This window comes from Acipenser ruthenus, chromosome 19, assembly GCF_902713425.1.
Source record: "Acipenser ruthenus chromosome 19, fAciRut3.2 maternal haplotype, whole genome shotgun sequence".
Classification (NCBI taxonomy): Eukaryota; Metazoa; Chordata; class Actinopteri; order Acipenseriformes; family Acipenseridae; genus Acipenser; species Acipenser ruthenus.
The window spans coordinates 3,298,064-3,370,152 of NC_081207.1; the positions used below are offsets into that span (position 1 = coordinate 3,298,064).

General features: G+C 38.3%; 2 protein-coding genes across 3 annotated transcripts; both read left to right on the top strand.

Annotated features, from left to right (window-relative positions):
* Positions 1 to 11,937: 11,937 nt before the first annotated feature.
* Positions 11,938 to 38,054, top strand: kcnj16a (potassium inwardly rectifying channel subfamily J member 16a). 2 transcript variants are annotated; one of them, XM_058992357.1, is made up of 2 exons: positions 11,938 to 12,044; positions 35,169 to 38,054. In XM_058992357.1, the coding sequence occupies exon 2, from the start codon at positions 35,254 to 35,256 to the stop codon at positions 36,499 to 36,501; it is 1,248 nt and encodes a 415-aa protein (XP_058848340.1). In that variant the 5' UTR covers positions 11,938 to 12,044; positions 35,169 to 35,253; the 3' UTR covers positions 36,502 to 38,054. The 2 variants fall into 2 exon arrangements, with proteins under 2 accessions (XP_058848340.1, XP_033896628.3); XM_034040737.3 differs by lacking the exon at positions 11,938 to 12,044 and adding an exon at positions 22,414 to 22,539.
* A 4,123-nt stretch (positions 38,055 to 42,177) lies between these two features.
* Positions 42,178 to 50,693, top strand: LOC117424093 (inward rectifier potassium channel 2-like). Its single transcript, XM_034040175.3, has 2 exons — positions 42,178 to 42,333; positions 46,016 to 50,693. Exon 2 carries the CDS (start codon positions 46,252 to 46,254, stop codon positions 47,533 to 47,535), a length of 1,284 nt encoding a protein of 427 aa, XP_033896066.2. The 5' UTR covers positions 42,178 to 42,333; positions 46,016 to 46,251; the 3' UTR covers positions 47,536 to 50,693.
* Positions 50,694 to 72,089: the final 21,396 nt, after the last annotated feature.

Below are 72,089 nucleotides of genomic sequence, written 5' to 3' on the forward strand. Positions count from 1 at the left end.
AACCACTTTCATAAAGACGGGGCAGTCCCTCGTCACAGAACCCTTTCCTGTTCAAACACCACACACATTGAACAACAAAAACAAGCACTACTTTTATAAAGTAATAAAGTTAACATATTTAAATATGAAAATCAGGATAATGCTGTTAATGGTGTAGTTAATGGAATAATTACACACATTTATGCTGGTGAATGAAAACAAGTATTGGTACAAAATAAGCTATTTACACAAATAAACCACAAAAATAAACACTATTTACATGTGAGGCTTTGAGTAGACTTCCATTGTGTTTATGTATATGTTTATCACAGGAACAAAGATGAGCGATGCAATATCATGACATAACTGACCAAAGGCAGGATAAAGAACTAAGTGGCAATGAGGTACCGTACTGTATGTTACCTTATGTTACTAGAGACTCATACGGACTTTTCAAGTCGTTGCTGTTGACTGATTACTGTCGGTGTAAATGTAGTTCACTGGTCAACCACACTTTTCTATAATGGTCCATAAGGTAAAAGAATATGAACCCACAAGAGCAGCAGGGTGTAAATGAGATTACTGTGGTCTCTTTATTTCCGAAACGTATCCGTCAGCAGCATCAGCAGGTATGGAGATCCCCTCCCAGCTCCATGTTAAAGAACAGGATTTGACAACATATGAAGAGAATTATATATACCTGGAAAATATTATATATCCTTAATATATGATCTATTTTTATCTAAGCGCTCTGTATGAAACACGTTTTTATAGCAGTTCCCAGGGATTTTTTTTTATATGCAGCCTGAAATATAATTAGTGTCTCAGGCTAACTAATTCCCAATAGAGCGCTTAAACACTTTCTACCCTGCTGGCAGTCAGTCCAACAATACTGTCAGCCAGAGCATGGAAAATGTTGAGCCCACGTCTAACATTCAGTTAAAGCAACAGAAATAAAACCCTATTAGATGTTTATGTTTTGCATACCTTTTGAAATGTGAGTTTGCGGCTAGCCGCTGAGGTCATTCATGTATTGGCGTTCAGAGTTTTTTAGAAGTTCAGAAGTAATGTGATGGAAAAATAAATAGCGTGTCCGAGTCTGATAAGCATCTGGAAGTGATCATAGTGGTGCAGCTCCCTGATTCTATTGTCATGTGATCTCTCAAGTTACTCAGCTGCTCAACACTGAAAATAACTTTCACTTCACCCTATATGAACAGCTTGAAATCTGACATGAAGATTATATAGGTTATACAGACTAACGAGGAGTAGAGAGTAATTGTACATTTATTTATTTTTGATGAATTCAATTATTATTGGACAATTGTTACAACCATATGGTGGCTCATTGAGAACATGACAAAACATAAAAATAATGGTCTAGATCTTGAGATAATTTATCTCATCATCTCGACATAACAGTTTGAAATGTCGAAATCTGTTTTTATTTTCCACTGTCCTTAATGAACCATTGTACATTCATGAAACTTCCAGAAATATGCATATGCTAGGAACTGTATTGTATGGCATCTTTCCGACCTGCCCCGTCTATATTTAAAAGCGGAGACATTATACACCCTATTATTACTGCTTTTTTTTCCATTTCCACAGCCTGTACAGAAACAACTCCATGGGAGAAGAGCAAATGGAAAAACAAAGTAATGGGTGTTCAATATGTTTTAAATAAACACCGGTATTTGTAAACCTTTAGAATGCTGTATGTGTTTCAAGATTTAGGGCAATGCATAATAAAAAGAAATATATAGGTCTCCAATGCATTGACTGAGATGGAGCGTATCAAATAGATATGGCACACGATCATGGTTATGCAACAGCAGTCAGACAATTAGATGGATATTTATTTATGATATGTATTTGTTTAGTTTAATTTAGTTTAGTAATAAGAAGTAGTATATTTCAAGATGAATGATGGGTTCCACAGTAATACAAATGATTAAATCAGTCTCTAGTTCTGAGTGGCGTTGCTTTATTTTTACTTTGTATAGGACATCACATCAAAGATTGAGTCGGACTGTCTTCCAGTTTATCACAATGTTAGTTAACCCCTACATTTTGACAAAAGATGTTGAAGTGCACTACCAAAGGGAAATGCAAATCAGGCCAAGTGCTTTAATGCATTCTGTTATTATAACATATTTTATCGGTGGCTTAGAAGTCTTTTATCAGATAAAGTGATTTGGGGTAAATGAAATGTGAGGCTCTGTTAAAAACTCCACCACACCACTGTACTTTTCACAAATATATTAAAATCAGGCTTAGTTAATACCAGTGCTAAAATTAAGCCAGGATCTCTACTTGTGGAATTATTATGGTGTTGCGTTATGCAAATTGAAAGGTAATAATTCAGTGTTTGTATCCAGACACTTGTCTGTTATGATTAAAGATAATTCACAATGTTATATGAACGTATTTTTCACTTTATTTGCAAGGCTTCACAATTAGTAAGATTTGAACAAGGGGTGAAAGACAAGGATTTAATATGCCAATGTCCCCATATATAGTTTTCATAGTATTAAAAAAAAGAAAAAAAAAATGAAAGAAATGCTATTTTTGCATTCCGAACTAACCGCTTGGAAAACAGTTAAGTCACGCTCCTCCAAATTCTTGGGGTGATATTACAAAAGTGGGATACATTTACACATCTGAGGAGCTCATTTCTGCACATATTTCTTACAGGGACTTGGGCAACCGGTCCATGTAAACAGCTCACCTCAGAGGCTGTTGGAGGCGTGCTCTCTGGACTCATTAGGTTCACCCACCAGGATGTGGAACCATTCCACTTCATGCAAGAGAAACCACAAGTGTTGTTCTAACTGAAGCTGAGGGACTGATTATTGTACATGCGTTTCTAATGCACAGCTTTACCACCTGCACAGGGCAGAGCAGAGTCCAGAGACAAATTCCTGCTGGGGTAAGTTTAAGGTTGGTTGACTTTTTTTTTTTTAGTCTACTGCAGCATTCAACACTGCCAACCATTTGATACCAAATAATACTTCCATGAAATGTTACATACATATTGTGCTACCAAGCGTTCCTTTAGCTTGGTCAGATGTGAGCTGTCCAACAGGGGTGAATTGCGTCAAAGGAATTGTTTCAGCCTCTGCTGTTCAGCTCATTGACCCCACAGCCAAATCACGTTCAGCTCATTTTCACGGTCTGACCAATGGGGTTTCACAACATGGTTGTACGTTGTGACCAGCTATAGTCACGGTAATGCTTGTTCTTATAAGAGAAAAGGAGAGCCCGCCCCAAGCTTTCTGTCCTTTTCAATCCGAGCCCTCGAGCGACGTAGATTTTTTAAGATTGATCGTTTTTAAGGTTTCTCTGAAAAAGGGCTGAAGAAAAAAGTGTTTGTATTTGAATTGCCCTTAAATTTAGAAAAAGGGAAAGCGTCTCATATAGCATTACCAGGCAATCTGATATTTATACCATGGTTTACTAAATCGCTTCTAAAACATACCGTGGATACTAAAAAGGAGCTCTTGTTTATTTTTTTGTGCAAAAATCCATGTAATTTTGGCCCCACATAGGAATCGATTAAACAGAAGAGTTTATTCAGCACTGTCTATGGGTTACATTGTTATTATTATTAGGGCAGCAGTGTGGAGTAGTGGTTAGGGCTCTGGACTCTTGACCGGAGGGTTGTGGGTTCAATCCCCAGTGGGGGACACTGCTGTTGTACCCTTGAGCAAGGTACTTTACCTAGATTGCTCCAGTAAAAACCCAACTGTATAAATGGATAATTGTATGTAAAAATAATGTGATATCTGTATAATGTGAAATAACGTATAATGTGATATGTTGTAACAATTGTAAGTCACCCTGGATAAGGGTGTCTGCTAAGAAATAAATAATAATAATAATAATATTATGGCAGCCTCAATATTAGTATTATTAGTCGTACTGTTAATTTTGGTTCAGTGACTGTACAGTTGAAGTATTTTGATCAGGTCTCTAAACTAGTTGAGTAAGATATAACACAGGACCATAATGTTGGGAGGAATTTAATAAAGTGGAGCCCTGCTCCCAAAGAAATAGTAAGGCTTCTTAGGAAACAATTAAGAAATGAGTTTGGCTTAAAAATGAAACAAAACTGATATCAGTCACTCATTAACCAGGGGTTGAAAGGAGAACTGACCTGATTTATAGAACAAAATATTTCTAATTATTGAAAGCCAATTGTTTCGCCAGAACGGAAGGCCAGGAACCAATTATATTGCTCTGTGTTGATATTCTTAGACAAAGTTATAGGTCTGCAGCTTGACAAGAAACACAACTAAATAAGTGTATTATAATAAGGGGAATTCATTAACCTGCCCCCACAGCTCCCCGTCTTTGTACTAGCGAGCAAGATTTACAGTTTGGTTGTGAGTTCAAAGCTACAGCAGTAAATTCTTTATTTATAAAGAGGACAAAAAAATTGAACTGTACCCTTATTATGAGCTGAACCTATTTTTTATTTGTGGGATTAACAAGACCAGGATTGGAACACCCTCAAAGGTATACCTAGACTGTTCTAGACTTTGCTAAACGTTCCATCAAAACTATATAATAAATTATCTCCATCTAAACGGTAGGGGAAAACTGGACGAAAAATGGCTGAACACAGTGTTCAGCATCAATGTTCTGTGAAAAAACAAGCGCAGCGCAAGCAGGCGAGCACGCGAGAGAGAAAAGCACTCATTAGAGCTGGAGCCAGGAAAGCTGTACCAACAAGAGTCAACAAGTTTGTAGCACCTCAGTCTAAGCCAGCAAAATCTGTGTTTTACAACAGCAAATATATATATATTGCAGTGCTGTCTTTCTTTAACACATCTATACTAAAGAAAGGTTAAAAAAGATTTAAAACTTTATTAATCCATGTTTTTAAAAAGATGGAAGAAAAAGAAGAAGAAAAATGTTTCAAGATCACCATGGTCTCTTTACAAGCAAAGATTTATTTTAAATTCTCTAGCCAAGACTGACTAAGCTGCAACAACTTGTTTGCCCGGCTTCCCTTAAAGAATTTGAGGGAGTAATCAGCAAGGAATGGTCACCTATCCCCCAACATTTGAACCACAATACAGTCATATCAAACCAGTGCTGTCTTGACGGCCCATCGACAGTGCTATGGCGGGTGTATGTCAAGGTGATTCATCAGGGACTGCTATGGTCCACACAGTATACAGAATTCTTGAGGTTTCAAATTGAGCTTGGTCCTATTCATGAACACCTACATGCACGCAGTCACAATCCAAGACCATGGCATACTATGAACCGCATCCCTACCCAGCACTGCTGTATCACTGTCTGCGCCTGGGTAATTGCTTCTTTATGTACAGGAACCAAGGCACAAAAGGGCAGGCTGGCCAGTAATTACCTTCAGCTGCTCTGGTTAGTTGGGGGTATGAATCTGTAACCACATCAGAAATTATCCATACAATTTACAGCTTTGGAAAACCATGTGTGTGGCTGTTGCAAACTCCCCCAACCGAAAAGACGTTCTCTCGCACCATCATCTTTCAATCGGATCATTCAAAGGGGGATCAGGTGAAGGGGAGGGGGGTATTTTTGTATGCAGGGATTATTTTAAGGATGAGGGGATTTAGGGAAGTCAACAGCGACGGACATCTGATTTCTAGTAAGGCCTGTAACACATGGGTCGAATTATGCTTTTAAAAAAAAAAAAAAAACCTTTTAAAGTACATACAAATAAAAAGCAAATCCCTGTACAGCCTATCGGTCAATATAATGAGCAGTAAGATTTCAAGCAGGAATTACGAGGACCTGCTTAACACGACTCCCAAAATATTTATAAATATATTTTTATTAACTGCCAAAAAACATTAAGAATGCTGCCAGGGTTTGGAAGCAGCCGCACATCTGCGATCTATTAATATCTCCATCTGTCCATCTCCCTGTCCGTCTACACAGTGTTATCTTAATTGCTTGTTATGTACTGCTTTTCAGCCATGACTTCAAACACTCATCTGAATTAAATCAAAGAGACTCGAAGTCCCGTAGATAAATGTTTCAGCAAGGCACCTCTTTTTCAATGGATTCTCTTACTGGTTCTATGGCATGTGTTTAGTATGCAGTGGGTGTAGAAGCTGGCTCAGGGTGGGACTGTGTCTAACCCTTGCCCTCTGCTGTAAACCTAGGATGTGAAGACGAATGGTGGTCTACAGTGGAAATCTCAAAGCCACAGCACAATTCAGCCCAAGTGGCCCAAGACTAAAATGGCAGGTGTTTTATTTTTTATTTTTTATTTTACATGTACACACCAGGAAAACCACATTAAGCTGGCACATCCAGCTTGTTTTTCAAAATGGACCCAAGGAAACAAATATAGGCATATGTAGGCAAATATACATTGAACATGATTGATTCTCATGCACATTTTTTTTCAATCAGTGATTGCTTATACTTTGAGCAAAAAAGTCATTGGGAATAGCATGTTTAGATTCACCTGGTGAAGCTGCATTTCGAATGTCAAGCGGTAACTGATTCCAGAATTCAGGAGCTCTGCACATAAAAGATTTCCTATCTTTGTTCTCGTAAAAGGAATATTCAGTTTACAGTCAGTGTTCCTTAAAATATAACATTCATGAACTTCGATTGCTAACAATGGATTGTAAGGTCACCTTGCAGAGCTGTGCTTGGCTGTGGTCGGTGCCATTATATCTCATCTTTCATCACCACTACTGCAAAAAACAAAACACTGCACTTCTTATTTTAAAAGATACACATTGTATGTACTGTGGAGTGTTTGACACCTCCTCCACAGCTACCACCACCACCCAGAAAAAGCCGAGGACAGTCCCACTCTGCACACTGGAAATGGATGCTCCATTGCGGAGGGTGCAGTCTGGGGTTTGTGGATCTAATGACTCAGCCCGTGATATCCGCTCTGTTGGTCAGAAGTACCCAGGCAGTTCAATGATGCAGCTCACACCCTCATTGATCTCTGTCTTCAGAGCTCTCATACTCATGCATGGGAGACTCATTCAATGCCATCAGCTGATTAACGTCAGCTTGCTAGTCACAATTATCATGACAGCTTTATCATAGAAACCCTGCAGACTACCTCCCTCTAGTGGAGAACAGTCCAGGTACAGTGGCATGGGTGCATGGGTGGCTTAGAACTAGTGTTGACTCTGATTATAGAAAATGACAGAGTAGGACTGTGGCAAGTTAAATCCATTTAAAGAAGTTGCAATTCAAACATTTAGCCACCAGTGACACGTTATGCTGAGCAAAATGTCTATATAATAAATAAATTCATTATTTAAAAAAGCAGGGTGGTAGTATTCCTTGAAAAAAACACATTTTTTTAGTGAAAACAAAAGCTCTGCCCCAAGCTGTAATGGAGTAAAAGGAATACATGTTTAAACAGGGAAGTCTTTTTGAGCGAGCGTCCTTACTTGCCAAGAAATGGATTTGGAATACCAGATAAAAATTTCAAGATTTAAAAAACATTTCTAATGTATATTTTCTTTCTAAGAGGCCTGTAATAGCAGTGATTTTTTTTTTAAATTTGTTAGCCCAAATGTGCTTTGATATTTATTTAGTTAATTTAAATTTGAAGAATATGATGAGGCAAAAAAAAAAAAAAAGTTCTGACCTGTGTGGTAGTGCAGTCATGTGATCACTAACAACCAATCACAGGACTTAGTTTGCCCATGACATTTTAGAATATAGTTTAATTGCCATGCTCTTTCGCTGTGTGACTGAGCTGGTTCCGAGATCGAGATTATTTGTGAATTTGACACAATCAATAAGCCTTTTTCAACGTTTTTTTTTTTTCTGTTTACTCTTTGCTTGAGATGCATCAGAAGGGTTTTAGAAAGACAATCTGTACATGTAAAACTGTCCTTCAGTCATTCTGTATATTGATCTATCACGTAATCTATCCATCACCCTTATTTACCTATATTGTTTCAGGTGCAAACAGCCCTCTAGCTTGAGACTGGATAATGTCCTTGTCAATATGCCTCTTGTTTCTGTTCTTTGTTCTTAGCTTATTCTTATGACACTGAAACAAGACTTTTCAAAGTTACTATAAAGTGTTAAAGGCATTGTTTTGCTCTTTGCTCTGCAGGGATAAACAGGTCTGTGGTTTATTAGTTAGCGTCTTGTTTTTGCAGGTAATTAGTAGTTAACAGCCACAACATCCTCTTTTTCTGTTAAACCATGCTATAGAAGAGACATTTTCAATAAGGACATTTGTTGATGATTATGTGAATGTACATTAACATTTGCCACTAACCTGTTTGGTTTGAGGGTCTACCGCCTGGCCTGCTGGACGAGGCATTAGACCTCCCCATATCAGACAGTACCAAGGGGTGGCTACAAGCAGGGCCAGCCTAGGCAAACAAAGTTTTGCTGCCCTTCCTTTTCACTCTTTTTTAAAATTGTATATATATATATATATATATATATATATATACAGTGCCTATAGAAAGTCTACATCCCCTTTGAACTTTTTTCACATTTTGTTGTGTCAGTGCCTCAGAGTTTCATTCATTTAAATGAGGATTTTTTCCACTTATCTACACACCATACTCCACACTGTTAAGGGGAAAAAAGTTTTTATTGAGAAAAAAATTATGTATTAAAAATACAAAACTGAAAGATCATAATTGGATAAGTCTCCACCCCCCTGAGTTAATACTTGGTGGAAGCACCTTTGGCAGCAATTAATAATAATAATATAATAATAATAATAATAATAATAATAATAATAATAATAATAATAATAATAATTACAGCTGTGAGTCTGTTGGGATAGGATTCTACCAATCTTCTTTACAAAACTGTTCAAGCTCTGTCAAGTTCCTTGGGGAGCGTTGATGGACAGCAATCTTCAAGTCATGCCACATATTTTCGATTGGATTTAGGTCGGGGCTCTGACTGGGCCACTCAAGGACATTTACCTTTTTGTTCCTTAGCCACTCCAGTGTAGCTTTGGCTGTGTGCTTTGGGTCGTTGTCATGCTGAAAGGTGAACGCTTTGCATTTAGGCCAAAAAGTTCCATTTTAGTTTCGTCAGACCACAGAACTTTTTGCCACATGGCTACAGAATCTCCTGAGTGTTTTTTTGCATTCAAACGGGATTCAAGGTGGGCTTTCTTGCCACCCTACCATGCAGTCCAGATTTGTGGAGTGCTTGGGATATTTTTGTCACATGCACACTTTGACCAGCCATAAAAGTCTGTAGCTCTTGCAAAGTTGCCATTGGCCTCTTGGTAGCCTCTGTGATCAGTCTCCTTCTTGCTCGGTCATCAAGTTAGGAGGGACAGCCTGATCTAGACAAGGTCTTGGTGGTGCCATACACCTTCCACTTCTTAATAATCGTCTTGACCGTGCTCCAAGGGATATTCAAGGCCTTTGATATTTTTTTATACCCATCCCCTGATCTGTGCCTTTCAACAACTTTGTCCCGGATATCTTTTGAAAGCTCCTTGGTGCTCATGGTTGAGTCTTTGCTTTGAGATGCACTACCCAGCAGAGGGAACCTACAGGAACTGCTGAATCTATCCTGAAATCATGTGAATCACTACAATTTAACACAGGTGGAGGCCACTTAACTTGCTGTGTGATTTTGAAGGCAATTGGTTACACCTGAGCTAATTTAGGATTGCTATTACAAGGGGGGTGGACACTTATCCAACCAAGCTATTTCAGTTTTTATTTTTAATTAAATTTCTACAAATTTCTAGAATATTTTTTTCACTTGGAAGTTGTGGGGTAGGATGTGTAGATAAATGAAAAAAAAACTATGTTAATGCATTTTAATTCCAGGCTATAAGGCAACAAAAGGTGAAAATTTTGAAAGGGGGTGTAGACTTTCTATAGACACTGTAACTCATTCAGGTAAACAGACTGTCAGCAACACTTCCTCCCTCAGTCCACTGTTCATAAATAATGCTCAAGGTTAGCCACTGCTTTTGTTTTTACTGTGTCAGGGCAACTGTGTACTGCATAAATGACATTATATGCTCCACGTAACATTTTTGACTTTTATCTGTGCATAACGCGTCCAATGTCAAGTCTGTTATTCCAGAACAACGGCACTCTGCGTTTCTTTTAAAAACATAAACAGACCCAATTAACCTGTCTGACAAGTACTTATTGACAGCAGATAACAAGAGCAACAAAACCCTTAACCCAAATGAGCCATAACAACACAGTACAAATAAACCATGTTTAACTACATAAATGCTATGGTCTGTATTTGTTCAAGAAGGTTTATGTTACACAAACTGCAAAATGCAATCTTTTTTTCATTTGAAGGCATCCTACAATAGTGCGATTGCACACTGTATGGCTCTACTAAACCAGTGGCTCATGTAGCAGTCCATCTTTATTACATCTCAGGGGTGTTATTACAGATGCCAAGCATCCTGGTAACGTACATGAATACAACTGTCTCATAAATCTATAACCCACTACAACTGTGTCATAGTGTCTATGTTAATGCTTGCAAGTACTGTAGGTATGTTCCTATAGTGTAAGTTCATGTGTGCATAAAGGGGTGTGCAATGTCTTGACCAAGTAGTCTTCAAAGACAATGCAGTGGTACCAAAATGGTAGCGCTAGGCAGCTACGATAGTATGGTCCATTGGCAGAACTGTACCACTGTGGTTACATTTATACATGTTGACTAAAGGTATCATAATGGCAATACTCACTGCTAATCCATTGCAGTACCTGGTACCTACTGTACCTATCTGTATGCATGTGTGTGCATGTCTAAGAGTCCTGAAGAGTGTGTTTTTCACAGGATGTCAATTCTCCACATTGAGGGCTTGCCACAGCTCTGACAATGTGGTACTGAGCCCAGGATGCTGTATCCTTTCTGGCTGAAACTGCTTTGCTCTGGTTTCCCCTTTTTTCCAATCCCTCCATTTTTGCCTTTGCTTATCCAGCAACTTTTCCCCTTTAAAAAAGCTGATCTAAGCTACGGGCGCATGACGCAAACTCATTTTCTAAAGCTGCAAATCTTTGGAAGTAATCCATGAGATTAGATGGCTCCCGTCCATAGATCCAGTGCTATCCCAAACAGAATGAACCCCTCGAGCTTCCAATTATCCATCTGTAACATCTTAGCTAGACTGTCGGGGATCAGAAAACACAGCTGACTACAATGCACTGGCCTGAGAACAGTGATGTGAGCATAAAGAGCGACAAGGCAGCCGGGCCAAGAATTTGTAATTAAGACCTAATCTTCCACACTAATAAAACCACCACTCTTTAAATAATAAAGACAATTGAGGCTCTGCGATCTGGCAGATACACTCCATGGCCCAAACTGCAAAATGCAGTGAACGTGGTATTATAATAATCATGCAATAATTATTTCTTTATAGTCTTTTTTTCTTTCTTTTTTAATGCACTCACTCGGTGACACTTCTAACTATGAAATAAAGAAGGTAGTAAGCAAATCCATACAAAAATAAATCAATTCCAAAATAATAAATGCATTTTCTTTTTAACACTTGCTCATTCGTTTCATGAAAATGAATGAGGCTTTTCACAGAATACAAAATAAAGTCTTGATGTTGGGGTGTTGGTGGGGGGGGGTTATAGCTGAAGGGAATACAGCCTTTAATACTGCAAACAAAATAGCTTCATCAGAAAAATGGTTCACAAAGGGGTGAAAAAAACAATATAACATCAGGTTAAGAAATCTGTAGGCATGTATGCACAGTTATGTGTGTACAAACAGCAATGTCATTTAGAACTAGGTGCTGGAGGTGCTTATGTAACCTTCTTATCAAAGTCCAGGCAGAGTCTAGTTTTTTACAGAGAGGATTAAGAAGCAGGTTTGTGTGTTTAGGATTTTCTCTCAAGCTGTGATCTGCTTGTATTCTGACTCATGTTTGCCTTACTTTTAAGTAATGTTTCTGTTTTACCTCCTACTTCCCGATAGGTTCATGTCATACAGATATCATTGAAAAGGCTGACTTACTGGTTAGTTGTTGTTGTTGTTGTTGTTTTGTTTGTTTGTTTTTTTTAATACAATTTGAAATGTCTCCCTGTGATTTATTTCTTCCATCTGTGGTAAGTGAGTTTTTTTGTTTACTGGGTTTCACTGCTCTGAGAAGTAAAAGGAAATATGTAATGTACAGACCACATTTTTTATCTACAGTAATAATATTACTTTATGCAAATGTGTCTTTTGCCACTTTGTTTATTGTGCAGAAAACACCATGCCAAGGATAAAAAATAAATAAATAAAAAAAATATATATATATATATATATACTGTTTCTGCCTGAAAAATATTTTTCTGGAATAGATCATGGGCATTATTCTACACAGAAACACAACAGAGAAGCACACAGGATATATTATTGGAGGATAAGTAATAAAAAGAAAAAGAAAGAAAGAGGGATGTATGTTCTAATCCAAGGCTATCATTGTAGCATGGCCAGGTCCTGTTGTAGGTGAGTATCCAGGGTCTGGAAAGTATGGGGATGATTTCAGAGAATACTATGGTGATTAAAGAGTTGTGCCTGTTACATTAAAAATTAGAGGGGCATTTTAGCCCTTATTGTGGATTGTTTGACTTTTTGTATCATTTTTTCATAGCACAGTTGTCTTTTTTATACTGTTTTTTTTTCTATAACATCATCCATTTTTTAGAATATCTTGAAACAAAACTCCCTCTCTACAGCAGTTACTGCATAATGTAATATTTCTTAATGCTTGTCATTTAAGGTTTAACTTAAGTGTTATATTACAGTACATGCTGAGTGATACAAGCAGATGGTACAAGCTTTCAGTATTTTCAGCTTCCTTGTTTATGGTGAATTGGTTATATTTTATCAGTTATTTTTTAAGGTTTATTTTGTATTCAAAAATTTATCTTGTATTGATATGCATACATTCTAAAAGTATGTCTCCATTTTTAAAATGTTTACACCCAGCTGCGCATATGACTACCTGCACTTTTTTGTTGAGAATTTCACCCCTGAGTGTGAGAACAGTTCTATACAGTACAATGCTTTACTTTATAGTGCAATTATTATACACAATCCTTACAATACCCATACTGATTCATATTTTGCCTGAGAATTCCATATTCAAAGAAAAATATCCGTGTGTTCTTTTTTTTGGAATATGACACAAGCAAATTGCCAAAATAGACACGGTTCTTCAATCCACAGCAACGGTGAAAGACAAAAATATATGCAGTGTGGTCCAACAGTATGTTCATCCAAAGAACACAGATTCAAAATGAATACTGACTCTGGCTTAATGGCTATAGTAGGAGTTGAAGTTCCACGTTTGATGCATTTCACAGTCAAGCTAAATTATGTTGACCTCTTTCTTTTCAAACCAGAATTTGACTAGACGGGTACTTCAGGTTCCCAAAAATACCCATGCATTGCCAAAAAAGCAGAAATGGAACATCTTGAGAAATAATAAACTGAAAACGTTCAAAATCATGATACCGCGATAAGTCAAGATAAAAAGAAATTTCAGAGCCGGAGGTTTATGACTTTACATTTCCATGCATCACAGAAATCTATCTTAAAAACAAAACACCTCAGACAGGCTCATTTAACAGAGTTCAAGATGAGGAACACATTCTCACTCAATGCTCTGTCAGAAAATGAGCATTAATAACACTTCTGTTTCAATCAGGGTAAACGTAAATCATTGTGTGATGTTCAGGCCTCTCAAATGATGAGGTTGTTCAAGGCTGTCTAACTGTGACATGAGTGCGACTCACTGCAGAGAGAGATTACAGAGCCCGAACAAGAAGATGTGATGTTCTAGAGGGTGTAGAAATAAACAGACAAAGAGATAAATGCATTTCTAATGGTGGTGTAACAAACCCTTTGAGGAAGGCTGGCTGAGAAAGCAAAGAGTTTTATAGGGGCACATTAGAAGCTGTTTATAGACTGGCTACCCCAAAGTGGGTACAAGTGCTAATAGACTTGGTAATCTACATTGTGTTGAGGGAATGTTAATTGGGGGTACTTACATTTTATTGTTTCAAACCCCAGGGGGGCGACCACAAAAGAAAGTGTTTACAAAGCTCCAAATGCCTAAAAACACATGATTAGTGCCCAATTATTTTAAGTGTCTAATTAAATTTATACAGTTCTGCTTTTGCGGAGTATGTGTGTGTGTGTGTGTGTGTGTGTGTGTGTGCGTGCGTGCGTGCGTATGTTTGTGTGTGTGCTCAGAAATCTGAAACAAACCTTTAGGCAAATGAAAGCAATTGCTTGTGTTAAGCACTGACTAGGGCAAACTCTATTTAGCTTCTGAGATCTGATCACCTCCAATTTCTGGACCTGCACTTCCATGGTGACAACAATAGTGTGACTGCTGTCTACACACTAACAACCCCGTTTTCAAACTTGTTTTGCTTCGTCGCAATATCCGAGATGCAAAAGACACTGTTCATGTTACAAACCAAGACAACTCACAAGGCTAATCAACGGTGATTTGAATGCACTTAAGTTGTTATGTACAGGTTTTATACGTTTTTAAAGGGTTTGTTTTTCTTGAAAGGGACAGGGTAAATAAGTGGACACCCCTATGATTTTTCCAAACTGTACTGCAGGGAAAATGACACCTTATTTACTTTATATTCTTTATTTATTGAAATGTTTTTACAGATGTAAAGTCAGGGTGAGAGAGAGAGAGAGAGTGAGAGAGAGAGAGAGAGAGAGAGAGAGAGAGAGAGAGAGAGAGAGAGAGAGAGAGAGAGAGAGGTTAACAATTCACCATTCAGTGTGAAGGCTTGTTTCCGAGGAGTCTGGAAATGTCCTCGGCAATAATTTACTTTCTGTACAGCTGTTATGCACGGCCAGTAACCGTTTTAAGGAGCACACATTTAAAGTCTATTACCTGAAAAAAAAAGAAAAAGAAAAAAATCTTTGATGGAAAAGCAGATTAGGAGCCAAGTCGGGATAAAGTAGCTGTTTCCTTTTTAAAATGTTCTGTTTAATTAATGTTACTTTGATTTCATATGAGTTTTGACGTGCAGTAGAGTACAGAAACCCACTGACAGCGGCTGAACGGTGGTCTGGGAGACTTAACAGGATGGGACGAAGTTGCTTAAGATGTGGTTACATAGGAGTGTCTTTTTTCCTTCTTTCTTCCTTTCTTTGACCATAGGCTCTTTATCCTTTTACACAGTCAAGGACTCCCCGAATCCACCCAGGCACATACTTATGTAAAGCAGATGTCTTAAACAGTGAATTTCTCTCTTTTGCAAAATGAATGAACCCTTTCCCTCCAGTTCACGCACACTCTATAACTCCTGTCTATTTGCGGAATGGGGTTTGTAATGATCTTTTTAAGAGCAGCTAAGTCAGCTTTTAATCGATGTTACCAATACCTTATTCACGCACATTGAAATCTGAATTTAGATTTAGGTGTTATTAAGTTCCTCTCTTTGGGTACAGTTGGTGAGAACTGGGATAAACATATGCTATTTTTTACTCCAGAGCAAAACTACTAAAATGTGTTTTGTAAAAATATTCAAAATAGATAGAGATAATAACATGTTGTACTGTATTATAAGTATTATAACCACTGATAAAAATAGATTTCAACAGCAACCTGGATGACTATTTCTCATTTGTCTGACTGGCAAACATTCTATATCGGTCTTTTCTGTACATGGCTTCCCTCTCAGCTACCCAATGTGCTCGCCAGTCTAAGGGGTTGTCAACAACAACAGCAATAGATTCACTTACAAACAAGTTGCAGAATGTCTTTCTGAATCATGGAAAATTGCTTGGGCAAGAATGCTGTATGTCTACAATGCTGGTGTGTGTCGCACAGGAGGAAATAAGTCAAATTTACAGGGTGCAATAAAACACATTTTGACTTTAACATTCAGGCTATAGGGTTACAGAAACTACAGTGCCTCATGTACCAAAAATCCTTAAGAATACCTATAAAAACACACTTGGAGTACAGGAGTATTCCTGTTTTTTTTTTTTTTTTTTTTTTTATTATTCCTACTGTAAGAAATGTCTGGTAACACAGAAAACAATACATGGTTTTGATAGACAGTCAGTGCCAGTATGCCCTTGGATTCTGCTACATCACGTGTGACTTTCTAAAGCACTTCTGGTGTCTTCATCACTCATGAAGTACTGGAGCAAAACCACTGTAGGTGCCAGGGGACAGGCTCTGTAGGAAGTCTGTAAATTCAGATTTCTGTCGCTTTGGTCACTTTGGGTTTAATTATGTGAGATTCTCTGCTGAACCATCTGGTTTTCCCATAGGACTATTGTAAAATATGTAGCTTCCTTTCAATGAGGAGTGTGGAAAATGAACAGCATGAGTTTGAATGTCACTAATCCTTCTGGCTGCAGCCCGTAATGAACTCCAGAAATGGGGTCTGGCTCAGAGAATCCTCGCTAACCAGTTGGAGAGAGGAGGTGCAAGTTACCTGGGTGCTGGGCCACAAGGGCAGAGGAAGAGAACCAGTGTCTCTCTCTCTCCCAGTCTCAGGGTGTGCAGACCTACTGTACACTGGACTGAGTTATGTTTGTGTCCAATTTAAAACCTGTTACCTACCTTTCAATACCTTCTTAACTAGCGGTTTTTGACATAGAGCAGTTGTAATCGAACCAAGCAAAACCAATAATATACCGAGCATCAAAAGAAACGTATCACTATTATCTTCGAAAAAAATAAGGTATATAAATGATAGACATTGACGAAATGTTTTTGGTTTCTTTTTAATCACTCGATCATTCATCCTTGACCATGACACGCTTGAGTGACTATGACTGAAGCATATGCACTTAATCACCTAATTAGTGAGACAGTTGATTGGACACTGGATATGGAGTGATTTCAACTGTTAAATTGCAAGTTTGAATAAAAGCCAATAAAGAAAATCACAGAGAAAAAAAACAATATGCCACGTCTGTCAAGAGAGCTGCGCTTTCTTGCAATCGGCATGTTGGAGGCTGGACTAGGGCAGCATACTGTGGCTCGCCGTTTTGGGTGCTCACAGCCAGCAATTTCAAACCTGGCAAGACGGTATAACCAGACACACTCTGTCAATGACAGGCCACGAACTGGGAGACCAGGAGTCACAACACCTGCCCAAGATCGACAGATCATTTTGCAGCATCTTTGTGATGTCAATTGTTAATCAATACAATAAAAAGTCACTGCTCCTGCTCTAAAACAGAGTTTGTCATTTTGTGATTACATCTAGTGAATTTTATCCAAATATAAGTGATGCTCAAATATAAGTGATACGTTTCTTTTGATGCATAGTATATATCATCAGTCTATAAATGTACCTTCCTCTACCACACAGATCAAAAAAGGCATGGATTAGTTACAGTGGCTTTTAAGGGAAGAGTGTGCTTTGTTAGAAACCGATGATTTCCAATGGTGGTACTGAGAATAGGCAAAGGGGGTCACTTGTACTTTCGATATTTTTCCAGAGAGACGAGATAAGGTATGGTTTTAGTATATTAGAAACTGAGAAATGGAGGCTTTGTCATTTGTTTGTTATTGTGTTTGGAATGAGGGAGAAATTCCCTTTGTAGACAGTTGGAGATTCCAAGAATGCATGCGAGCTGGAAGAGGAACAAACGAGAGAGGTTTCTTATGGGTTATTGGGAGCTAAGTGAGTATATAATGAGCTGGATCTTGTTTTAAAGAGAGATAATGCAGGGTTTGTGGTGGAGACAGACACAACAACAGTGTGCTACTGCAGTGTCTCATAACCAGGATTAACAGTTCTTCTGAGGTAGCAGATTCCATTTTCTGTGTGTACAGTATATATATACTGCTGTAGCAGCAGCATTCTGGACCAGTTGTACTGTTCAGATTATTTTATTAATGTTATTATTTGTTAGAATTAAACAAATGTAGAATATTTAGGTTGCTCTTTGATGTGTTATTTTATTCTGAATACAGCGAAAGTGACTCTGTTGTGTGCTGCGCAGCTAATGTGGTACTGTAGCTTTCATTGGAAGACCAACTGGCACTGTGGTGTTGCTGCTCGCTGCTTGAGTTAGGTTGTGTCTTCGGATGATCTTCTTCAGATCGGGTTAAGTTAATTTTCTGCATTATATACAGTATATATATATATGTGTGTATATATATATATACACAATACAATACAAATTAATTTTTATATAGCGCCCTTCACGTCAGAGCGCTGTACAAAGTTAAAAACAAAACAAGAGAGCTCATATGTTCAATACACATTATTTGGTTTAAACAGATTTGACTTAATCTCTGAACTCAGGACCACAGCTGCGATCACTGGGGGGGCAGTCTATAAAGCTAACCCTGGGATGGTATGCGTTTCCAGCCACAATCTTTATGTGCTCGCCAGAGCTCTGCCTTTCATCCCAAGGCTTGTGAATTTTAGTTTTTTAATTTTATTGGGAACACTGTCTCCAGACTTTTTTATAAATGTGAGCTCTACTTGAAGCACTGTTATAACTTCAGGTTTTTTTTATATATACTGTATATATTTTATTTTTAAGGATCGCATATTTTTCAGTAGCATTCTCATCAAGTGACATAAGGACCTGTTGTAGAAATTAAATACAGCAGGAAAAAAAAAACAGCAGCAACTTGCCATCGACATTTTTTTCGTCTTTTGAGTAATGTATAATCCTTAAGGAAGGCGGTCCTGATATTGACACTTTCAGGATCTTTTGGCACTTTTAGTTTAGTCAGGAAGCCGTTAAAAAGGGTAAAAATGTAAATCATCTGCGCCAACTCTTAAAAGAAACCATCAGAACATAAGATCAAAATAAGGGTTAATGGAAACATGTATTCTGTGTCAAAGAAATATTGATATACATTTCAGGGTAACACTTTACATTAAGTGTCTCTAATTACTGTGTATTTACATAGCAGTTACTTCGTAAATACATGTGGACTTAGATATAATTACAATGTTAGTATGCATAGTTACAATGCACTTAATGTGTAAGTCTTTTTGCACGATATATGTAAATACACAATTGTATCAGAAAAGGGTTAGTGGGGTTAGGGTTAGGGTTAGGGGTTATATATTAGGGTTATATGGTGCAAAAAGACTTACACATCAAGTAAATTTTAACTATGCATACTAACATTGTAATTATGTGTAAGTACACATGTATTTACTAAGTAACCACTAAGAGACACTTAATGTGAAGTGTTGCCTATTATAGTTACAGTGGATTTCATTCTAACCTCATCAATTCAAGCACAACACTACGAGGAACTCTATACACTGTTCCTTTATTAAAGTTTACTGAGGTATGTTATAGTAAAGGCATATCAAAGTGCAGTAAAGAATAGTGAAAGCATGGTAAAAATGACGATAACTTTTTAAAATTTCCCTTACCTGGTGGTGAGAAAAAAAGTCTACCCTGCCCTACATATTCCCAGAGCATAACTCTCACTTTTTTATAATCAGAATTGTAAAATGGAAATAGTTGCACACTGTGTGGAGCCAGCTGCTTCTTTAAAGATAAGCTAAGTGTGCCCCAACTCACCCGTTTATATATATATATTAAACAAAGTGATTATCCTATAAGCTTATCCAACAGGTCCCTGTCCCCACTCTGCTTTCTGTAATTCATATGCACAGAGCTGATTCCCCACGCTCAAGTGGGTAGGGGGATGCAGAGTGAAGGAATTGCGTAAGAGAAGTTGGGCAACACCAAGTGGGGATGGTCAGGATTAGGACACAAATAGACATTTACATTTATTTTTACATCTACTTGCACTTGCATCTCTCCCACAAGCGTATCAGCATAACACACCAACATCAACACAGCGATTACTGTTCCAGAAAGCATTGCATTCAGCTTGCAGGTCATTAAAAACAAAAGCCATTTGTTTTTAACTGTTTCATGCAACCGTCCAAAAATACAGGGTAAAAGCTCTTTGATCTCCCACACCACAAATAATAGCTATAATAGTGATAGTTCCCACACTGTTGAGGAGTAAGCCCTCACTAATTTAATTGTTCATATCCAAAGCTAGCTCATTAGAAGGAACATGTTATGCTGTATCCCACATACAGTGACATTGGCCTTTGATTCTAAGAACTATAACAAAGGTAGCTAAGATAGGACAAAGAGGACTATTCAGCCTAGCTAATGTCACAGTAGCGACTCAGAGCTGGGAACCACCACAGCTCCCAGGACCCACAGAGGTTTCCTGAGAACATGGGTCTTTAGCAACAACAGCAGCCCACTGGAGCAGAAGTGCTTGAATTAGCTTTTATGTCTTTTTGTGGTATTTAAACACATCCTCGGAACTTCTCAAGTTGTATTGAGTCAAGGTCAAACTTTCACATTTAGCATATTTAGTACAGGGATACCCATATGTCAAAGTGAACGAACCCTCACTGTCATTATAATTATGTGATTTCATTTTTAAGATAAAATGCCCAGCAGATGGCGCTGATGTATATACCTCTGGTTATTTCTGGATGTCTTATATTGCTTGTTTGGTTCTTGCTAAAGAGAGAGAAAAAGAGCTAATTTGTAACTTATCTGGTTCAGCACTAGGTAATTGCAGTCATGCCCTCCAACTCCTTGGCTGATATTAATTTGAAACAACATGACATTAACTTAAAACCCCATGCATTTTCGCTTATTACGGGACTGAACGAGAATACATTCCATGCATCATTTTTCAGCGCTGATTTCTGCTTGTTTTAAATCTCTTAGCAACACTTGCTACAGGTAACTCTGAAATTACCTTACAACTAGTTTTTCTTTATGCACAAACATTAGTAAATGAGCACTGATGTGTATATATAAAGTATCTGCTAAATAATAATAATAATAATAATAATAATAATAATAATAATAATAATAATAATAATAATAATAATAATATGGTGAGATGAACAGTTTGATTAGGCTAGGGCCAGGGGAAGAGGGACAGGACTGATTTAGGATAAGGGGAGGAGGAGAGGAACCATCTGAGAGTGGGTTTGAGGGAGGGGGAGAGGAACAGTCTAAAATTGGGGTAGAGACTGGGATAGAGAGGCTACTTCTATGACGGTGAGAAAGGGTACAGTGTGTTCTTCGATTGCAACACTGGCAAAGGAAGAGTTACTGTACTGTCAGTGTTAGCTGGTTGTATATAAACAGAAAGGTCTGCAGAATGAGTGATAAACTCATTTACAACACGCTCCAGGCCAGTTTCGTCAATATGGATATTTGCATTTAGAGAGTTTCGTTCCAACATTATACCCAGTTACAGTAGGAGGCTGGCAGGTTCAGAGATATGCTATGTTGTGTTTCCACCCATGTAAAGAGTGCATTAGTTATAAAGCTGACAGTTTTAAGGCAGACAAAGTGGTGGGACAACCAAGAAAGATCGCCTCGAACCATGTAATTACAGACTTTTCTCAAGACCTCTTACCTCTTCAAACAAAGAAGGGCTGTAAGAAGGAGTCTTACAGCTCTAGCTGCAAGCTTCAGACGATCAGTGTCCTTGCCAATTTTAAAATCACATTTTTTAGCTGAAATAAGTTTTGTCATATCCAGGTAAGACAAAATGAATTAAATAAATAAATTGCAAATTATTTCAGAAAATGAAATTCACTGAAATTTGTTTTACAATTACAATGTACACCATAAACTATATAGGGATCTGTCTTTGCTATTGGGGTACCAAAAGTGTTTATTGAGAAAACACATTTTAATTAACAGTCACATTTTCTAATTAAATATATCGTTAACAATTAAAGAAAACAAATGCATGTGTTAGTAATACAGTATGAATAGTCAGAATTATTTTAGTTTTAGTAACAAACATAAGTTATGCATTTGTCACCATGGAATTTGACAAAAGTAAAACTGCATCTTTTACAATTTAAAATCTTTCACTTTCTAAATCTATTTGTTGTAATTTGTGTTACCTTTCTTTACTTGGTTTTAATAGTGGAGAACAAGCCAAATACTGTGCAGTCCAAAATTAGATCTCTACACCATTACATACAAATTTGAGTCAATGAGCCCTTAGCAGCATGTGACCCTTGTGTCTAAATAATCTTGAGAATGTCAAATTAATCACAGTACAGCCTGTAATTCTACACAGCAAGATGAACGGGTTTCATTAAGTTCTTGGGACATTAATTAGACATATATGAGCCAGTTTGCCTGCAAGGGACTAATGACCTGAGCTGGAAACACATCTTGGTTGGAGGCCCAGGAGGTCACTGGTTTAAATTTGTCCTTATCCACCATCAGGTTTACAATCTCTGCTAATACCTTCAGCCCTCAGACCAACAGCCACATGCATGGACTCAAGCCCTAAGGGGTTAACTAGCAGGTCTAACAATGCAGAGCATGCTGGAATGCTGGCAGGCACAGGTTTTAGTACAAGGTTGCAAAGCTCATTCAAGCAAAACTGCTAGGGTTACCATATACAAGCAACGCCCCCACCTTCTACCCAGAGGAGGTGTCAATGTTTAACTTACCAGAGCCAAATAAAGCCCAGTCTCTTCAATCTACACCCACTTGCACTGCTCTTGTGATAGACGCACACTCTCTTCCATCCTGCTGCGCTGGCTTGGCATCAGTGCCCAGGTAAGGAACTCTGCCTCTCTACCTTGTCATGTGGGGATGGAGATATACTGTAGTTATAGAATATGCTTCGTATGGCCCAAAGTTGCCAATCCTGCATCAAATAGAAAAGAATACAGGGTCTGTGTTTATGTAATATTTCAAGATTTAAACGTTTGCCGGGATAAACTTTTGTCCCTACAGCAACACACTTGGGAATTCTTTGACACTCAAATCCATTACAGTGCACTCCGTTTATAAGAATCACTGATATAAGAATCAACTGCATATGATCAAAACCACTGGGACAAAATCATTCCTATACTAACCAATGTAAAATACTGCGCTTGTAAGAATCAAGCAATCCGCTTAGAAGAATAATTTCGGGGCAAACTGACTACATGTTATACGGTACTTGATCAGGTGCAATGAAAATGAAAAATGAAAAACTGAGATTTGCATCGCAACAAAAAATAAGTAACAGGTGCTTAAATGCAATGGTAGTCCTCACAGTAACATACTGTACTGTAATGTCATTTTAATTCAAATGCCATTACATGTAACACAGCACAGCAGTTAAACTAGGCACCCTCACAAGGCGATCGCTTCTCAAGTATACTGTAGTAAAATAGGATTCTGCAGCCTTGAGTAAACATAATCGTGATCATATAACAAGTTGTTTACCCACGAGGACTTATTTTGATGTATTGTCCTCAGTGATTGAGCTCCATTGACATCTGTATACTGTATTTAAACTGCTGATGGCACGCTTTTGGTAATTGTAATGCGATAGAGTGGCCAAGGGCAGTGTAAATGATCAGGCTGGAGTCTTGATTTACAGTTTTAAACCGGTGTTGGTTTTATTTTTCTTACACTGCGGTGGCGAAACAACCGCTAATAAAACAAAATATACCTAGCTCTCAGCTGGAACACTAACTTTGTGTGGAACAAACACTAGATCTCTTACTCGAGATTTGGTTTGTTTTTGTTACTTCTGCTTCCTTTCTCTTGCATACCCCCCATCACAAAGCTATCGGCTAAGCCATTTCTATCGAGGTGTCATTAACTTTAACAAGCAGTTAACCAATTGAATATTGTTATCCATAATCCGTTAAGGAAAAGCAGCTGTGGGTTTTTCGTGGGCGTGCATACATGCGGGAACTCATGACATCTAGTGGTCAACCCTTTACACTGCAGCCTGGGAACAGGCTCTTATCCTTTTCATACTAAGTTTGATTCTGCACCACAGTAATCATATTGGTCTGCTTTTAAGAATCAACTGCTTATAAGAATCAAAACACCACATTAATAGTAATTTTAGGGATGCAACGGTTATGATTTTCCTTAATCGAAAATGGACCATAACCGACATTTTCATAAAACTCCAAACCGAATGGTATCGACAAAACATAAAAACAAATGGAAACCAAAATCTACATGTGGCGGCTCATATTAACATCCCTTAATCACTTTAATATTGTGACATAAATCAGAAGTTCCTGATTGATTCTGACAGCCTTCAGTAGGGATAACTGAGGCTTCATACTTAGTCTAAGTGTTCAGATGTCTAGGGTTGTTTTCCTTTTAGGTTTTTAAAATGGTTTGTTGATGAAAGGTGATGTTGCTGGTGCTACTATTGGCAGGCATGCCCTAACTTAAACTAAGAAGTGAAAATCTGAAGCTGGAAGTTTTTGAGTTAAAAAGTTGTTGAGCCAAACCATTGTGAAACTGGAATAACCCCGTAAACTAGCAAAACAAACTAAAGGGATGCTGTGTGGACCAACTTGATAGTAATTTGTGGAAGACTGGAAGGCTTGCTAAGCACCTGTATTCAAAGGGGCATTGTAGTCTACCACTTGGATTCTTAGTGCAAATATCTGGAAGATGCTTTAAATGAGATGCTTCTGTGATTAGGTCAGGTTATTCTTTATTAAGGTACCTCAATTTGCTGTGCAGGAATTGAAATGTGTTTAATTTGTCTGATTACTTTATTGCTGTTCAAGTTTGATTGAATTCCAGAGGAACAGCCTCATAGTCATATGTATTATAGTAAAAGGTTCTAATAACCCAGCATACTAAACAGTCATTTTGTCTATGTTTTGGGGGGGCTGACAGCAGACCTGAATTTTGGCTTTTTAGCATTCTAGTTTTTTTGCTGACATAAGAGGACATTTTAATTTAGAAATGTTTCCTCATCAGAATAAAATGTAAAATGCAGCCAAACATCTCAGTCACTTTGAAGCCAATATGTTGATTAAATCATTTCAATTTCGGAAAACCTTAAGCAGCAATACTACTCAGATGTGATTTGCCACTTCCAATATAGAGACCTATTCACCAAGCTTGCATCACAGAAACTTCAGTCTGTTATAGACATGCTGTCGGCTTGTAGAATGTTATTAATATCACACTGTATTAAAAAAAAAAAAAATCATTCAGCTAAAAGTGGAGCAAATGCAGCAAACCAGTCCATATACAGTATTATATAAACAGTGCATAAGCTTAATCTATTCAGCCATTCAGCAATTAAAACATGAAAGCTGCTGTTACGATTATTTATCTCACGGCAACATGAATAATAGATCGTAGTTGAAGGTGACTCCTGTTTTTTCCTGTGTAGGTGGCTGTTTCCAAGATCGTTTACTGTGTTTTCCATAAACCATTGGGTCACGTCGCACACAATGCATCTCCCCATTCGATGGGACAAATAACAATATTACAGCATGGCATTGTCTTAGGCTCAGACTTAAAAATACAGGTAGTGACTTTTCGAGTAGATCTTTCCCCTATGTATGTGTGACCCCTCGTCCAGTTCATCACACTGGTATGTATACCGAGTAGCGTGGTATGCTTGCTTGTGGATAAGGAATGGGGGCTGTGGAAAACAAATAAATAATCAATCAATAAAAACATAAACATAAGGGATTTGTTCCAAGTGGTGTTCCAACATGCTTCTGCTTCCCCTAATCAGAAATCGATAGCTGTATTTAAAAGCTGATCCTTTTCTGTTGACACTCAGTAGGTTACTCCAATGACAATGACACTTTTTTTGGTCAATTTAATAACACTTGACACAAGTACCAATGACAGTCCTTTTCTTTTGACAGTCCGATCTGGTCGTTCCTAAAAAATATATGATTTTTTGGTTTCTGTGTTGTGGCCAGCTCACACGAAAAACAAACAATTCTTGTCATAAATAGTTAACCAAGTAGTTTTGTTTTATTTTGTAAAACTATAAGCCTGGGAAAGTGCAAAATGTCAGTATTATTTACTTTGCTCTTATTTCAATCTTATTTTCGACTTAAATTATTGTACTTTATAAATGCTCTTAACTGTAATGTGATTTTCTGCACTGTGATATTTTGTAAGGTGATACTTTGTAGTGTGATATTTTGTAATATCTGTAAGTCGCCCTGGATAAGGACGTTTGCTATTAAATAAATAATAATAATAATAATGGCTGTTTGCTCTAGAAGAACATCTAAAACCAAAATAGTAAAATTCATTACGCATGAAGGATGACTGGCAAGTGTAATGTGTTGCAGTAGCCATGGCCAGTGGCTGTAGGGGAGCTTGTAGCTGCTGCAGCCCCTTCTCTCCCAGCAGGTGTCACTAGTAGACTGTGAAGGGCGTGGAGGATCCTTTAAATATCGGTGTTGGGTAACCATTCTACCTGCTTACTGTGCTTCAACACCTAAAACTGCAGAATTAAAAACTACACACCAAAACCAAGGGTCGCTGGGTGGAGTACTCTGCAATATTGGCTGAGCTATTAAACACACACACAATTACATGTGACAAAGGAAGGAAATAAAACTCTCATTGCACAACCCTGTAACTCTACCTATGTGATTAAAAAAAAACACACACACACAGTGGTGCAAATGGAAGAGAGTTACATGTCATTTAATACAGGGGGTCAGTTTTTTCGGTTTACAGATGGATTATTTTTATTTGATGTTTTTGGAATGCAGAACATTTATGATGTAGGTGGGGCGCTCTGTAGCCTCGTTTGTTTATAACTTCAGATATGACAGAAACTGAATATCATTCTCAAGTGGAAACAAGTTTCTATTAAGATACACAGTACTTTCCAATCAGTGTAGAATTTCTGATATGATTGAAAACAAGCGTGCTAACATTTGAAGAGTGGGAGTAAGGCGGTAATTCGACTGTAAGCAAGTCTTTGACCTTAAGATAACTTGGTTGGTGTATTTCATGGAAAACTCTTAACTAAATCTACGTCAAGCAACCTGTGATTGTGATGGAAATTAAACAGTATCCTGTTGTGTGGCAATGGCAACTGTGAACTTTAAATGGCACCTATTACTGTATTTTTATTTTTACATTTTATACAGCCTCGTATCCCAAACATACAATTAATAATTATTAAAATCAAAACACAATTAATTAACACAAATAATATATTTATTTGTATTTTTTTTTTCATAGGGTTTGTATTTGTTTGAATCATGAAAACCTCAAGATTCATGATAGAGAGTTTAAAGTTCTAGAAGGTTACCAATGCTACTTCCATCTTTGGGTGGTTAAGTTCTTGGACAGGGAGAACTTATCAGAGAATTTAGGATCCAGGCTCTTGACATACAGTGCAATTATTTACATTGCAGTGCTAATGTGCTCCTTTGCAACATACTGGTTACAGCTGTTCTACATCAAAAAGACATATAAAGCTTTCTCCATTACCATAATGGCTCTTGTAAAATATTAACCATGATAAAAATGCAAAATGCACCTAAAGGACTGCTTTGAAGTGTCGACAACATGAAGGTCATTGCGAACCTTGTTGCAGGCTATGAACAGATTAGCTGCTAAACTGCTGATCGTACATGACTAACCGTGCAAGTTTTGCAGGATGTTATTTGAATCTCACGGAACGAGACGGGTCTCCCTTGGCTTCCACCCAAAAGCTTGTAAGCTTCTGAGCAATCTGCCTTTGTCTTATTGTTTGAGTTTACCAGCACCTGGCTATCCAAGACGTTTGGTGCTCAGATTTTGCAATCTGCAGAAATATCTTTGGCTCCTATCAATAATGAGCACCAGTACCACTGCAGGGAAAAAGCTGCAATGTAAGATAACACTTTTACCTCTTAACCTCCTTTGCTATACAAAGTAATAACTAAAATGCATTTTATTACCCTTTTAGCGCTAGTAATGCCACTTCCCCTTTTCTTATGCTGAAGGTGGTGATTGTTTTTTAAAATTTAATTTGCAAAACCGATACTATAGATGAAATGTTTCCACTCCTCCCTGGTGCCTAATCACTTCATGTGGTGTACTTTAAACTCACTCCAATGGCCTGGTCTAGCTGCATCCCAACTAGGTGATCTACAGCAAATGTACCAGGATGCAGAAGTTTATCCATGGCTCTTTATCTGAAGTATGGTGAATTGGCAAGGGGAAAAAAACAAAGAACCAAAAGATTCTCGGTTAGGATTAAAGCGTCCAATAGGTAGTGTTATGGCTATTGGTATGTGTTGTAATGTTGCAAGCTGCTCAGTAGGAGGTTGCTGTCTCCTGTGCAAGGTGTCAAATGAAAGTTAGATACAGCCAAAGCCAAGAGAATGAGAATTGTTTCTGTGGAATGTGACTTTACTAATGTTACTGGGAAAAACACTGAGCAGACATTGTACTGCAGCAAAGGTGTGTGTTACTTAATGTTGGCATTGCATAACTGAGAAACCAGGAAACAGTGTTGCAGGTGTTTATTTTGATAGATGGTATATATACATAAGAGATGATATTTATACTGGGTAATTCGTAGCGTGAACAGTGAGTTTAGTGATTGCTGCTTTTTAAGCTTAGCTGAGAGATTCAAATAAAAAAAATAAAAAGGGAGATGGTAACAATATTTGAAGATATTTGCACAAACCGGTTGTTCTGTATGATTCTGTATTTCTGTGTATGCTTAGGCCATGCCATGCTTACTATCCCAGCAAAACTTACTTCTGAAAAGACTCCTCAAGACCGATTGTGGGGAAGATTAATAGTGTTGCTCTGTGCTCTGAAGTGAGCCTGTGTAACACTAATATGTCCCACTCCCCACTTCACCTTACCTCCTCACAAGTAGCCCTGAGGAACAATTTAAATGACACTTGGTTACTTTATAATATGTCACAAAAAAACCCATTATGTTATGTTTATTTCACCCAGTTAATGTCAGCCAGTGTTTGACCCTTGCATATATTTCCTGTACTACTCAAGCATAATGATCCCTTTGTTTCGGCTTTCTGCTGGGGTGGGGGTTGAGCTGGAGAGCCGGGTGTTATAATGGGTGGGGGCTGTAGAGGGCGTACCCAATGTGTAGCAGTCACATCACTGAACACAGTGCCTAAAGACCTTTCGTGAGGTCCCCTGTTGACAATCTGGAGCGTACGAACAGGGAAGAAAAGAATACTGAAACAGGAAAACTAGCCAGATCCATTAATAGGTTTCCAGTTCAGGGGAAGGTGGACAAAATTCCCTCTACGCGGGTATTGACGTCACTGCGTAGACCCAGGCTGAAGCAGACATTCTTTAAAAATGACACCCAATAAAGCACTGGATTTCTGAAGGAACCAGCAGCAGCCAATGCAGACCAGATCCCCACAGACCCAAGATAGCCAGCTACAACCAATGTAGTTGTAACAAGAACCTATCCGCTACTTAATGAGCTTCAATGGCAGTGGTGTTATGTGGTGATGCTGGGTTCTGATAATGGTTCTGCTATGAGTTTTATAAATGGTATCTCAATGTAAATTCCATTCCCCAATGTTTTCTACAAAGGGCCTTGCTTCACTGCAAAATTACAAATATCAAAATAAAACATAAGAGATTGACATCCATCTTTTATAACGATGGGCAGACTTTTGTGGGGTCACCTCGAGAGCAATCGTTTCCGAACATCCGCTTATCGACACTCCTTTTTTTCACTTGATGCATCATTTCTATTGTTTTTGTATGGCCTGGCATAATAAGATTAAGTCACCCTTATCGTTCTGGATTTAAGTTCAGGCTGAGTCACAAAAAGGGTTGCTGGTATTGTGCTATCTCTGTAATTGGAAGGAAACACACATACACACACCTCTGCGGAAAAGCCACCTACACAAAACAATAGATTACATGAGTATGTTTGAATAAGAAAAGCTGTGTGCTGTACTCGTAGTTACAAGATTTTTGAGATAAAAAGCCATAGGCACAGACAGACATTGCAAAAAGTAAAATACAGTGTAAAAAGAACATGCAGAAAAATGAATGTGTCGCGCTCCTCAATTGTAAATGATCTATAGTATCTCTAATTATTTTTCACCCACCTGTCTGGAATAATCTTAAAAGCTTTACCCGAGTTTAAATGTTACGTTATGTAAAAGTTGTGTTCATTTCAAATTACATTTTCAGGGAAAAAAAACAAACGTCATGTGACTGCATTAATGCTAATGGCTTTCGACTTCTTGAAACTTACATAGAACAAAAGCCCCAAGTTATACAGTTTGGAAAGTTACTGTACCAGGAACAAGAAACTGACAGCAATCAAAATAACTGCTCTGCAATTATATGGAAAATGATTCTGTAGCATTAGCGAGAGGCATATTACCATATTGAACTTCTTAGTCTTCAAGTCTTAAACAATAAAGTGAAAGTGAAGGTGACACAGTGTCATATCCAACTTGTGAAGCAAGGAAACACCCATAAGTCAGATTGCGAAATATGGAGTTATATGGGATAAATGCTAATCCCCATCAATTCAGGTATAGATATGTGGTTATTTACTTGCGGTGCATCCCAAATTGTAAAACCTTACAAGCAGGTTAGCCAAACCACTGTGGGTTTCTCTAATGTCAGAAGCAACAAGGATATCTTGAGGCGTGCAACTGCACACTCCCTGAACAATTTGCCTCCTGAGACTTGTAACCAGGTAACGATTTACCAAGTGCTGCCGTTGCATAGGAGTCTTTGTGACACCGAGACATGTCAGTTTATTTGTTGGGTATGTCATCTGTAAGATAACAATTAGTCATATCCCTCCCAACGTTGCTTAATGTTTGGTTGGGAATCTGCAACATGAAAGCCAAAAGATCGGTCAAATAAATCCTGCAGCATCCTAAGTTTCTCCTCACACCCTTCCGAGAAAGGTCAAAAGGTTTGAAAGGTTGAACAAACAGTGTTCTTTTCACAAGCTCAGAACGAGCGATCACCAAGACAGCAGCCTTGACCATGGTTCCAGGAAGAGTGTGACAAGGCTGGGTTCTTTCTGCTCTCGGTCAAAACAACACCCACTGCATCTGTATCTGAGGGGTTATGAATGATGACGCATTTGTTGTTCTGGTGGTGTTTTCATTGTGTTACCTGTTGGAAGTAAATACTGTTGACACTTTAAAACAGGTGTCAGTTCAGGAGGATTGAAAATACTCCAATACTGTGCTGCATCCTGCTGTTACAAGATCACATTTGCAATATGTCAGTGTGATCTCAGACACATGCTGATTACAGCAAGTTAACTTTTTAGTCAGTTTGTATGGGGATTGCTTTTGGCTTGATTGTAGCTTTTAATGTGGTTGTTATGACCTGAGTAGTAATTTTCCATGTCGTTCAGGTTTGCAAAGCTGCATCTTCCTTTGTTTTAAAAAGAGAATTTTGAACCGAGGCGTGATTATTTTTAGAAAGCCTTTTAGTATTAATCATCTGCTCTTCTGCATGCCCATAAATTTAGTTCAGTATTTTTGGCTACCAGGGCAATAACATTAAAAGGGAAGTAGTGTTAGTAAGTGCCGGACTGTTGGGTAAGTCAGAGAGTGATTCAGAGTTCTTTCAGTTATTTCGGGAAGCCCTGGGGTAAGACATTCGCCTGCCATTCACAGGCCTGCCTTCTAACTTCCTCTGCTGGGATGCTGGGATGATTTGATTGCAGCTTCCAGACTGTCATTGATGACTCCAAGACATCCCTTTGAACAATCACCTGCTCAGAGCAGATAGAAGTCACTTACTGCTTTGTAAGTCTGCCAGAAAGTCAGCCACATGAATTACATCTATAAGTAAGTTAATCAATAACTACACCATAACACACTCAATGTCAGAATATGTGGTAATACTAAAAGTAAAATTATTTGGTACATTATTTGTCATTGAAGACAGAGAGAATGGCTTCTGGTCAGAAAGTGAGAGTGAGTGAGAGATTATCTTTTAGAGTAAAAGTAAATAAGTAATTTGTTTTAAGAATCTTTCCATGAGTTAGCAGCAGACTAACTACTCCCACACAAAAGTCTGTAAAGCAGGGCTGGAACAGACGACAAGCTAAATTAAAGCAGAGTGTGCCAAGCATTATTCTTCAATGATGAGATTGCTGGTGTTTACAAGATATTAAAAGAAAAAAAAAAAGAAAGAACTTCACAGAGCTCCTGGATGCTGAGGATAAATTATGTGTTTGGTTGGAAACAATGAATCATGCACAGGGTCTGAAGTGTTGAGGGTGACACAGAGGACACCCAGAGCTTTGTAATGGTAGCCTCTGGGCTTGATAGAGAGCCCCTGATAGTTTATTTTGGTGGTTGAAGTTTTGCTCTGAAAACCAATGGGGTTTTCTGAAAAATGGCTGATATGGACTCATTTTCCAATTTTAACAGGTCAGACAAGTTCTTATCAACAGTTCACCTGTAACTATAAAACACTTGATAGAATTGGTTGTGTTACTAAGAACTGTACTAAGAATAGTTTCTTATCATCTTATCAACCGTCCACATCAGATTATTAAACTTGCTAAAGGCCTTTTCTCTAAATCCTTGTATTTTTTTAAGTTAAGGATTGTTCTAAGGACAGTGCCCTGTCCTTTATTGCTTTATTTTAAAGGGGTAACAGTCCATGATTTTAAGGCACAGTGCTTATAAAGCAATGGAAAATTATACACCTTTCCTAATATGGCATCAGCGTGTCAGTGAGGCGTTGTGCCTGCTTAGTGACTGTGCCCGCTAATTCCACGTTGCTAGGAGCAATATCGAGAGAGCACCATGGCGATGCATTGCTGTCTCCTGGCAACTACCTCATTATACCAAACTCTATTGACACAGAACAGAAATTATAAATGGTAGTGATGCCCAGATTTGTGTCCTAAAATAGAACAGGGATCATGCAAAGTGTGCTAGCAGACAGAAAAGGGACACAAACACAAAATCACATGAATGAAGTCGGTGAACCAACTAGGAAAGAAGACGTTGTCACAGCTAAATAGTTGTAAATAAGTACTGGTAATACATGTCTCAGCAGTAACCACAAGCATCCTTCCGTGTGTTGCTGCAACTTTAAAGAATTACTGCATTATCTGTACAGTGATTTCAGCTAACAGGATCCAAGAAGGAGTGTTGACATATAGGCCGTCTCCAACAGTAAAAAATCTGTATATAAAATATTCTTTTGGGACACGGTTGAACTGTTGATAATCGATAATGTCAACTATAATGTACAGTTAAACAGCTAGTAAGACTAAATAGTCATTGAGGAATGGCCACAATGGATGGTCATCTACAACCTATTCAAAGTGTTATAGTAAATGGGTAAATGTACCAATTCAACTTATCTTATTAAATAAAATGGATCTTTAAGCATGTGTGAGGGGAGATCTAATTGTTTTTACAGCATGTAGGGTATTTATGAAAATAGTGGAGGGGCACTTCCTTTTTGTGTCTGACCTAAGTGTGGTTAGCCAATCAATATAACCCTTGGTGTTGCAGGATTTGCCCATAAGGGTGATGAAACTGTGATAAGGTCACTGAACCACAAACCTGAGCACACTGGAGCAAACTTGAGCCGATCTTTAAGTGGTGCCATGGTTATGATTTATAACTTTGAAAATCAGTAATTTATTCAAATGTTTGTCTTGGGCATGTGGATGTGTGCAGAGCAGTCTGGGTCCTGGCTGAACGCTGCTGCTTCCTAAGTCACAGCCTGTGTGTTCTTCCTTGTCAGAGAGGACTGTAAATGTTTTGTTTGTCTTCCAAGTCTCTGATTCATTCACTGAGGAGGAGTCATGTTGCAGACGATCATGTTGCACAATGGCCTGGCTGCAGCCCAGCTTGTGGTTTCGCATCACTGTGTGTGTGTGTGTGAGGTTGCAGTTGACATCGATTCTCAATTACAGAGACGAGCAGCTTGCTCCCTTCAGCTCCACCCAGGCGTGACGAGGAAATGCCTCTATATTTCCCAATTTAATATGCAGCATTGAAATTGATTAAAGTGCTCTTTGCCTTTTAGACTTCGGTTCAAATTGAGAATATCCTCTTGCCTGAAATATGCTGGCACACTGATGGGAATTGTAAAGTGTTTCCCACCACTTAGAGCTGAGGAACTAGGGCAATAGTTTGGTCAAGTGGTTAAAGCTGAGTGACTAAGATGCAGTGTGGCCTAGTGGGTAGAGCTGAGAGACTGACGCCTAGTTGTTAGCACCTATTCAAACGAGATTGGTGGAGGTAGTGTGGTCCATGAACTGCGAGGCAATGTTTGAGGATATGTAGCCTGAAAAATGTACTGCTGCAACCAGAGCTGTGAAAACAATCATGGGTCATAAATGGGGTGGGGTCTGTTTCTAAGAATAAAAAAGGTTTTGCTAAATATTGTGAAAGTTCTTCCACGGCATAGAGACAGAGACGGTTGGCGACCACAGTGGCACAGTTTCATTTTAGACATCCCAGTGTTATCAGTCAGTACGCACTGGGAATCCAAGTGGCAATAGCCATACCAGTGTGCGTTCCCAATCCATTATAATGCCATTGCTAGGGTATCTTCACTAGCCCCAGTGAAATGTTTTAACTTTTGTATAAGGGCACCTCTGCTCTGCTTTCTATACACCAGGTGATGTGTGTTTGTACTCTTCAGCTGGAGAGGAGAATGAGCATTTGTGTTTGACCCCCCCCCCCCCCCCCCCCTCCAGAGACCCCTCCCCTCCTCAGCTCGCTACACTGCTGTCAGTCGCAGGAGCTGCAAGAACGAGGTCTCCAGGTGCCTCCGACATGAACAGGCAGTCTTGTTCTGAAGTCAAAGAAACTGTTTAGAAAACATTTGCAAGACAGCATGCTGCAACTTCAAGTGCTGAACAAGATCCTCAGCAAAGACACTCGCTGAGAGGTTTTTAAACAGTCTAGTACTTGGAACTGAGAACAAAGAACGCCCACTTGAATTGAAGCTCACTGTATACTCCTCAGTGCTAACCCAGCTGTAAAACACACACTTTGGAAACACAAACACGTTGTTACAATGCTTATAGCGTTGCAAAATTATGAATTTCAATTCTGTTTACTTCTTGTTTTGCTACACCAAGTTTCTTCACATGTACAGTCCTGTAAATGAAAACAAGTACACTTGCACACTCTCACACAAACATGCACACCTACAGTCCTGAACATACATACACGCCTACTTTTACTGAAGTTAAAATAATTGTACTAAAACAGAAATGTAGTTCAATATTATTGATATAGAACACAACACTGCAATAGATTGCCAATGTGTATTGGTTCAAACCATTTTGATAACATTAGTATGTCAAAAATGAAAATTCTACTGTCTTCCAATGGCTCACACCAAAGGTCATCACTACGGTTATATCTTATGACTGAGCGTTTGAAGTAAGGGATACATCTGATTTTGCCATCTCTTTTTATTTCTTGCAGAATTTACACACAAGACTCTTTGACGAACAATGTGATTGTGCCGCTGACTGCTTATCGAAAACACGTTGAGCAACTCTGAGCAGAGATGAGTGCTAACAGCACCAACTACACCACCATCCTGCAGTCAGAAAAAGGAGGGCGTCCCAGCAGGAGTGGTTTCCATGGAGCAGGTGGATGCAGAAGAAGGCGCTACGTGCAGAGGGATGGCAGCTGCAATGTTTTACTGCAGAATCTACCGGGGGAGTTGGGCAGCTACATGTCCGACATCTTCACTACCTTGGTGGAAATAAGGTGGCGTCTCATGTTCCTCATCTACTCGCTCTCCTACATCCTATCCTGGCTCTTGTTCGGGGTAGTCTTCTGGCTGATCGGACTTTGGAACGGCGACATGGAGGACCAAGAGAACGAGCCGTGTGTCTACAATGTACGCAGCTTCACCGCAGCGTTTCTCTTCTCCCTCGAGTCCCAAACCACCATCGGCTATGGCTACCGCTGTGTGACAGAGGAGTGCATGCTTGCTGTCATCTTCGTGACGCTGCAGTCCATCATCAGCTGCATCATCGACACCTTCATCATCGGGGGGGTGGTGGCCAAGATGGCGTCCGCCCGAAGGAGGGCGCAGACTGTTGGCTTCAGCGACTGTGCAGTAATTGCCATGAGGGATGGCCAACTCTGCCTCATGTGGCGTATCGGAGATTTCCGCCAAAACCACATGGTGGAGGGCACAGCAAGGGCACAGCTACTCCGCTACCAGGACCACCCCACCGGCAAAGTGACAGTGACTTACCGCGACTTGGAGCTGTCCGACAATGAAATCCTTCTGGCCACGCCTGCCCTTTTAATCCATAAGATCGGTCCTGCAAGTCCCCTGTATGGGCTGAGCTGGCAGGGCTTACAGCAGGAGGACTTTGAGCTGGTGGTCACTTTCACTTACACAGGGGACTTTACAGGAAGCTCACACCAGACACGCACCTCCTACATGCCCTCTGAGATCCGCTGGGGCCAACAATTCCAAGACTTACTCATAGTGAAGGAGAAGTACTACAAGGTGAACTACTCCCGGTTTCATAAGACCAGAAAGGCATGGACATCAGAGTGCAGCGCTGAGGAACGCGACTGGAAAGAACAAGAAGCGGCTCTGCAGCCAAGCGACGCAGGACACGGGCCCAAATCCAACACAGTTATCAGAGAGCCTTGTGAGAGTGCAGGGAACACCGGCAATAGCGAGAGTGTCATTCCCCCCGATAAGTCATGGAACATAGAACCAGAGGAGCCGCTGTTTAAAAAAGCTGTTGTGATGTTAGGGAAAGTTTCAAGGGAGTCTCAGATGTGAATTATGTATTGAAGTGTACAGACAGAAACTTTTCTTCTTCATTGGTTATATTTCTATACAGTTTTTCCTTACAGAGTAAATAGCGGGGTTCCGAAAAATATAGCGTTATACGTCCCCACGTATTGCTACAACTGTTATAATGTACCTGTAATTTTTCTTTTCATTGTTAACAGCCTGACAACTTTTTACACTTAGAACTTTAAAGTCTGTTTCAAAACTCTTTTCAAAATGGCCGCTCTAGTGCACTGGGGGTTGAGATCTGTCCTGTAAATCATTGCAGGAAGAGGGATAATTAAAAAAAAAAACATAACAAGTGCTTTTCTTTTCTGTACCACATCATGGGCCATTATTGCTGTGTTACCTGTTTGACAATGTGGGCAATAATCCCTACACTATCAGTGCACTGCGGCCATTTTGAGCTTTGAAACAGATCGTAAAGTTATAAGTGTACAAAGTTGTCAGCATGTTAACAATAAAAAAGAAAAATTACAGGTCTGTTATTTAACAGTTGTGGCAACACGTGGGGACCTTGCTACTTACTCTTTAATGAAAAACTGTATAGAAATATGACCATAATCATCAAGTAGCTTTCAATTAAGAAGAAAAGTTTCTTTAAGTAGGTGCTTAATATATATCTATACAGACACTGAAGGTAAAATCCTGTTGGAGCTAAAATCAGGATTGGAATGTCATTTTGGAGCCAGAATTGGTCTGTTCCTTGTTTGCTAATCATGATTTTAGTACCGGTTGTGAAAATGTGCCAAGTATTTTTGACACAGCAATACATCTCTTCCCATGACTTGATTCTGAACAGGCTTTGTGCATGTTTCAGCAATAGAGGTATAGGGTTAAATATATCGGTACATCAATTATTTGAGCTTTTATAGACATTGAATGAAAATTTACTTCATATTAAACATCTCATTTTTAACAGAGACATACTTTAGCCAGTTTCTGTCTCATGTATAATAAAAATGAGACAGGGTAATAAAATCAAATGGAAAAAGAAAGGACCAAAAAGCAAAGCAATGTTCTGAATTATTGTGAAGAAAGTGGAATTGTTTTTTATGTTCTTTGCCCAGTTATTTGCCTTTTTAATTGATTTTATTTTTCCATTTCAGAGTTTACTTCGACTAAATAATTTCCCTTTTACTATACATTTCCATGAAAAGGCAATTCCCCATGAACTTAAGAAGCACCAGGACATTTGGTGGGACACACACAAAAATAAAAATGCTTTTACTGAGCAATGAAAAATCATTGTGAACAACTTCTCCCCCAAATTTCCACGTATTTCTTCAGTTTACAATAAGTTTAACTGGGGATAAGAGAGACCTCTCTCCAATTTAAACATATATATAAACGTGGTAAACGTCAATTCATTGAACACAATCGTATTGAGCTGTGCAGCATAGAAATGCACGTTGTTGGGTTGTATAGGGTTGTTTGAAAGCAATCTGTTGAAAAATATCCTGTGAAAACTTTTGTCAGCTTTATGAAATCAACATGATGTAGGCAATTTCTGCCTAATAAAGTACTTAGTATCATGAAAACAGTGTTTTTAATGGGTTTTTTTTTTCAATTACTTTTGACCAGATTTTCTCAGCTTTTGCTCAAGTGCTAACTGTGTACAAGAGATGTCCCTGTTTAAAAATGACAGCAGCAACACAGAATCTGAAGTTAAGCGTCTAAGCGTTCCTTAGTTGTTTCTTTATGTAAATGTCTACTCTTACTGCAGTATGATAACATACTCATCATCACCCTGTGGTTGCACTGCATTTATCACATTTCACTGTGTATTAACATGCTGTCACCACAGTACTATATGATTTTAGTTGGGTGCGTTTTAATAGGGGATAACTCCGATTGGAAACAGTATTCTTTATTTTTTGTGCCTTAACGCAATTTCAATGTATTTTCTTATTTTTTTTGTTTGCTTTTTATACACAAATTGGATTATGAAGTCCCCTGATGACACACACACACACACACACACACACACACACACACACACACACACACACACACACACACACACACACACACTATATATATATATGTTGTGTTATTGTCACTATACTTACAGTATCCCAATGCAATAAAGTAATCATCGTTGTATCTTGCTGTATCATGTAAGTGTACTGAGACGCACTGTATTATGAATCTCTAGCTCGCCACCTTGTGGGCCAATCTGGTACCGCCTGTGTTCCTGGAAGGTTAATCGCCCGTGAAACTGCATACTAAACTAACGTGGAGCAGGGAGCCAGCTCACTGAGCATGCCCGAGCACACTGCGCACCATGTCCGGGCTAAAAATAATCACCCCATATTTATTGCACGAGCAGAAGAAAAAAAAAATTTTATTTTCTTCTAAACAAGTACAGAGGAAAAAAAAAAACTGTAACAATGTACGGCCCACTTCTGGTAATTAATGACCAGTGTGCATGGCATGATGAAACAGCGTCAGTGGGAGAGAGACAGGGTGGAATAAGGTTTCTAAATATAGTGTGCACAGTAATACAACAATAAACTCATGCTGTACTCTTAATAAGGACGGGGCTGCCAAAAATCAATTATTTTGTCACGGCTTTAAGATCTAAAACCCCAGCCGACCCCTCCCTTCAGACCGTACAGCTGTTGCAGGGCTCCCAGATGCGGTAATATCAGTCGTCAGTGCTTGTGAAAAAGACGAGTTTTAATTATGAACGCATATTATCCTTTTGTCTGTCAACATGTATACCGGTGCATTACTCAACACCCTGTGCCCCTTACTCTGCTGCGTGTATATAATAAATCGTGCTTTTTATCGGCGTGACAGGTGGATTTTTAATATTTTTTATTGTTCTTTATGTAAAACACTACAGTGAAACTGCAGTGTGATCAAACAATATACTGCGGATTGTCTTCACTGTAAAACGCTCTTTTGATGTACTGGAGATAAAAAATAAATAATTGATTTGCTTTGAGTTCATCGAATTTCACTGTAAAATTCTATTTAATTTGACATCGCTATAATTGCATCGTTCGAAACACGTTGGATAATGAGGTATGCACTGCAGCATAATTTATTTCAATTATTATTAGTATTAGTATTAGTAGTAGTCTAAAAACTAGTCGTAGTCGTAGTATTATTGCTGGTGTGGTTGTTCAGCTACGGATTTTTTATCCATACAGCTAGTAGCATATATCGCCGTCTATACTTCCATACTCGTGTGTGCCCCTAATTGAGCTATAACACCAAGCTGGCTATTAATGTACAGTGAATATACATCATTAGTCCCGGTGCTTTAAACTGCTCCCCTGGGGTGACCTAGGGCAATACTCTCGGGTGAATGGACTGGTAAAGCAGGAAACAGATATACAAAACTGTTGCAGGGTTAGCCAGCACAGATCAGTTGCGTGTAGCTCGCTGGCCCAATGCCGATCAGAAATAAGCGACTTATCTCTGACTGGAATAGTGGAATATAAGCTACTTGCGGCAGGTGAGTTGAGATTTTGTATTGTGTTCAGACGGCGCTGAGCAAGAGTGCTGAAGTGTTTTTATACAGTGTTTCAACACCACAAGTGAAGCAAAAACACACACCCTCTTTCTGGGGAAAACAATGGGTTAAAGTGTTGTAGTAGTAATAGTCGTAGTAGTATTTTCTAAGAACACACTACTACTACTACTACTACTACTACTAATAATAATAATAATAATAATAATAATAATAATAATAATAATAATAATAATAATAATAATAATAATGCGGTATTTTGATTTATTTCTATAGAAGACTCCAGCAGGGCGTTCAGCTTCAATTAACTTATCATCGTCACTGGTTTATTAAAATACACTTTAAAAAGGGGGAGGTTCCTATATTTAGTTCTGAATCGTAATATCCCTCGGTAGCAATCTGTTTAAGCAAATGATATGAAGTTATCTTGTCTTGTACGAAAGTGACTAACATTGAAGAACCGGATCATATCCATTTCATCAGCACAATGGAAGAAATTTCAAATTAGCTTTTTTTTTTTGTCGTGTTTTTTTTTCCTTCAGAAAAGAGGGGGTTATTAAGTAGGTTACTTGTTTTGATGGCTTCAGGAAAAAAAAGAAAAGTCCCCTCTAGATTATAGCCTAACTAAACTACAGGCACAAAGCGCACAGGCTATTGATCAGGCGTGGTTTAAACTACTGTACACGATTACAAGAGATGTTTACCCACATCGGTGTAAAACTTGATACAAATGCTTATATAAAACACAGACACGACAAACACGTGTCACGATATATATTCAACCCGTGCTAAATGCCCCTGGGAACTATGATATAATTACAGTATAGTATAGGCCTGGGTGTTGTCTTTAAATCAATGTCAATTAAAAGTATGGCATTTTTCCTATGAGGTATGCAAAATTAATAGTTGAGGCACGCATAACCTTTATGTTATTTTCATAGGCAAGTGCTTTTCACAGAATGAATAAAAGCTTTTTTTTCAGTTATTGAAATATAGTGGTAAATGCAGATTGAAATGTATTGTTAGGCTATTATTACCAGTAGTAGTTGTACAGTAATAGTCGTAGTAAGGAGAGTTGTGCGTGCGTTGTTGTCCGTAGTATTTAATGATCTAATTCATGTTCAAAGAGTTATATTTTTCTAAATTAATTATTGTTACCAATACCGGTAATAATAATAATAATAATAATAATAATAATAATAATAATAATAATAATAATAATAATAATAATAATAATAACATTCTCATTATTATTGTTGTTATTAGTGTTATTATTGTGTGTAGTATTAGCATTATTAGTAGTTTAAAAATATATATTTAGATACCTCTACACGACACAGTTTTAATAGGCTACACATTAATCCACGATGTCAAATCATTTCACACATGTAGGTAATAAATAGACATAACTTCATCATGTAGGTTTAAGCTGAACAATTAGTATTCCTTATACTTCGTTCAGTCTTAAACTTGTCATAATTTGGAACCTTCATCACGTTCGAATATTGCCATTCAGAAGCACGAGGTCCAGGTGTTTAAACTCGCTTTAGGTAGACAGGTAGGATTTGTAGCGCTCGCTGGACAGGACAACTACAGGGTCTCATTGAGCGCTCCTTTACAGTACTGACAAATTGAAACTCACACTTTGAAATCGATATGTTTATTAATGTAGCCAGTTGATGTGATGCTTACTTTGGTCTCGAATATGTCACTATACGTAAAAAAGATAAGTGACTAGACAGGCGGATAGATAGATAGATAGATAGATAGATAGATAGATAGATAGATAGATAGATAGATAGATAGATAGATAGACACTGATTTTTAATATGTAATTACAATATTATTGGTTCAGGGTAGTCATAATATGAAAAATCTATCTATCTAGAAACAGAAGAAATAACAGACAAAAGACTTGGAACTGAGTATGTGCGTTTGCGTAATAAACATTCTTAAATAAATTAAGTTGTCTTTTACACGGTGTATAGACTGTGCCCAATGATATCATGAATTAGTCAACATCGACGCTGCTTGAACACGCCAACAGAAGGGACTCGTAGCGCCTGTCACTCACAACGACCCCTTCGCACTCCGATTGGCAGAGAAGGGGTGTGGGCGGAGAGAGTCGGCAAACGCTATTTAAAATGCATCGTGGAAAGACTTGGCGAGGCAGAGTACCATTCACAGTCACAGAGATAGCTTATGGGGGTGTGGGTTATGAAAAACACAATTCCACAACGTGAATCTGACTTGGGATACTCAAGAAGACAATAAAAAAAAACCCTGGGATCGTTTAAATGCAGCCCGGTTTATCGTTCACTGACAGAGATCAACAGGTAGGCGTTTTCTTATTTTACATCTGTATCTCCTGCAGCTGCTGCCTGCTATTCTGTTAACTATTTACACGCGAACTTGCTGTCAAACTGCACTGACTCTGAACTTTCCGAAGCAACCTGTCTGGATTTTAACAGGTGTGGTGTCATTCGCTATAGTTATTGTTCTGCACACAACATTCCAGGGCCAGGGTACTAAGGTTTTGGTTTCATTTAGCTGGCATGCATTTTTGTATTTGTGGTGATGCGTGCTGAATTGCTGCATGTCTAACGTTAAAAATACATTGATGCCCATGTAAATATATATAGCGATTGTCGATTCACTTACGAATGAAATACAAGATTCGCTCGAAATGATTGAAATAGATTTAAATACAGACATCATTTATTTTCTTTCTGTGCTGCACGTCTTCGGCTCACTTGGCTGGTTATAAATGGAATCAGACGGGAGTCGAGCAATGGAAACGAACCCCTGTGCTTTTCATACAAATGTTTAAATGATTCCAATGTACACTGTATTTGGAAGTGTTGCTGGTGTGAATGGTTATACTCAGCTTGACACCCCGTGACATCAATCACAGCCTAAGTTGCATCACTTTGCTTACACAGGGATCGCATGCTCCAAACTCCGCTCCGAATACAGTAGCAGCTCAAATATCGCTTCATCCGAGCTCAGAAAGAATGTGTTCGAGCACACTATACTCGGGTGTAAATGGGGTTATAGGGTTATATGTAACTGTATTGTACAGTCTATCATACTTCAAAAATGTATTCTTCTAAACTCTCTACTAGTAGTTAATATTCTCCACACACTTAAAATACTCGCTTGCTGTGTGCACCTGTTAGTTTTTTTGAAGGTTGTTGAAAAGTGACAGTTCACATCTTTAAAAACGTGTAATAATAATAATAATAATAATAATAATAATAATAATAATAATAATAATAATAATAATAATAATAACAACAACTTTAAAGTCTAGCGTTGGTAAATTCATTTTTTACTGTAAATCTTGAATTAAAGGTACCGATGACATTAGTATCATTATTAGTATTATTCGTTCCAGTTTTCGTGTGTGTGTGTTCATGACCTGTGGGTGTTGTTTTGCACAAAAACATTACCATTAGTTGCACTCTCGAGCCAGTTCACAGGACAGCCCTTACGCGTGTTCAAAATGATTACACCAGCTTTGTGTTGTGTACAATGCTGTATTTATTTTCTTCTATTTTCTATTCAGACGACTGTTTTTCCCCTGCTCCTCAGTAACGCAACAGTTGTGCTCCTAGGCAACAAGTGCTGCGCAGCAGCGGCAGCAGGGCCAAGTGTCGCTGTCAAATGAAGCAGAGCCGCGCCCCCTTAGGAACTCAGAGAGCGTTCGCCGTGTTCCCAGGTCCGTTAAACCCCCCACCCCTCAAACACACACACACACACACACACACACACACACACACACACACTCTCTTTCCCGTTCCCAACGAACGCTAACCCCTGTCCCAGCTGCGCTACACACGCACGCAGTCTTTTCACGTTAGCAACCTTCTCTTGTCCAACACACCTCATATAAGCAGTATCCGGGAATCTGTTGTGTTTTAACACATTTAAAATAATCAGCAATCTCTCTCTCTCTCTCTCTCTCTCTCTCTCTCTCTCTCTCTCTCTCTCTCTCTCTCTCTCTGTACAATTTAGTGTATATATATAATATATAATATAATATTGCATAATCTTCTTAACAAGATCTGAAAGACCTCATGCAGTAGGAGTTCAGTACAGAGTACACAGTATTGTACAGTACAGTATTGTAGCTCATTGGAGACTCAAATGACCCCAGGACTCACAGCTGCAGGGCAAATGCTGGAGTTTTGAAATGCTTCTTTGCTTGGTCTTCTTCACACAAAAATAGAAATAGAAAACTAACTTTGAGGCTGCAAAGTTCTGTTCCATCCTATGTATGTTTTTGCATTCCGGAACTTGAAGAATCCAGTGATATTCCAAAAGAAGGGGCGCATTCCATCTTTAAGAACTTTCTCCCCATTAGAATCCTACAGGTAATCAAGCAGTAGTTTGTTAAGTCTTCTGCAAAACATGCGGGGTATGATGTCCTTTAACCTGGGCAGCTGGTATCAAGAATGGCAACTGATTTGGGGCTCTGTGGCATTATATACACTACAGAGGGATAAGCAGTTTCTTTTGATTTATTTGTTAATGTAATTTCACAATGTAAAGCACCAATTAATAAAATATGACCCTGGCATTATAAAAACCTCTTTAAAGATCAGAGAGCTTCTCTTTATTTCCGGTTTTAAAGAACATACAGAATGCAGAATGAAGACAGCCGTGTTTGAGCCGATGTTTCTCTTAATCCTCGATGGGTCTGCTGTTCTGATGGAACACTGCAGCTCCCAGAGGGTTTCCAATGAATCAACAAGTCCTGCTGGTTCCCTTGGGGGCTGCCATTCAAGGTCCTTCTAGAAGAAAACAAGCACTTGCCTTTGAAATCTAAAAGATTACAGTTTCAATCACTTTCTCTGTCGAAAGGTGATTCTTGTTGTAAAAGCAGCCGTGTCCCTTTGCATCTGCTAATCTTAATATCAGAGTCAGAGAGGGACTGGGGAAAATATCAAGCCGACAGTAATCAAAAGGTTGCAGTACATAATTACCAAGAAACAGAACACAGCGCAAAAGACAGTTTTATTACCTGCTTATAGACTGAAACACAGAAGCTGTAAATATTTAAGGTTCATGCAGCAGCCTCTTGTTCTGTGTAGACTACATTTCCTCAACCAAGCACAATATTACATCTAACACATCAAAGTAACCAACGGCTTGTACAACGAAATACAAAATCATAAATGCATCAGACATTTTAGTACTGGACGGTGTGCGTGTCTGTGGGTTCTCGTCAGGGTATCGTTCATTAGGATCCTGAAATAGTTGTTAATTGAATGCCCTCATCACACTTATCAGTACGTGTTGCTTTATTTTCAAATTGCCTGTTGCCTGAGGATGGTGTCCTGGTAGCTCCAGTTACTCGCAGCAGGAGAAATAGACCTTTTGGATGGTATTGACCCAGCTGATGTTGACCTAGTAAAGTCTGTCATTAATGCAGTCTGTTGTCTAACATTCACATGCAAAAATACAGAACACATTTGGGCTGTGTGAGTCTAGACCATTTCAACATAGATTTTAACCTCAGTAGCTTTGTTTTCTTCCTTCCTAATGAAGTGTTTTGTTACCTGAGTGTAATCCGAGACCTCAGTTCCCTTCAGATTGGGTTTCAGGTCTTCATTAAAGAAAAAATAAATGCTAAGAAAAATAACTTCTATCATGTAGAAAAAAACTTCAAGTGGCAGCCATTTAGAAGGGTGCTGAAATATCCATGACTTACAGACATCAAATGAACTTTCTTTTTAAGATTCGTCAAATAATTATTTTGCCAGTGTCAACAGCTTGATTCCAAACCTCTGATATCTTTTCTTTAATTGGGTAAAAAGGTTACATTTCAGTAAAGCTTCTTTGTTTTATATTTTTTGCATACCGTAAAACTTCAAATAATTGCCAGGTCTCAAATAATTTTTTATATGCTGTTTAAATCAATAGGCTGAAGCAAGTGTTAAACAGTCCTGATTGGTCTGTTTTCTAAATTTAATAAAACTCACACGTTTTTTTTTTGTTTTTTTTTTTAAACAGGATATGTCACCAAAGAGCTCTTTGTACCAGATGAAAAAGGACTGACAAGCTCCGTCTGATCTCCTGAGATCTTCCTTGGTGGAACCAAGGACAGCAGAGGACAGGACGCCTTTGTTCCGTACCCCTTTTTCTTGTGTGTGTGGTCCCACGAGCGTTCAAAACTGTTTCTCCAAAGGTTTTTACAGAAACTCAGACTGTTTTCCAAAGCAGAAGCACAGCCGTCCCAGGCGGAAGTGATGGGAAGCGTGCGAGCGAACCGCTACAACATTGTGTCGTCCGAGGAAGACGGGATGAAGCTGGCCACCATGGCGGTGCCCAATGGCTATGGCAACAGCAAGGGCAAAGTGCACACCAGGCATCAGAGCCACAGCCGCTTCGTCAAGAAGGATGGCCACTGCAATGTGCAGTTTGTTAACGTGAGTGAGAAGAAACAGCGCTATCTGGCCGATATCTTCACCACCTGCGTGGACATTCGCTGGCGCTGGATGCTGGTTATCTTCTGCCTTGGGTTCGTGCTTTCTTGGCTCTTCTTTGGCTGCGTCTTCTGGCTGGTGGCTCTTCTCCATGGTGACCTGGATGCTGGGGCCCCAAAGCCCTGTGTCTCGCAAGTCAGCAGCTTCACGGCAGCTTTCCTCTTCTCCATTGAGACACAGACCACCATTGGGTACGGCTTCCGCTATGTGACAGATGAGTGCCCCATCGCCGTCTTCATGGTGGTGTTCCAGAGCATCGTGGGTTGCATCATCGACGCCTTCATCATCGGGGCTGTCATGGCCAAGATGGCCAAGCCCAAGAAGAGGAATGAGACACTGATCTTCAGCCACAATGCCACAGTTGCCATGCGAGACAACAAGCTCTGCCTGATGTGGCGCGTGGGCAACCTGCGTAAGAGCCACCTGGTGGAGGCCCATGTGCGGGCACAGCTCCTCAAGTCCCGGACCACAGCTGAGGGGGAGTACATCCCTCTTGACCAGATCGACATTGATGTGGGCTTCGACAGTGGCATTGACCGCATCTTTCTGGTGTCGCCAATCACCATTGTGCACGAGATCAATGAGGACAGCCCCTTCTATGACATGAGCAAGCAGGAACTGGAGGCCTCGGAGTTTGAGATTGTGGTCATCTTGGAAGGCATGGTAGAAGCCACTGCCATGACCACCCAGTGCCGCAGCTCCTACCTAGCCAGTGAGATCCTCTGGGGTCACCGCTTTGAGCCAGTGCTCTTCGAGGAGAAGAACTACTACAAAGTGGACTACTCACGCTTCCACAAAACCTACGAGGTGCCTAGCACGCCCCTATGCAGTGCCAGGGACCTCGCGGAGAAGAAGTACATCCTGTCCCATGCCAACTCCTTCTGTTATGAGAATGAGGTAGCACTTTTGAGCAAGGAGGAGATGGGGGACATCGGGAGCAGCTTGGGCCAGGAAGAAACCAGCACAGACACAAACTCTGACGTTGACCACACACAGGCCACTGTGCCCCTGGAACCCAGACCATTGAGACGAGAGTCAGAAATATGACTGTATAACCTTTGGAAAAAAATTGAAAAGAAATATGTTCAAAGGCACATTGAGCTGAACTGGACCCAAAAACAAAAACAGATTTCAGCCGACGGTACTGCTGAGTGGCTTGGATTGAGGACTTGAACTGGGAATGGAAAGACACACAGACAGAAAGTTACAAGGCTCATGTGATGAATATGAACACAGCTGTTCTGTAAGACAGCAAACTTGTATTTATTTGCATACAATGGAAATAATTATGATTCTGTGTGTAACTTAGGGCAGTGGTTGATGTAAGGATAAGGGACAGAGAGAAGTGTGTGATTTAATTTAATTTAATTTTTTTTTTTTTACAAAACTTGAAAAAGGCAGGCATGTCTCTTTGGTTATCTGTCGAGCCTAATTTAAAGCAGGACAAGACGGGTCGAGTAGCGTGACACCAAGTATATCTGCCTTACTTTTTTAATGCTGCTATTAAAATAAAACAAAACCTATAAAAATACATATATTAAAAACTTTACATAGTGAAGGCTGATTACGATAGATCATTTATCTGCAAATATGTGAAAAGTAAATTATAAAACCACTGTTGGATGGGAATTAGTGGATCGAAACTACTACAGATATAATTAGCTGCCCATTGCAGATGCAGCTCATACCAAAGAAATTGCGTGATTTGCACATGGGATTGATGGTGTACAAGGGGGTTCATTGGCACCAGGTTAGAGCACTAACTGCACTCCTTTGTTTTTAGGTCAGATTGCTGTTGTACTAAGTTAGTGTAAGACCTTTAGGGATTCTTTTTTAAAGTAGGCTGAGGACTTTCTTCCACACTCTGAAAGGGAACTCTAGGTCTTACACCTGTTCCGTCCCGTCAGCTGACTCCTGCTGAGGGCTTTAGTAGGGGTGCGGGTTAGTGAAGGGCCTCATGTCTAGAAAAGCTGAGTGCATAACTTCTCCCTCGAGACACGACTTGGTATGTTGCAAGAAAAAAAAACACAGCCAGAGTATTAGAATGTATTTGTATTGTTGTTAATATTATTGTTATTGTTATTACTATTATTATTAGTAGTATTATTTGGCCACGAATTAGGACAGTATAGCACACAGGTATAGCAGAGCTATAGTATGGTGTTGTCGAATGCCGTGGTATACAATATCAATATCTGTGCAGTTATTTGTATTGAATCCAGGCCTAAATTTAGTTTTAAAAATCTTCCCGCCAAATTTCCTCTGGCGGTGAGCTGGTCTCTTGCCACAGAGATGCGCTCGGTTGCTTAGGAACAGGGAGATTGACAGTCCCATTTGTATTAGTCTCGGGGGGGGGGGGGGGGGGGGGTGTGAAGGTTATGCAGCTCCAGGCTTTGAACAGATGGTAGGCCACAAAGCAATACACAGTTCAGACAGAGTAGGAGGGGCAAACATATACGAGAGTGTATGCTACTGAATCCATCTTGTTCTTGTCTCTAAGTGTAGCATCTTTTTGCAACATGAGCCTCCAACCCAGTCTCAGACTCCCTCTCCAAATAAAACAGCAGAATGCTGGAAACACAAGCAGCGTTTTCTAATATTATACCCTGCCTGGCCGAGCTGGTTGGCTGGGTGCCTCTTTCAGAAGAGGAAGCCACTAGTGGCATAACAGAGGACTGTCTGAGCTGGGTAGAAGTAATAATGAGAGTGTGTCTGCGTCTGGGCAACAAAACGAAGCCGGGAAGCAGATCTAGGGAACTGATCAGGAGAACTTGAATTCAGCTTTCTCGAGAAAGTGAATGTTAAAAAGTGCTGCTACGTTGTATATTGTTAGGATAACAAATGATTAAAGCCAAAGAGTATTCATTGTCTCAGACATAACATTTTGTTTTAAAAAACCTAACACCAATGATAGAAACAAACTAAAATATTAGGAGACTTTTTCTACGTTTTGTTGTGAAAATGCAAAACGAACTAGAATTAAAAAAAAAGCATGATAAGAGTTTCAAATGGTGCACATTATTTTTAAAAGGAGAAAAGACACGTTTATCAGAAACACTATGTTTGTCAAATGATGTACATGTATAAAGTTGATCAAATATTTTCATATTTATAGCCAAATGTAAATGATTTCTGTAAGATATAAATGACAAAGGGTAATGCTATATTGCTGCAGGTTAGCACACTTATTACCTGTTCATGTCAAGCCTTATAGGGTCCCTAGTGCTTTATTTATTATCTAAGCATGATATTTTTACAATTAAAGCCATTTTTTTGCAATAGCCTTGTCAAAAGAGCAGGTAATCATAACACAAATCCCCCACACAAAGTACATTGTATGTCAGCCTATCCTTTGTCTTTACTTGTGACAGGGAATAGGCATTTACTGGCTTGCAGAAGGCATGGTTTTAAAATGTATTTATAATACAATGCTGGCTACTGGCGTGGCATGTATCATTATTATAATTATTTGAGATTTTATCATAAAATGCAAATCAAAACCCAATTTGAGAATCTGCGCCCTGGTGACTGCACAAAATCAGTCTTGTGCTTTCATTGGGAAGTCTTTACAGACAAATCCAGCGTCAGCCAATGCTCCAAGCCGGAAACATATAAAATATGTTGTATACATACATTGTCATATATAGTTCATATAAAACAATGATAGGGGCTGCTTCATATTAGGAGACACATCTTACATACATACTGTATGGAATATGTATTGGGTTCCATATGCTTTAGCTAAGGACAACTCTACAAGTTGGTTCTTTGAAAAGTTGTAACTCAAGCTGTTTACGTTTCCCTATCTCTCCAGCATAAGGACAAAGGATTGCCCAGTATTTCCTTTAACGTTAGGTTTTTATGGAGGATGACAAGGTTGAAAGCCAAAAGTACTGTAATGTATTTTCTAAGTGGCTTCTGCCAGCCATAGTTTCCATGCTTTTCTTTGCGATTCTCTTGACTTGCAACCTCAGCAGCACTGCATCGCTCCCCTTTTTCCTGTAGATATCTCCTTTCAGCCTTTTGTATCAGAGTCTTCCTATCTTACTGCTAAATCAATGGAATGTACAGATTTTTTATATTATTATTATTATTATTATTATTATTATTATTATTATTATTATTATTATTATTATTATTATTGTTGTTGTTGTTGTTGTTATTGTTTGTCTTATTTTATTGTTTTTAAATAAAACCGCGATTAATTATTACAAACGCCTCTTTTTGTTTTATAATGTGCTCACAAGGCTTTGAACTGTGAAAAAAAAAAAAGTGTGAAATTATAAAATGACTACTATCCTGGGGCTGGAATAATCCACTTTCCTTGCACCAGCTTTTAGAATGAGATTTCTTACAAATACAATCAGCAATAGAGCAGTCAGGACAGAAACATCAGCTGTGAACCTGCTTATAACAGGAGTTAGCCAAACACTTTCTAGGTCACGTGAGTCAGGGAATGCGAAACTCAGTTTTACCAAGGGTCAGATTCTCAATGCTATTTTCCTTCTTGAATGAAGAGCTGGAGCTCCAAACCTTCTTTATAAACAGGGTGGAATGACTACTAGCACAACTGGCTCTTTAAAAGACCTTGTGAGCCTGAGCATGGCCCATTGAATATATATACACATGTACATGACTCATCATTTTTCTCAGCGTGACCATACAGCAGTCGTGCATCTAATACAGAGGCTATTACTGTGATGCGTCAATAAAAAGTTCAGCAGGCCTATTGTTTTTCTGTCCCAATGATGTACTGCATTATATTCTAGTTTTCTTTTTTAGCTGTTGATCTATTAATAGATGGTGCAGCTGTATGAATACGGGAAGTGGTTGAGTTTTTCCAGTGAACCCAATTCAATTTGAAAAAAACCCCAAAACTCTCGGCCACCTTTTTAGCCACGACAAATACAGTGATGATCTGAAGAGCGCTGATAGAAATGGCTGGATGCTGTCAGGAGGTAGGCTATATTAATCAGCAATTTATAAACAGTCTTGACGTCAACTGTCTGCATTGTCACAGCTCCTCTCGGCTGCCAAGCTCCCTTTGTTGGCCAAACCCATACTAGAGGAAGCCTGTGTAGCCTCAGAAATCCCCAGGCCAAACCTGCTATAAGCATAAAGAGGTAATAACACCCTTTAAAAACAATCAGCACCTCTCACAAAGTTCATGGTTTATTTTTCCAGTATTTGTTTCCATCTTGATTGAGATGAATCCAATGTATCTCTCCCCCCTCCACTATGAATTCACTTCCTGCTCAACAGGCTGTATGCGTGCTGGTAGGATAGATTGCTGCCCTGGGTGTACTCATGGGTCACTCCTGTTCTTTACTGCCTGCTTTGGTTTTGTCACATTTTCAAATGGGGAATGGGCAAAGCTCTATGGACTTACTAGAATCCTTTACAAATATATGTTAAACAATGAATATAGTGATAATCATTTTTACAAATACATAGACGGGTGATAAAAATCAGAATCAGCCTTTAATAACCTTTATAGACCACATTAAACAGGTCTATTGTGTCTGCCCATCTGTGTTCATGTTGTACTTGTGCTTGTTCTTGTACTAGCCTACAGATGCCTTGACCAGACTGCACCCAGCTACCTCCAGACCCTCATCTCTCGCTACAGCCCCACTCGACCTCTCCGCTCCGCCTGCACTAGAAGACTGGCTCTACCTCCTCTACGCTCCCCTGCCTCCAGAGCCCGCTCCTTCTCCACACTCGCTCCGCAGTGGTGGAATGACCTTCCTACAGATGTCAGGACTGCCCAGTCCCTGACCACATTCCGGCGCCTCCTTAAGACTCACCTCTTCAGACAGCACCTGTAGAACTCCTCTGTTTTTCCCCTGGGACACTTATCACCCTTCTTATCTGCCCCCTATTTTACTGCATTTAATCCTGTACTTCAGAGTACTGTAATCTGCCAAGTGTTTAATCTGTAGTATTTTGTATTTAATCATATCCTGATGTAACTATCACTGACACTGTTATCTGCTGTATTATTGAATTGTATTTTGTCACACTTGTACTTGCTTGAACCAAAGTCATTGTATTTATCTTGCTCTTAATTGCATTATTACTTGTACTGTGATACTTGAAATGTATTTGCTTACGATTGTAAGTCGCCCTGGATAAGGCGGGGCGTCTGCTAAGAAATAAATAATAATAATAATAATGTTCAGCAATGTCAGATCCACTGGAAGCTGTCGAATGGATTAAAAAAGTTATGTCAGTCCAAAAACAGCCTGGAATTGCGATTAACTGTTTGCAAAATTTAAAACCAAAGCAAAACTCTTAAGCAGTGCTTGCTAAAGATTCAAAGCAAGGTCATCCAAAGCCTGTTGATAAACCAAAGAATAAGAAAACAAAAAAAAATGTTTATCTGAATATTTAGCAGGATTTCGTATCTGTTCAAAATAACTCGGAGACACAAGTCGTAAAATGTTCCTGTAAAATAATACCTTGCTTAGCAGGGACTGCTGAAGAGATGTGACACAAACCAGCCCACCCCATTCCCATCGACACTGTGAATCACACAGCATCCTCACTGCCTCGTCCCATTACAGGTCAAATGCTAATGCAACTTGGCTTTTGACTAAAAGCCTAAAAAGGTTACACTTGAGTTCTATTTTTTTTTTTTTAAAGATTAACAGAGGGGGGAAGAAAAGGGGAGAAATGCACCACCCCTGTAAACCTGGTAGTTCTCCTCGAAGCAATAGGATGATAATATACATGCCTTCTCGTAGATCCTAAATACAGTGCAGTGCTGTATACGCCAAACACTAAATTGCACAAAAAGAGCCGATTACTTGACCTCAAAGGTTCTAGTCTGTAAAAAGCAGTTCTTTATTTCTTTGTCCAAACAGTAAACACCAACATGCCCGACTGATAACGCCAGAGTGAAAGAGAGCTGTAGTTCTGTCAAATATAAAGATCTGTTGCACTTCGCTCATCAAACACACGTAGGCACAAGAAAACGCATTTCCAACAGTTTGTTTTCTTGCCAGCGCTATACACTTTTTGTAGAAGCTCTAACAAGGCAGTTATGATAACCTCTATCCACAGTCTGTGGCATCTCCACAGAGGTCCCTATTTCTGTCAGCAAGAATTACATAAGTGGTTACCAAATAATAAAAACAATATATATTTCCCATATATATACCCCACAATATTCAAGTTCCCAGAAAGCAGTTTTTGATGGTAATATTAGGCAGAATAAGGTTATAATCTGAAATTGTGGGATGTCATTGTCATTTCTTCCTCAGTACTGATCAGTCACAATTAAATCTTGGGAAATTAAATCTTGGAATTTGTGTGTGACGTGGATGTGCATCCTGACAATACACAATGGAGCACTGGAATCAAAGTTAATCAGGGTATCACCCTCAGGCAAAACAATCACTGTATGGAAAAGCCTTACGTGAGAGTTAATCAGAGATTGGCAATATACACGTAGGCCTATCTGTTTCACAGCTGTAGGGCTGCAATTTAAGAAAATATAAAATATTCCACTGCACCCTTTTTCTACAACTGCATAACTTGCATAATTGTATCTGATAATCTTCTGTTTACTGCTGTATAGAAGTAATGGATAGCAAAGTATGGAAGGACTGTGATAAACAATAGAAAAAGATGGTAGTTGAAAAAAATTGATACATTTATTATTATTATTTATTTCTTAGCTGACGCCCTTATCCAGGGCGACTTACAATTGTTACAAGATATCACATTATTTTTACATACAATTACCCATTTATACAGTTGGGTTTTTACTGGAGCAATCTAGGTAAAGTACCTTGCTCAAGGGTACAGCAGCAGTGTCCCCACCGGGATTTGAACCCACGACCCTCCGGTCAAGAGTCCAGAGCCCTAACCACTACTCCACACTGCTGCTGTAACTAGAAGGTTTCATTGACAACTAACCTTTAATTACTTACATACAATATGTGTGTGTATATATATATATATATTTGAGTAAATTCATCTTTAATTAAAGTTTTGAGACTGGGCCTTCAATTTGGAAGAAACAACTTCTGTGATATGTATTTAACTTTTGCTTGGCAATTTTTTTGTACGTTTTTGTAGGTGTCTTATCTTTGTATAATTTTACAAAAAAAGAGATTTTCAATATAATTGCATGATTTGCATTTTTTTTACTGTACTGCGAAGACTAAATACCAGCATCATAAAACTGCTCTGTTGTGGAGTTCTTTTCATTGAGTTTCCATCATATTCAGTGATGCTAATATCTGGATGAATAAATCACCACTGGGACAAAACACCAGTGGGATTAATATAGAGATGAGGCAGTGAAACATGTATCTATCTTAAACTAGACCCCTTTGTGTAATACATCCTGAGCTGCACGGGTATTAGATACACTAATTACATGGGCATTTTATATTTGTTTTACCCTGAATTTAAAATACCCTGAAAAAAAAGTTTTTTAATGGTATTTTTGCTATTTCACTCTGCTTTTCCCCTACTATGCATTTGTCATAGTTTATCCTGGTTTGCTATGTTTTTTTTTTTTTTTTTTTTTAATGCTTTACCATACCTCTTTGTGCTTTACAATGCTTACCCATGATTTACCATGCTTTCACTATGCTTGATTACACTTTGCTGTGCTTTTACGTTGGAAAACTTCTGCAAGGCAAGCTGTACTTTTCCTATGTGGATATACTAACCTTTTTGTGGATGTGACACACATAATGAACATACCATATGAACTTAGCAGCAGCACCAAGGATGTTCAGAATATTCTGGCTGTCAGGATTTATTGTAGTGAAGTGTAGAAAGTTATGGCTTATCGGAGTGGCAGTCATGCTGGGTCATCAGCACTGCATCACATAAACAGTGGGGGATCAATACAAATCAGAGAGTGCAGCTTTGTGAAGAGGCTGTGTTTGTAGACAGTCATGAAGTTTCACGGTTTCCTGGACTTTGGCTACAGGGCATACTCTGTTTCCCTTGTTACTGTAAAAGAGACCGACAAGTTTCCGACAAGTTCTTTCATTTGAACAGCTGTGTTTTTCTTTTTGCTAAAAAAAAACAAAAGTGGTTGAAAACTGAGGCCAAATATCTTTAAAACTGGCTTCATTACTGTGTAATTTTCCAATTGTGATCGGTGACTGACTAAAAGAAGGAACTTAAAATCTCTGCAATTCCAGAAAAAAAGAACTTTAAAACTAATCATACCAATGTCAGTGTTTTTTTCTTTTTTTTTTTTTTGCTTTTTAATAATATTATTATTATTATTATTATTATTATTATTATTATTATTATTATTATTATTATTATTATTTGATGAATTTACATGTTCCAATAAAAAACGTTTTCTATCAGGCCCACAATCTGAACGCAGGTCATTGAGAGCTTTGCAAGTGAAATTAAAGATTTTAGGGAATTATTTATTTGCGAGCGTATTCACTGAAAACGATATTACTTAGAACAGTAGCAACAGGCTGCAGGGTATTGCTCCCAGAGACAGGGCCATTTCAGCACAGCAAATAAGGCCTCTAGGGGTGTTCCCACATTGTCCACTTAAATCTGGTTTCCACAGTAGTGTGTCACTGTACATGATGAGCACTGTGAAGCTTAGTAACAGTATGGTAACACACAGCAACTGCATTGGATAAGCAGGAGAATAACGGGAATATATAACAGTGCCAATTCAAAAGGTAACCCTTTACATTAAGTGATGCACTGCCTTTATGGATTCGGACCCCTGTTGATGAAATGTGGCTCTTTTGTATAGCGGTTAAGACACTTGTTTGTGTGGTAGCCGGTACTCACACCCATCTTCTGCCCTGTTACATAAGGGACACTGAGTTTAAAAACATGATTACAAACCTAAACATATTATGATTACAGAAGTGAATTTACAGCATAAAAGATTCCCACTGCAGTCTTTTCTAGGGGCTAGCTGTAGGGAATGAAGAGAAGACTTGGAGTCCAGCTTCACTGTACCATTCTGCAGTTAAACTCAGCCAAGAGTCCTGACCTGTTGACCAGGGAACGTCCTGGGCTTGCACACATTGTCCATTGCTCCCAGCAGTGCCGACAGCACATTCCCAGATGGGAACGGAGATATGAGCACTCAAACTGTGCTCCTTTTTATAAGCCATTTTCTTTAACCACTGGACCACACAGCTTCTGCATGAAGCTCATGATGAAAATGTCACTCAGTGAGGGCAGATCTGTAGGGATTCTGGCAGAAATAAGCAGGAAAATACTTGATGTTGAAAATACCAACATTTTAGTTTAGGGATTTGTTTATTAATCAGGCTATTAAAAGTCATAAATTATGTTAACTCTGAAATAAAAACACAGAATTGCAATCCACTTCTGTCATGTATGATACATGCTCAGTTGGAACCTTTGTAAAAATAAGGGCTGGTTATTCAGGTTTAGTAACATTATTTTCATTGAATTTGTGATACTAAATATTCCAATTATTTATCATTATAAACCCCAACTAAAACATGAAACCAAAACCAAAAAAGCAACACAAAAAACCAAAACCAAAACCAAAAAAGCAACACAAAAAGCCAAATCATTTGAAGAAATTCTGTAGTTATCTAACAAGAGATCCATAAATTACTGTTTGGTACCCTTATAAAAGTTTACCACTGTATTTTTGCAGTTTTCCCATGCTTTTCCCAAGTCTATACTGTGGATTTACCATAATTTACCCGGGTGTTCCATGTTTTATGCTTTCCCATAACTTGCTGGTCTTTACCCTGCTTACCAATGCTTCACTATGCTTTCACTGTGCTTTATCAGTCTGCTATGCTTTTACTAGATACACTTTTATAAGGGCACTGAAAGAGAAAAGTAAAATATGATCATGAAAATTATTCAAGCACTTATTTTGGTCATCTAATTCAGTGCCCATTATACTGGCCACAATCCAACATGTGTTAAACAGGGTCATAGTTTACTTTCACTGGGTTATTAAAAACACAATATTTCTGCAAGTGAATCCCATACACACGGAAGAAGCACTGCCAAATACAAAACACTATAGCACATTAAAAATATACCCGCCCAACATTATGTAACAACATGCATTTAAGAAAGGTTTTCCAGATCAAATCATTGTGTTGTACTAAAACTAAACTTGTCAAGGGTTTTTTTTATACTCATAACAACAAGCTGGTATTTGAAGCAGTTACATTGAACATTGTACAAATATAAACAACTTGAGCAATTTCGCCTTTGCTCAATAGCAACCAGCACATGGTGAAACACATGTTAACCAGCGCTAAACATTCAAGTTCCTTAGCCACAGGGCAGGGCAAACTGTGGTGCTGCATAAATGTCATGTCAGAAATAGGGAAATAATATCCTATATTTAAATATATATATATTCTTCCACACTAATAATGATAATGATATCCTCAGAAATTACAACTCACTGTGATTTCCACTATTGATAACGCCATCCCAAAAAACCTGTTACCAGCATCTGCACGGAACCTAATTACAGAAAACCCTCGCTGCAGTCCTTTCTATTTACTTCCCAAAATCCACAAACAAAACAATCCAGGTCGTCCCATAGCCTGTTCCTGTCCCACTGAACTAATCTCCAAATTTCTTGATGATATCTTCAAACCCATTGCTGAATCACTGCCATATGTAAAGGACTCTACACATTTTCAAAGAACACAACCACTGTGATAATCCTATTCTGTTTACAATGGACATTAAAAAGCCTCTACACTGTTATCCCCAACAGTGAAGGTTTAATAGCTTTAAAACACTTCCTTGATGAACGGATAGTGAAGGAGCCCCCAATAGATATCCTTTTGAGACTAGCTGGACTTCTGCTCACTTTAAATTGTTTTTCTTTTAATGGAAATTTTTACACTTAAGTAAGAGGTGTCAGCATGGGAACTAAAATCGGACCGTCATATGCCTGCCTTTTTGTAGGATCAGCTGAGAACACATTTTTTCAGCAATACAATGGTAACACACTGAAACTCCACCTCAGATACATTGATGACATCTTTGGAATTTCAACTGCCTCTTATGAAGATTTGAAACAGTTCCTTCAGTCAGCATCAAATTCCCACCCAGCTTTAGAATACACATGGGACATCTCAGAGACCGGCACCAGTATATTGTTTTTAGACATTTCCATCACAGCTGAGAATCCCACTATCAACAACACTATCCACTACAAACCTACCGACTCATTCATATCTACAATATGACGCCTCACACTCAAAGGCTTCCCGCGACTCATCTCCCTATTCCCAACTTTTAAGACTCAGACATATTTGCAGTGATGATCAAGACTTCTTCACTAAAATTGAGGAAATGTGTGGATTTTTTTCAAATTGTGGCATCAACAGTGCTAAATCCCGTGCTTCGTTTATAGACAGAAAGCATGTTTTACATACCTGTAAAAAACACACAGTGAACAGAATTCCTCTAGTCCTCACTTACCACCCCACCAACAGAGAAGTACAGAAAATTGTCCAAAGAAATTTTAAAATTCTACAAGATCCATCTACAGCACCTATTTTTAAAAATCCTCCACTAATGTCCTATAGAAGAGACAAGAATCTAAAAGAATACGTTGTCCACAGTGAAATTCGCTCTTCTGCAGAACCTTTAAAAGGCACAGTCCCATGCAACAGACCACGATGTACGACATGCAAATATATTAACTCCCAAACTGAGATCAGAGGCCCTAGATCATCACTCCACATCCACCAGCCCTGTACATGGACTTCTAAAAGAGTAGTGTACTGTATCATTTGCACAAAATGCAACCAATTATACATTGGGGAAACTAAAAGATGTTTGGAATGTGGAATGTTTACGAAGCATTGGAATCAACACCTTAACATTTCCAGTAGCCCAACAGAAATAATCACACTGCTGAAGACATCACCATCTGGAATCAGTCAGTGTTTTGGTACAAATTATATTCTGAAGCAAAGAGAACGTGAGCTTATGTTCAAACTTGGAACTTTGAAGCCTCTTGGAATGAACATTCTATTCTGACATCATCTTAACATAATCCTCAGAATTTTAGAAAATCAACAAGTTTACTGCACTGTGTTACTTTTCTTTCTACACAGCTGAAGAAGGGCTTTTGCCCGGAAACGCCCTGAAAAAAAAGTTTTTTAATCATGTAAACTTTTTGTTTACATTCATTTTAATTTTATTTTATTTTTATTTATATTTTTCTTCTTATCTTCTTATATATATATATATATATATATATATATATATATATATATATATATATATATATATATACATATATATATATATATATATATTCTCATTTTGTTGATCATTAATGAACATTTCTGTACGTGGGTGTTGTCAAGTGGTTGAAAACGAGACATTTTGTGTTTGAATTGAAAGTGATGGTCTCGAGGAGTCGAATGGGTCAAAGTTCAAGTATATTTTCCTCTAGAGGAATTATCACTTTTTGACGTCACTACTGTGGTATTATCCCTTTTTTTTTAGAATGGCTCAAGATGCAAATATAGCCTTCATCCATATATATATATATATATATATATATATATATATATATATATATATATATATATATATATATGTACTGCAGTTTACTGCATGGTAAAACTAAGGGAAAACATAGTAAACAGAGTTGAAGCATGCTAAAGCACTGGCACGCAAGGTAAATCCCAGATAAGGTATTGTAAAAATAAATGAACAAATAATATGGTTTAACACAGTAAGGCATGCTAAATGTATAGAACAGACATGGGAAAATGGGTTACCAGATTAGCTTGTTCGTAAATGCACTGCAGCCCTAGACATTTACCACAGCACTTACTACAGTGCTTCTGAGCTCCTGATCTGAAAACTGTGTGGAATCCAGCATACAGTAGAGCCAAACACATTCCGTTGCTATACAGTTTCTGGGAATAGCAAAGATTAAAGAATCCAGTTTTCCGGTCTCACCATTTTAATCCAGCATTTATTTATTGAATTATTAACTGAAACACTCACCAGGAAAAGCACATTGGAGCTTTTCATCCTGTTGACAAAAGATATTGTCTTTTCACATTGTTAACCACTGTTCAGTGCACATGAATTTCACTGAGGTTTGAGCCTTTGTGACATTTTACCTGTTTGACTCTCTCTGACGTCCTGATTGTTACATGTTATTTACTTTTTAAATGAATAACCTACGTTGTCATGGCGACCAGCCTATTTCTTGAAAGAAACTGTGAAGTATTTTTTTTTCAGTAAAAGGAAACATGAACATGCAGTCACTTGGGTTATAAAGTGCTGATTCATTTTTATAGTTACAACACTTGTTACCAGGTAGAAGCCCTCTGGTATGACGCTATCCAACTTACAACGTTCAGGCAAAATCCAAATTATTTGCGGTTTAGATTTGTGTTAGCTATAAAATGTAGAAGTCAAATTAATCACACTGAAGAGCTCATATTAGATACATTTGGAAAGTAATTTTAAGCTGAAGGTGTATATGGGTACATATGTGTTGAATGCTATGCACCTTGATGCAGTAGCAACAGATATCCACTGAATTGCGTACAGAAAGAAATTGCACATATATGTTTTTTTGCCTCAAAGATTAATGAAGGATCAGGAATAAGGCCCACGAATGCCAAGGCTTCATTTGAATAACCTAGGGCAAAACACAATGAGAAGGTAAAGAGTTCTTAAAAGAAGTTCTTAAAGAGGTAAAGCCTCACACTCATAAATCACGACAGCCAAGATCAGAGCCCTCATTTAAAATGTGTCTGATCTGAAAAGTTGATATCTGATCCTTTGAGAATGTTTTCTCTCGCTGCCCGTGTGCCCCTCGACAGCGTCTCTTCTGCAACTGAAAGGTCAAGTGCACTAGCGGCTCCTTCGTTTTTTTAATGTTAAGGAGTCTTGTATCAAACCCTTTTAACATGTTCACAATATGTATGGTATTTCAATTTGAACATATCCTAAAATAGACTGTGGTTGAAGAAAGGTGATTCTTTCTCTTCAAACTAGTCTATCAATGGGACTGGGATTTGCAGCTTATTTGTATGTATTGTATTTATTAATTATGTTATTTTTCCAGGCAGATTAGCTGTGTATATATATATATATATATATATATATATATATATATATATATATATATATATATATATATATATATATATATATATATAGGCATATGAAAGAAAAGGTTTTTTTCTCTCATTTGAATTTGCTCTTACTTACTGCTGATTTTATTGTATTTTATAGCTGCTCTTATATGCCATGTGATATTTTGTAATGTGATACTTTGTAACAACTGTCGCCCTGGATAAGGCATCTGCTATAAAACACTCCATGGTTGTATTTGTACTAATAGTAAAAGAAAGTTATAACATTCTGACTAGTATATAATCTCAAAGTTCTTTAGTCTCAGGTTGTTTCTATTCATTTTGGAATTGGAATGGGTGTTTTTCCCTTAATAAAAGAAAGAAAGAAAGAAAGAATTATAATCAAAACGTTTCTCATTGAATTTGTTTTACTTTCTTTTAGTATTACTACATATCTACACAGTTACCATTTTAAATCAACTGTACGATATCTTAAGACCACCCGTTGATACAGACCACTTATAAAGTCTCTAATATGACTGTTTAAGCATGCTACTTGCTGTAAAAGTATTGATATATTTATCCTGGGAGAGAGGGGATGGGTGGGGGAGGTTAGGGGCGCTCCTTTAGCTGAACCACTTTCTGCAAAGATCACCACAAGATGCAGGGAGCCGATTGCTCGGCCTGACCTTCACCACACCAAGCCTGTTTTGATGAAGTTCTGTCACCCGATTAGGACCGAGGAATGTTCCATACAGTACACCTTCCCCTGGAGGAGGACTTCAAAAGCAGGCTTGGGTCCAGATTGCAGCCTGATAGCTCCCTCTGTGTGTCCCTCTTCCGGAGATGAAACACTGCCCTGTCCTTTCCTCCTTCCCCTTCACATTAGAGGCCATTAGAGGATCTAGCTTTCATTAAGACAGCTGGCTCATCTTTTACAAACCATTTACAGTATTACGCATGATATTTGAAAGTGTATTCCCCCTACGGTTTGCCTAACTGAGGCGTGATCCCAGTCTATTCCTTTCTGTTCTTCTAACCTAAAACTTTTTCTTGACAAAGTCTATAAGATCTGCTGTTTTATCCATCGTGACTGAAACATTTTTTTATCTTTAACTTTGAACTATTCAATCAGAATATATTATAAGCAACTACCATATGTCAAGTAGACAAAAATCATTTCAGCTAGTGCCTTATTCAGTGCAATGCAGTGTACTGCCTTGGTTTCTTATCGTTTTTCCTTATGGTTGAAACTTGCATCAGAGAGATTGTGAATGTCACTCTCACTGCATATAAACACATCAACATGCAGCCCATTTACACAACAACGGAGCTGCTGTGCTACTATTCATGTCACAGGTGTTTCCATTTTATTTATTTTTATACCCTGTCGGTCTTTTGTAGGACTACGTGTTCCGCATGCTGTGAATGCAGGTCACGACAATCTACTTTTTCAAGACACTGACCCTGTCTTTAACATTCCACTTCCCAACACTACAGCATGTCAACCAGGACAGGGCCAACCCAGAAACAAGCCTGCTCCCAGTCCCTGAAGTGATATATTCACTTCCGTCATCTGCTGCTTGGCCCTAGCCTCAGGTTACTTAATAATACTGTGCTACTCATCCGGTTTACAATGGTTTTACCAGACAGCCGATGCAGTATATTGAAACTCTAGGTATTGCTTTATTTAAAGTTCTATTATTATCATCAATGTAATTGCAAATTAACTAGCACCTGGTTTGCTACTAGATTCTATAATTAACATTGAATTCAAATGGTAACCGTAGAGTGCTATTGGTACAGTCATAATAAACGCCTGAGTTCGCAGGGCTAGCAATCCTGCCTGCCTCACAGTCAGCCTCTGCAAGGCTTGGTTATTTAAGTGGGTTTAGTCCCAATAAAAAATAGGCAGTAAAGTCCAATGTAAATGTTTTTATTAACCCTCCTATTATGTTCAGAAAACAGCCTTGAATTGAGCCTTTTTTTTTTTTTTTAATTGCATCATAAGATTATATGACCGTTTTATTACATAGAAACCAACATTGTACTGTACCTGAGTATTTGGAGAAGGGAATGAATGAAGGTTGGGCACAGTACAGAATGTTATGTAAAAAATGATTCTTGAAGTACTAATAATTATGGTACGCTCATTTTTAATAACATTTCATTATAAATGTCCCAATAAATGTAGATATAGATCAAAATAGGTCATTAAGTGTTGGAGGTACTTGTGACAAAACAAAACAAAATTTCTGTTCAGGATGAGTTATATAAAGAACATTCCTGTCCAGGATGAATGATATGTTGATATGTTCAGAGTCATCAGGGGGTGATTCATGATAATCATCATCATCATCATCATTGCCTTCAGTTTCTGACACTTCCTCTTCCATTTCATGGTCTCCATCCAGCTCTGCTAAAATGTCACTTGAAGCTGCTCTTTTTTCATCACAAAAGACACCAATATTTTGTAAGCATGTTGATATGTGCCCATGTCACTGTTTTCAGTGTGAATTAGCATGAACTATATTATCAGAATCGTCTTTGTGTATAAATACATGCCAACACACAATGCAGAAAAGGAGAAAATAATTCTCAAGCTTTTGGAGAGTAACGTTCTGTATTATGATTTGCAGAAATCACCCAACAGTTTAAAGCGAGTGATAAGTTTGCCCCCATTTTTGAATTAATAAAATAGTTGTTTTTGTCTGTCGTTTTATTAACAAAATTGTTTTAGTACAACTGTACTACACTGTAATATATATTCTGTATACAGATTATCATACCAAGCCCTGTATGGTACAAGCTGGTTTTCACCCAATGAAAGGTGGCAAAGAATAATATTGCTAATTGTAATTTCTACCTAATATACACAATCTACAAAGACATTTCAGAGGGCTGCATCACATCAATATCAAGGTTGACTGTAGATTATATATTTCAATTGTTTAGTCATGGATGAAACTCAAAGACAAGGAACATAAGAGCACGCAGTCAATACTGCAACTCTGTTTTAAAGTGTTGATGTGTCTGCTTTTTCCATTTCTGACAGCAGATTCTTGAAAATGGAGTGCATTAGAGGAATGAAAGAAATGAAAATGATGAAAAAATGAATGAAACTTCCTTCTGGTGTTTCGCTGAGCACAGTCTGTCACAGGAATTATTAATGAGGCAGACAGGAGAGACCAGGAGCAACACACCGTGCCAAGGTCTGGCTTTTCCGTCCCCTATTTAAATCTCACAGTATAAATCTCTTGTACTGGTGTTCGCGAATGACGTGTGTAAGTTTTAATACTCTTAGTATTCATATTTACTCATGAAGCTAGTCTGTATATCATGAGCTCTAACAAAATATCAATGCTTGTCCTCACAGCTGAATAATACACATATGCCTGGGTTACAGATTATCCATTAAATGCATCAAGTGAAATGACAGGAAGTTAGACCAGCTGAACCAGTTGTTCTTGATTAAAATAACAAAAGGAAAATAAATTGTCAATGCCACCCGGAGCTCTTGTCACTTTGGAGGACTGTTGTGAAGAATCCTTTATACAATTCGATAACTATTCAGAAACTGCTTTATAATCGTGGTAAAACCAATTTGTTTTATTTTACAAAAATCCTTAAAAAAAAACAGATAGCTTCAGTTCTGCATAGCAAAGTTCAGTTTCTGAACACTAAATAACAGACACCCCCTGGGGAGCAATTGGATTGAAAGCTGAAACCACAAAATATGATACCTACATTACTGATAGTTAAAAGATGTTTTGCATTCTCCAGAGTATTTGTATTACAGTTCTAATTTTGTGAATAGAATAACCCTAAAACTGTCCTCGCAGTTGATGCAAACAGCATATCCCTGTAATTGAGGGACAGGAGAAATCCCCAGGGGGCTGTGGGCACAGAGCCAGGCCACAGCCGGGTACCATTTATTGAGAGTGTGACTTCGGAGCGTTATTGTATCAGCACTCTCTGGAACTCAGCAGCATCCTGCCTGTCACCAGCATCCCTGATCTAATCTCCCTCTCCACGCAGAGCTCTCGTTAGCCGGACTGGAAAAATCAATAGTGCTTTCCATTCTGAAAACCATGCTCTGCTCAATCCCTCTCAATACAGGATTGCGCAAAGCTCCTGGTGTGTCGCCAGGGCATTTAAGGGGGGTTGACATCCCGAGGGACAATGTAAAGAATAGGAGGGTTTGAAGAGAATCTCTTTTTGTGTGTGTCAGTCGAGGATAGATAACAAAGAACAGCAACTGTGACTGATACCGAAATACTGTGTGTGCTAATACCTACAAAGTAGTACATACATCACATTTTATTACAGTTTTATATTACACTACACGCCATGACCCCTTTCCTCTCTCTCTCTGTCTCATATTCATTCTCTTCCACCATGTCACTTTTCCATACTTCAAGAAATAGCTGGAGGAACGATCTATGCTATATTTTGTGCTTTGTTAAATGGCATGGAGGGAGTCGATATACAGTATTTTATGCCCGGAACCACCTCTGATCACATCAAAGTGACATCACAGCTCTGACATACTGTGAATTTGTATTATTCCCAGTGTCAAGGGAATATCATGTCCTTCAGTCCAGTAATTCACAAATACAGCACCCGTTCAGACCATGGTCATGTGACCTTGATCAAGCAATCCCCCAAGCTGGTGTCAGGAGTTATTACTGCATTAATAGCTGTGGTCCAGGACATAAAAACTTAAACCCTATACCTTTATGTGTCTATCTATACTGCAATTACTGAATGTATTAGAGTGTTCATAATTAACCCTGGCTCTTGATATAGGCAGTTCAGTGGAAAATCGCATACCAAGGAAAGCTGCGTTTTAAGAATGCAATTTTCCACTAAATTGCCCATCCCTAAGAGCCAGGATTATACAAGAATGGTATTCTATTAAAAACAAAGAAATAACAGTCTGCGAAATTTGACTACATCGCTACTGTATTGACCTCTCACCCTGATGGAAAGAAAATCTATTTTAATAATAATACTGGTATGCGGGAAACAAAAGGTTGATATTTTCCATTTATTAAATCCTTTTTTTCGCTGCGGTGAAAATAAATTAAAAAAATAAAATAATAATAATAATAATTGGTCGCTCTAAGTGTATATAAAAAATAATTAAAAAAATAAAACAATTTAAGCACATTTCAACGATATGATTGACTTAGAGTTTGATAATCTCAAACAGTTTTACTGTTTGCTCAGCAGTTTTAACTGGCCTTTTTATAGGACATTATTAACTAACCATCAGCAAACAATATAACATTTGTTAATGTTTTAGTAACCTAGTTGTTAACCGTTAATAAACTAAAAGGTGCAGCTTAAAATAAATTGTGACCCAATTTTGATACATGATATGATATTGCATAAGCAAAAAAATGCTAATAATTAGACATTTGTCTCATTCAATCATGGTCATGATGTTCAAGGTTGCCTTGTGATTGTGCAGTTTCTTGGATTTTGTTTTGTGTGAATGCCTCTTCTTCACACAGCAAAGAGGGACATACATTTCCTTTCTAAGGTACGATGGTTCAGAGAGGGGTTTAGAAAGCAAGTGTATCAAACTGAAATAATACTTTTAAAAATTTTAAAAAAGGCCTGTTTTAAATTAAACGGAAACACTAACCATGTTTATAACCAATTAATAATTAATTTTGCTTAACACTATCTGGCTGAACTTTGCATCACATAATTAAAACAATTCAAACATAATATCATTAAAACACAATTCATTCTGAATTGTACAGTGGCTCATTGAAGACAAATTCAAATGAAAATTTCTTATGTCAAGATCACAAGATAAAACGTTGAGATCCTGAAATAACTGACCTTGTGCTCTCGACATAATTGATTTCTATTTGTGTTTCTTCCGCTGTCGTTAACGAGCCAGCGTAGAATTGAGAAAGAAAGAAAAAAGAAAAAAAGTCTCCAATCAGCAAAGTCTGACTGGACTGAGGAACCCCCGGGGAGGGCTGACAGTAATTATAAACTGAGAAATGTCCGTCGAACAGTAAACAGGGCTGATTTATAGAGCACTGCCTGTTGTCACCTTGACTCTCTGGCTGTCATGAAGACTCCATTAAAATTAAAGTTCTCACTTGAAAAATGAGAAATATTTGAACCCTGGCACTCAAGCCCTTTATCAGTAGCTAGTTCTCAGGTCACTTCCAGTTATTCCCTTAATGAAATGTATGTGGTTGGTCCACACACCTATGAATAACATGGCCTAAATGTAAGATTCCCATATGGAAAAGTCTGTACCATTATCTAACCCGTGTGTTTCTTGATTAGCTGTTACATTCAGACTCATTTAAGACATTCCTAGCTTTCACTCTTTGCCTTAAAATAAACGCATATTCTTTTGAGTTTAAGGAAAAACGAAATTTTTGCTATTATGTGTTCTATTTAATCTTCTGAAATGGGATTTGATGGCATTAAATAATTATACAGACAGACGTATGCATTTTAGAAAGAGATTTAGATTGTGTTTAAGCTCTATTTAAGGAAAAATAGCTTAGAAAGTGCAAGGCTGAAATCAGGGCCTGCAAACAGAGATTTCCTGAACCTAGTGTAGTACCAGATACCATGGTTTAAAATAAAATTACATGTTCGCTAAAACAGGTTTCTTTCAAAACTAGACCTTTGAGCCCTATAAATGGATGTGTATGGCATAGAAAATGTGATATTGTTAGTTACATACATCCCTATAGTGTGAAATAATTTAATAACATATTGCTTTCTAATGCAGACTATCTGTCTGTTTTTAGTGGTGTTCATGAGTGGATATCAGGCTTCAGAGTCACAAGCTAGACAATGCAATTTGTGCAACCCACCCCAACAGCATCACAAATGTCAAATATGTTGTGTAACTTGATGTGACAAACACATGATTTCTTTAATTTAAGAAAGAATTGCAGGAATGCAGTTAATGCCCTACAAATGACAAAATGAACAATGTCAAACTCAATAATAATGGATCTCTTGATGACAGATTAATCTACTAGACTTAGTTAAGTATTTGGGTCTGCGGTTTATTTGTGACTTTCAATGGCATTTCCCAGCAATCCCATCTGTAAAAGAGAATAACAAAATTGTGCAACCAAAACATGTAGAGTGTCTAATATTTTTGTTTTTATTTTATACAATATACAATAAACAAAGAGGAACAGCATCTAGCAACACAGAGCAACAACAGCAAATAAATCAATAAGAGTGACGACTGATAGCACATTTGAAGTGGAGTGTCAGATATGAGGGTTTAGAACCCTCAGAACTGTCATCCACCAATCAGTACGCTGATTTAGAGAGCACTGCCAAATGCCAAATGGCTACAGAACATTCTGATGGAATAAATGCACAGTCTACCGGTTTCTGATCGCAGTGAAATCCTGATTCGAGAGCATTGTTAGTCGACCTTGTCTCACCCTCCTGATGCGGTCAAATTAATAGTATAATACTTGAACTTGGCAGGTGCTGATTATTACAGAGCTTACACGACAGAATGAAATTAGAAAACAAAGCTTTCAGTTTCACTTGGGAAGGCGTAAAGTACAGATTAAGATAAACAACTGTCTGCTTGTCGAGGTTCTGGGGAGGTTGTTCTTTTTTGATAATGGGATTTTGTTTTTTGGAGATCTGGACAGAATTATTTTGATGTATTAACATTTAATTTTACTGTCTTTTTCTAAAAGACTGTCTTCCCAGTGCAGTACAGAGGAGGCATGGATGGGTGTGTATCAGGGTGTTGCAGGGTGAGGCTTCCCTATCACATTATTAGTTGATTCTGTGTATTTCAGCAGGGTTGGGGTTACAGTTCCTTGGCTCCCTTCATTCAGCCATGTGAGAATGAGGCTGCGATGGAGGGGACTGGGGTCTTTGATTGGCAGTGCAATTAAGCAATTAAGGATGAATCAATCCTCTTGCAAAAGGCAGGCAATATAAAAGGCTGCAGCGAGACACTTGAGTGAGGGCACAGATGCTGCTTTGCTCTAAGACTGTGCTATTAAAATTGTTTCTTATCTTTAAAAAGCCCGCTGTAATGTGACTTTTATTTGAATTGTTTTGTTTTGAAAAACTTTAGGAAAAAAGCACATCCTGTTGCAATCCCATGACCACGCAGTCCACCTTATCACACAGGGTCACACCAACAACCACAAGCCTTACACCGACACATACTGGCACATGTACAATGGAGCAGCATGCTATCAAATACCGTGCAACATGTTCTGCATGTATTACTCTACTGTTGCATTGTACTCTGGGATGTATTCATGTGTTAATATATATATTACCTTTATTATTAGTAGTATTATTACATCCAGAGATCCCTTTCAGTATTGACAGTCAAGTCGCCTCAGAATAAATCAAGGTAAGACAATTAAAGAAGACAGACTGACAGACATAGAGCTTCTAAATCCCCTGGAGGACCTCCTCCTCTCAATAGACACACTCACACACACACACACACGCACATGCACACACACGTGTGACAGTATCTGGGCACAGTCGTGGTGAGCAGTTCTCCATCTCCTCTAAGTTTGGAGATGCTTGCTTTGCTGGCGGCATTAGTGGTGATATTTAACCTGATAAGATACTGCAGGGTGATAACAGTGTTCCCAGCTGTCCTCCTCTGTCTCACAGTGATTGGGTTACACAGAGCCCGTACTGGCTGACAGGCTGACAAAGACTAGGGGGTAGTAGGAAACAAGTCTCCTGCCCCTCTGTGCATTGCTGCCAACCTCCATGTCTAAATGCAATTCTTTTTAAAATAAATATAATTCATGTATTATTTGAGTATTAAAACATTCCACCCATAAAAAAAGTGTAACAGTGATGGAAATAAGATTTCTATTGCATAGCAGTTTTACCCATTCCACGTTTTACTATCAGCTCGATTAGCCACAGTGTATAGGTAACGAGCTCAGGTGTGTTTTCTTAAACTCATAGAAAAACCAGGAATGGATCAGACTGCAATGTAACGGGAGTCTTATTTCCATCCCTGTTAGATCTTTGAGCAAGGTTGAACCTGGTTAGCAACTGAATTATGATCTGATTTAATCTCAAAGGGATTTGGTAAAGTGGCAGGAGCTTTGCAGGGGTAACTCAACCCTCATCATTGTGTTCAGAGTATTTCTTTAAATTCATGCTATTTTCTATTTCCATGCTTTTAGATCGTATCTCACCCCCAGAGGCTGTCTCAAGAAGAAGTTCCGCGGAACGCTGAGATCTCCCAGAGGTAGCACCCCTCTCAAACTGCTGTTCCAGGACTCTCACATTCCAGGACTGAAGGATCTTTCACAGCTGTTTGGAATGACTGTGTTACAGCGAAAGTAACACTAGCTCAGGCCCCCAGATTGTATGTTCAGGTTTTGCACGCTACCTTTTTGAGCACTGTTTGTTTGTAAGTTTATATGTTAACATGTTGTGTGTTTCTCATTACATGAGAGATGTCGTCTTGTTAATTTGGGGCTATAGGACTGTGAAGTGATACTGTCTCTTATAATAACCTATTATACCTCACAAAAACTGAAACTGTAGCCAAGAATTACTATTAAACATAAAAATGAGTTGTTGCTTTACCTGCTATAAATGGTTACTGATATTGGTTAGATCTCAAAGGTATTAATGGAATTCAAAAACTGAGTTTGAAAAGGAAGTCCCTAGTTGAAGAATTGCCTTTAATCAAAGAATTGTTCATTACTGTTCATTAAAATTAAACAACGAAAGTGAGCAGCAAATTCTTTGGTCACACTCAGTAAAAAAATTTCTACATGTGTTATAAAAGGTTTTGAGCATTAATTAGGATTTAAATGACACATTACTATTTACTAAGGTAAAGTGGTAACCGATATGGGATCCGATATTAATTATTATAAACAATCTATAAACATGTTATTAATTATGCAATTAACAATTATATAGTATGATTAGAAATAATAAGACTATTATTATACACTTTTGCCATTTTATTTTTTGTGCTAATGTTTATAAGTACTTATAACAGATATAGTCCGTCTGCCTGTCTTTTCAAGTCTGTTTATCTTTCTATGCCTCTCTGTCTGTCTGTCTGTCTGTCTGTCTCTCTGTCTGTCTGTCTTTCTGTCTGTCTCACCAATTGTATGGGTCTGCTTTGTTTTTGTAATAAAGTTATTATATACTTTTGCCATTGTTTTTTTGCTATTGTTTATAACCACTAATAACAAATCTCTAAACTAAAGTGTTACCGGTAAAGTTTCATGTCCTGTTAATATTATAATTGTGTTGGTTGTATGTTCTTATAACATTGTAATGGTTAAGCTTGTTATGTTTTTGTCTGTTTATAACATCTTTAATAACACATTTATAGACGCATTGTTGCACATTATTAATATGTGATTCTTAAACCTTATCAGTTATTCTCTGTACTAGGTAGCTGCACTAATGCAATGATTGCAAACTGCTTTGAAATGAAGAAAAGCATAACAAAAAAATATTTAAAGCATTACAACT

Excerpts from the sequence above, each read along its gene's own strand:
- kcnj16a (XM_058992357.1), top strand. The coding sequence starts at position 35,254 with ATGAGTGCTAACAGCACCAACTACACCACCATCCTGCAGTCAGAAAAA.
- LOC117424093 (XM_034040175.3), top strand. The coding sequence starts at position 46,252 with ATGGGAAGCGTGCGAGCGAACCGCTACAACATTGTGTCGTCCGAGGAA.